The 72,089-nt window shown below is 37.0% G+C and overlaps 1 protein-coding gene and 2 pseudogenes across 1 annotated transcript; all 3 read right to left on the reverse strand.

Moving 5' to 3' along the window:
• Positions 1-14,752: 14,752 nt before the first annotated feature.
• RASSF9 (Ras association domain family member 9) lies at positions 14,753-45,204 on the reverse strand. Its single transcript, XM_036252130.1, has 2 exons — positions 44,980-45,204; positions 14,753-16,157 (listed from the first exon to the last, which is right to left on the reverse strand). The coding sequence occupies exons 1-2, from the start codon at positions 45,024-45,026 to the stop codon at positions 14,897-14,899; spliced, it is 1,308 nt and encodes a 435-aa protein (XP_036108023.1). The 5' UTR covers positions 45,027-45,204; the 3' UTR covers positions 14,753-14,896.
• On the reverse strand, positions 29,841-32,276 carry LOC118623233 (annotated as a pseudogene).
• Positions 45,205-49,894: 4,690 nt separating the features above from the next.
• On the reverse strand, positions 49,895-51,252 carry LOC118623789 (annotated as a pseudogene).
• Positions 51,253-72,089: the final 20,837 nt, after the last annotated feature.

Below are 72,089 nucleotides of genomic sequence, written 5' to 3' on the forward strand. Positions count from 1 at the left end.
TATCATGTTATTGATAATTTATTGACTATTAAAATTCAATACAAGCAAACGCAGCATTTATTTATCACTTTTCTTATCTGTTTCCTTAGCCAGGCTACACTTCTCAGATCTTTTGTTTATTCATTTACCATTTTATTCCTTTGCTTGTGATGGTCTTTTTCTCTCTACTTATAACTTACCAAATCCTTCAGAGTCCAAAATAAGATGTTTGACATCATGCCTTTAGTTTCAAATCTCACTGTATTATCATGGGAAATTTGCTATTCTCTTTTTGTCTCAGTTTTTAGAATATGTTTGGTTGAGATTATAATAGCTCTCAGAATAGAAAATTGAAATAAATGATTTTTTGCAAAGTCCCTAGGTAAATGTAGGTTCTCAAAAATACTAGGTTATTTTCCCAACTAATTTTTCCTTCCATTTAGGACTCCCTTAAATTTCTGTCATGTTATCCTTTATTATAGTCAACCCTCAACCCTTTTATGGCTAATTGTCTTGTTTCCTCAATTAGCCCTTAGAGACTGCATCATTATCCTGAGTCATATTTCTTTTCTGTTCACCACAGTATTTACCATGTATTATATTCATGGTTGGCATCATGACATTTTTGTTGAATGGATTTTGCTAAGTAAATCACAAAATTTTCTAGTTAAGTACAAACCAAAATCTTTCAAGTTTAAATTGGAAAAATTTCACTGGAACTCCTAATATATAGATTTAAAAAGTCATGTACTTTTTGGTATTTACAAAGAAAATGAGAGAGAGAGAGAGAAGGAAGGAAGGAAGGAAGGAAGGAAGGAAGGAAGGAAGGAAGGAAGGAAGGAAGGAAGGAAGGACCCAGCTGATGTGGCTCAGTGGATTGAGCATTGTTTCATGGACTGAGAAGTCCCAGATGGATTCCCAGTCAGGGCACATGCCTGGGTTGTGAGCTCAATCCCCAGTAGGGGGCATGCAGGAGGCAGCCAATTGATGTTTATCTCTCCCATCAATGTTTCTCTCTCTCCCTTCCTATCTAAAAAATCAATTAAAAAATAAAATTTAAAAAAGAAAGAAAAGGGATGAAGAACAATTAAAATCTTATTTTTGAAAATAAAATGTATATACAGTTTAAGATTTGATACTGATATGAGTGAGCCAGAAACCCATTTTTATTCCCTACCTACCATGTTAATCATATGGTAATGCTGGAAGACAACTACTCTGACTACTTTAGTTTCAACATCTCTAAAATATAGGTAAATTCATGTTGAACTCTTGTTCATGTGAGTTGTGATGGTAAGATAATATCATACATGGACATATTTTGAGGTTTTTGCAAAGTTTCAAAGAGTTACATATATCAAGTGAGATCATCATTGCATACACTACAGGTACTGTGTAAGTGTGTTTCTTCACAAATTTAGAAGGTTTTGATTTATTCTTATAGTTTCTTCTTCTTAGTCATGGTTTTGTGTTTGCGTATCATTCACTATACCTATGACCCTGTCTTCCTCCCTCGCCTCTCTTGCTGACTGCGCTGCCTGAAGTTCAGACCTATCCAAATCAGCTTCCTCTCCCATCCCTAGGGTTGTGTACATTAGGTTTCAGTCTAACAGCATGTCTTTAGTGTAATTACATTGTAATAAACTCTTGATTGTCTATGATGATGGATTCCTGGATGATGGAGCATGCATAAACAGATTGGTTTGGAAATTTGTCACCTTGAGTGAACTCTCTCGTGCTGGCCCTGGGGAGTGGCGGAAAGGGTAGGGTGAGAACAGGCGCTGGGACTGAAGCTCCAGCAGGTAACTGCACAGACATTCCTGGGATGTCCCGTGTCATTCCCCTCTCAAGGATGGAAAGACTGACAAAACCGAGGGCCTCTAGCAACAAACATTCGTTGAGCAAATGGGTAGATGAGAGGATTACCTGATGTGTCTTCCCTAGAGAAAAGTTTTCTTCTTTTACTTCCATCATAAGCTTGGAATAATAAATGCATTCGAGGAAGAAAGACTATGATAGTGCAAACTCTTAATTTAGGGGGCTATACATAGATGAGAGGCATATCTGTCAGGTGTTCTGTAAAATCTATTTAAAATATATTGCAATAAAGCAACACTATGAAACGTTTCAAAATCAATGTTAACTATGGAGTAACACTTCCTTAAAGATTGTCAGGTATTTATGACATTCGGAAACAATCTGTCTCCTGTACTTTTGGAAACTGCTGCTGATTTTTCTGAAGCCAATACACAGAAAAATACAAACTGCTTCTTGTGATAGGTGAGGAAGTATATGCCTTATAACTGGAACTGGTTGTCAGATGACTGATGCAATTTGAATTCAACCAATATTTCAACACTCGTTAGTTCTAGGCATTTTTCTAATGTCCATTGGCTGCTTCTGAGGATGCATGGGGCGAGTCACAGAAGGATTCGAAGCTAAGCTCCAGCTCTCCCAGGACTACATGATACTTTTCCATCAGTTCTGTATTTTGTTTTGTTTTTTCCTAAACAGGCAAACCAGACAAAGAAAAGCGACAGCTTAATCAGAATATCAGAATTAGAACAGCAAGTGTTACATAAACACGGAGACTGTGGGGAATCTACTTTTCTATTACAAGTTCAAAGACCTGAATCTCTGTCCTAATTCTTCCATTACTTATCTATAAGACTTCACCTGTGTGGGTATCACTTCACTCTTTTGTCAAATGAGATATTTGGACCACATGAATTCTTAAATTCCTCTCTGATTTCAGCTGCAGTAAGACCATGATAAAAGAAAAATGGGACTTTGAAAAATACATGGATGGCAAAAGTAATGGGACTTGGGGGCACTGAATATGATGATTTGATGTGAGGAATCTAAGGAGATTCTGAGGATTTCAGTACAGTTTTAGAGAAGTTTGTGAGCTGGTACCTCCCTGAAAATGCAGGCAAAATGAGAAAGCAGTAAGCGCTGGGAAATTCACGTATTTGAAAATTGTGCAGGGATTGCCTGGGAAAGCTGTAACCTATTTTTTTTCTCCCTTTCTCTGACTTGTGTGTTCTAGTTTTAACCACCTGGAAAAATACCTCTGGAGTTATGCACAAAAACGCATTACTCACTTAGCATGGTGAAAGCACACACACTTCAAGCTTCATTTCATTTGTATGTACGAGGGATGATGACTACTAAGCATGGGCTCTAATTATGATTTTAAGATAGGAGGGTTAAGCATAAAGTAGTGACCACCCCTGGTCCTAGCTAATGGCGGCCTCACATGCAGTGAGGTGGAGACAGAGACTTACAGAGCCAGTTTCGGTTGCGCGTCCATGGCGACAGGCCTGCACGCAGAAGCAGTCTGCTGGGGATGACACCTCCCAAACGCTTCAGGGCTTCACGCGGTTCATTCAGATCACGGACTCAAACTCTGCTGTACATGGAGAACTGCTCATTTATTGTGTTTGTTTGTTTTTTTTTAAGATAAACAAATACCTGGAAAAAGTTTGAAAATTTTAAGATCACAATAAGCAGATAATTTTATCTTTTTGTAGTAATTTGGGAACTCTTCGTTCTCGATCATTATAACTGCTATTTTGTATGTAATATAATAGCCAAGTAATTTTGTTCCCTCTAGTATTTTTATCATTTGGTTCTCCAACATAGTGATGGCTAAAACAATCTTTTAAAACTTGTAGCATCAGGATAAAGGTCAGATATGACCTCTTCCCAACTGTATCCTAACCATCATGTACTTCCTCACACACAAATTCAGTCACTCATTGTCCCCTCTCTAGCTCAACTAAAGTGAAGGAAAATTAAAGGAACATGGTCAACAATCTCTTACTTTTGGAATTGGGACTTGATTCTGTCATACTTGATATAATCTGCTATAACATGTCTGTTATAAAATAATATATATTATTTGCTCAACAACAGTTTTTGACAAATAAAAGAAACCATGCTCTAGCATCCATTTTTTTAATCCTCACCCAAAGATACTTTTCTATTTATCTTCAGACAGAGTGGGAGGAGAAGAGAGGGAGAGAAAGGGAGAGAGAGAGAAACATTGATGTGAGAGGGACACATCAACTGGTTGCTTCTGGCACAGCCCTGACCAGGGCCGGGGCCTAACTGCAACCGAGGTACATGCCCTTGGCTGGAATCAAACCCACAACTCATTGGTTCACAGGCTGACGCTCTACCACTGAGCCAAACAGACCAGGGCTTGCTCTAGCATCTTCAACCAACAATTATATCACTTTATTTTTCTGTTATAAAATTTAAGTTTAGTCTTCCCATTAAGAATCCCTAAACTTTTCTAAGTCACTTTTGAGCATTGACAATTATAACTAGTCCATATGTTTGTAAATACTGGTTATCAGAATAAATATTTACAAATTTGATCTCTTTATCTTGAGAACAATCATTGAATATAAACAGTCAGCATCTCTCTTCTGCTATAACTTGATTCCTTAACATAATTAAATTAAACATTGCTGGAAATTATTTTTTTTCTATCAGTCAGATGTTTTTGACAAATTGTCATTTGGTGCCTGAGAGGCAGGCTTCATAACGCATAAGTTACTCACCCTAACAACATCTCTTAACTTAGAAAAATCTTTGGTTTGTTCCGAGATGCTTGGCATTCTTACTGCCTTTATATATTTTTAATGTTTTTATTAAATCTATTGAGGTGACATTGGTTAAAAGGATCATGTAAGTTTCAGGTGTGGATTTCTATGTTATAAGATCTGTGTATTGCACTGTGTGCCCACCACCCAAAGTTAAATCATCTTCCATCACCAAATATTAGGCCCCCAACCCACTTCTCTCTGGCAACCACTACACTGCTGTTTGTCCATGAATTTCAGTTTTATAACTCTCCAATGAGTGAAATCGTATGGTTCTTAGCTTTTTCTGCCTATGTTATTTCACTTAGCATAGTATTCTCAAGGTCCATCCACTTTGTTGCAAATAGCAGTATTTCATCTTTTCTTATTGCTGAGTAGTATTCCATTGTATATATGTATCTATGTACCACATCTTCTTTATCCAATCCTCTATCAAAAGACACTTTGGCTGTCTTCATGTCTTGACCACCATGTATAATGCTGCAATGAACATAGAGTTGCATATATCTTTACAAATACATGTTTTCAAGTTTTTCAGGCCAAACAATATTTCCAACAAAGATTTAGTATCCAAAATATATGAAGAACTCATAAAACTCAACTCTAAACAAACAAACACCCAATTAAAAATTGGACAGAGGACTTGAACAGACACCTTTCCCAAGAAGACATACAACCAACAGATATATGAAAAAATATTCAACCTCACTAGCAGTTAGGGAAGTGCAAATTGAAAGACACCACCTTATGTCTGTTAGAATGGCTGTTATCTACTGCCTTTAATAGTATTGTCTGTTCTTTGAATAAGCGATCTTTTCATAATGTTTCAATGACCAAATATAGTGCAACTTTATCTTGACTTACTAGGTTTTGTAAAATTTTTATATTGTTGCCTCAAATTAAAGATAAACATATAGTCAGCCTCCAAGGAAGAATGCAAGCGTTGCTTGTAAAACATATTAAATACCTCATTTCAAAGCTTTGTTTGTGTTCTCTTTTCCCCCATACACACATTTTTCATTTCAATGCTCAATTGTAATAAAATAGATGAATTTTTTTTAAATATGCTTTTATTGATTTTTTTAGAGAAAGAGAAAGGGAAAGAGAGATAGAAACATTGATGTAAGAGAGAAACATAGATTGGCCGCCTTCTGCAAGCTCCCCCCCCACCCCCCCATCGAGCCCACAGCCCCGGGGCATGTGCCCTGACCAAGAATCCAACTGGGACCTCTCAGTCCATGAAAAAATGCTCAATTTGCTGAGCCACACCGGCCAGGCTGTTAAGTGAATTTTTTAAAGATGTAGTGCAGATTGTGTAAATGTCCAGCAGAAATGGCAATGGTATAAATAGACACTCTGCAAATAATCCCACAACACTGACAATAAACACTACAGCATAACTTTCTTTTCAACCTGGTGAACATGTAAATGTTTTAAACATAAACACGATGATCAATGCTTCTTTTGTTATCATTAACATATTAAAAAATAATAAAATCAAGAAAGTATTGTAGTTATAATGGTTGTCATAATAATAAAAGTCTACTCTATGTCAGGTACAATGCTAGGTTATTTTCTATGCTACATCTCGTATCCTTAAAGCATTTCAAAGAGTCAGATATTATTATCTCAATTTTCCAGTTGGAGAAATTCAGGCACAAAATGATTAAATAACTTGACTAAAGTCATAGAGGTAACAAGGGCTGGAATCCAAATTTGAACTAAATCTGTCTGGATTCCTGAATGAGATCTGCCTTAGCTATTTTGTAGAAGGAATCACATTTAATTTGAGCCAAGAAAACACAACACTTTTGGACAGTTTATTATTTTTAATATGTGAGCACATTGATGGCACATTTGAGGAAAATTATATAACGTCAAAAATATCTGCAATATTCATTTGGCCACAGTATTCCCCATAATAGCCTCATTTTGACTATCATTTTTCCCTCAGATTCAGTACTATCTAGAAATTGGACAATAAACTCCTTTCCTTGGGCAGAAGTCTGCAGTCTTTGGAGCTGGTTTTTAATAAGTTTGTTACCAAATTGCCTTTGGCTTTGGGCCCTAGAACTGTTAACATCTTTGCAAAGCCAATGATCTCTCGTGGTCATCTTGAGAAAGCTGGTTGTTCACAGCCTTTCATGTTTGTTTAGTCAAGTCTTCAGTTACTCCCCAGCTCTGCTAGAACTAGCAGACCACACTTGAATGCTATTGCTTTAAAAAACGTTTGGGAAGCTATTTAAAAGCACAAAAGTTGGGGCCACACTCCAGACATCTTCAATCAAATTCTCCAGGGTAAAGTTCAGGAATCTGTATTTTTAACAAGTATTCTTTGTGATTCTGTCATGAAGACCAGTTTGGTAATTACCGCAGACAGGCTCATGGCTCAGGATAGCCTAAAAGTTCAATCTCCAACCCATGGTATCGTCCTCTCTCATCTGTCCTACTATTAAATCACTAGTCCCAGTTAGCATCCTTATTCCCGTCACCAATAAAACTACTGTTTCTCTCAATATTTAACATTTGCGCATTTTATAATCATTTGGAAGATGATCACAGGGATAGGTGTTGTGGGTGGATGCTGAAAAAATGATAGCCCTCCTGTCTCCCTTTGAGCTTTTCTCCCTTCAGGTACTTTGCATTTGGCCAATGATCTCTACTTGAAAAGCAGAGAAAGCACGAACAATCACTGTGTCAAACGCCTGCCCTTACTAGAGAATGACTCATGAAAATCTCACATACCTAACATGCAATGCTAAGAATCATTTCAAAATCTTTGTTTCAGTTCTGAAAAGGTATAACAGTTTCTGTACTCTCTTGTCTGGGTATGACAAATGCTACTTAGCGTGGGGGGGAAACAAACACCAAAAAACACTTTAAAGATCAGATTTGGAATGGAAAAACCTTGTCTGGAATGTGTGTGCGCATGAGTGCCAGCATATACGTGCTGAGTGATAAATGATGGCATATACTTTCCAACACACTTAAATTATAATAATAAAATAGTTAACTCACAGGAAGGGGAAGAGGTAGTGTTTATTTTGAATATAGTACATAAGCATATTTTACTGAGGAACGGAAGCTTCACTTTTCTTTCATTATTTACATTTATAGAACAACTCTTATACTCCGGAAACTGTGCTAGCCTTTTAGTTGGCTAATGTTTTTTTGGCAAATACTAGATGCAAATCTCTGTTAGACATTAGAGATATAAAAATAACAAATACAGGTTACTTTCCTCCCTACCTCTATTTCCAGCATAGTGTTTCTGTTCTGGAAACACAATGGTATTTTTTTTCCTGGCCACATACTGTTTAACTAACATAACCATGACTCATTTTTCTATCAAGGCCCATACTAACCACTCTATAGCCCTGCCCTAACTAATTTGGAAGAAAATCAAAATACAAATGTTGAGAGAGGCAGATCTTTTGAGAGTTTTGGGACTACTTTATTTTAATTTTTTTAAAATGTTTATTCTTACCCGAGAGCAAAACTGGCCAGGGCTCTATTTTAACCTTATGTAGTCTCTACTAGTGATAAAATGAAGAGCCTAGAACCAAGAACAATATATAAATAGCAAATATTTGTTGTGCATGTACCCAACCCATTGAATGCATTATCTTACATAATTTAACGAAGTTGAAAGGACCTTAAAGATTATTTAATATTTTTTAACTTTTTCTTTTAAAAAATTGTTTCATAACTAGAAACCTGGCATCCTTGGATTCAGTGGTTCCCGTACAACACTCAGGCTCAGTTCCCAGGTAGTTGATCATTCTCTAGCTGTTTGATATTCATGAAGTCTCTCAAGAGTCTCAGCAAAGAAATAAGAAAGTCAGAGGGATACCATACACAGGAATATATTTATTTATAGTCTGTATTTTAAAATATATTTGGTGAAAAGAAATACACTGTACCCCCAAATGATCACTTTAATACAAATAAACTCTTAAGAAAATTATGCATTTCCATTTTTATATGTTTTTTCTTTTTTGGCACACCTCAGCTTTCTTAAATCTTAAGCATAGTTGATCTAAATACATTCCTTTCTTTCTTTCTTTTAAACTAGATTTTACTATTGTATAACCTTATAAACATCAGTACTGTATTAATTACAAATTTCTCACACAATACCTCAGAACTTAATACTTCCTCTGTTATTGGACTTTCAATTGGCTATTATACATAAAACTATGATACATTCCTAAATTCTTCTGGGTTTTCACACCAGTCTTAGAATATTTTGTTGCCATTTACTGTCAATAATAGGAATATTGACTGAAAGTTGTGAATAACTGAAGTTGCTGATAAATATCAACACTATTTCCAAATTTCTTTCCAATGTGTTATAAATAAATCTAGGTGACTCTCAGGGAAGTCCATTTCTTTTTTATTTTCAAAATGGGAAGTTCAGTAATCTGAATAGTGGGGCTGGTACATGGTATCAGCACAAATTCTAATAGCATCAAGAAACTGAGAACTAAATGCCTGAACCCGATACGAGATAGAGAGTCATTATGGGCATATTTAGTAACAGTGACAGCTAGTTTTTAAATCTCTCTTGCTCTCTTTTTGCTTTTCTGTCTAGCCAGTGTCTGAAATCTTCACCAATGATTGAATATTAATGGACATTATGTTTTATTTATTTTATGGTCATGGTTATTACAAATATTACCAGTTATACTTCATAAACTATGTCTTACACAAGTGAGTAGAAATGTTATATTTCTTCACATTCAAATTTTCTTTTATCTTAACATTTTTAGTCAGAAAAAGTGTTTTTCATAGGTAAAATACACTGCCATATCAACAAGATGGTTTGGTAAGTCCAGAAATAGATGCCAAATCTATACCAGTGTTTGATTCTCAATAAAAGGTGGCATTTAAAAAAGTGGGCTAAAGTTATTTGAGTACGTGGCGTGGGGTAACTAGTAACTATCAAAAACCAATCGTCTCCTTTTAAACACTGTAACAGAATAAATTGCAGATAGTTCATATGTTTAAAAGTACAACATCAAACAAATGCAGTATAAAGAAGGCAGGAGATAAATTTGTTTTTAAAATTAGTTTTGCAATAGGAAGGTCTCTTTAGGAATGACTAAAAAACAACTCATGAGTTATTAATTAAACAAATCCACAAATTCAAATTTAAAAAATTAAAATAATTTTTGTTGAATTAAAATAAACAAATTAAAAAGAAAAAATATATACAGCATGGGTGCGAGCAGTATTTCTTTTTTAAAAAAAAATTATTTATTCATTAAATTTAGAGTGAGAGAAAGGAAAAGAGAGAGAGAGGTCAATTTATTATTCCACTTATTTATGCATTCATTGGTTGATTCTTGTATGTGCCCTACCTAGGGGATTGAACGTTCAACCTTGGCTTATTAGGAGGATGCTCTAACAAACTGAGCTACCCAGCAGCCACAGCGAGAAAAAAAAAAAAATTGGGAATGGTGGGAGGAAAGAATATATTTCCAACTCAAGTCATAAAGGGTGAATTCCCATAAAGAGTAATTAGCAATGTTAATTAAACTTTAAAAAACATCCATTTGACCCAACATTGCTACATGTAGCAAGCTAGCCTCACAGCAATATGTTGATAGGATAACATTGTTCATATTAGCAAATGACTGAAAAGCACAGAATGCCCATCAGGAGAGGACTAGTGAAATAAATAGATAATTATGCAATAAAATTTCCTGCTGCCATCAAACAGAATGAGGAATTTCTATATTGATAACATAAGAATATATATATATGCCTGATCTATACAGATTATCTCTAAAACAACTCATAAATAATATTAACAATGGATATTTCTGAGTAGGATATCTGGGTAGTTAGGACATGTGGTAGAAGGGAGACTTACTTTTCAGGGTGTACATTGTTTTGAGTAATTTGAATTACTGTAATAATACAAATACTTTTAATATCCTGTGTCTATTTTACTTGAAAATAAATAAACTCAATGTAGGAAAAGACTTAATAGCCTTCTGTAAAAATGAGTCTGAGATTTTCATTTAAGAAAAATATATTTAAATTGCTTTTTAAATATTAAGGTAATTATTTAGGTTTCATTTTCTGATATAAAACTATTAATTATGAAATTTACAAATTATAATTCTCAATTTTAACAGCTGCTGGAAACAAGTTAATTCTAGATTAACAAAATAAACATTGTGGTTTTCTCTCACTATTGAGATACACTGGCTAAGAAAATAGTGTTAACTTATTTCTAAGTATTGTTATTGAACATTATAGACAATCCTTTAATAGATTGTTTCATGGTGATTTATAGAACAAGCAAATAAGTTTTCTTACTTTTAAATAATTTAGTTACTAAAGACAGTTAAAATTGAAAATCTATTTTGAGAAATAAGGTTTGACAAATTGAATAACAGCAGGAAAAATTTACACTTGAATATATTTACATTACAATGGATTTTAATTTAGAAAGCAAGATACCAGGCCATAAAACCAGCCATCCAGTACAGCAGTCCCCTTATCCAGTTTTGCTTTCTGCAGTTTCAGCTACCCATAGTCAACTGTGATCCAAAAATTTTTAATAAAAAATTCCAGAAATAAACATTTTATGATTTTTCAGTTGCACACAGTTCCGAGTGGTGTGATTAAATCTCACCATCCTGCTCCTTCTTACCAGGATGTGAATCATGCCTTTGTCTAGGGTATCCATGCTGCGTACACTACCTACCTGTTAGTCACTTAGTAGCTGTCTGTTACTGATTGTCTTGATATTTCAGGGCTTGTGTACAAGTAACCCTTATTTTACTTAACTGCCCCAAAGCCATTCACATATTTTTTTTTATAGTATATTGTTATATTTTTTCTATTTTTAGTTATGTTTTTAATCTCGTATTATGCCTAATTTATAAATTATATATATATAGCCATTTTAGGCATTCACTTGGAGTCTTGAAACTCCCCCATGGATAAAGGGGAGCTACTGTATAAAAGTGAGGATATTTTTTAATGCTATATTGAAACCTAATAAAAAAGTTTTGTTAGATCATATTTGCTATATATTTATATTGTCAGAAAATAATATCTGATCTTAAATTATGTGTTAGCGGAGCAATAATTCCAACTGATATGAAAATTTATTTCTAATATAGCCAAGTAACACACCCAGAAAGACAAACAATATTACATGAAAAGGTACAACTATTTCTTTTATTATTCTGAATTAGTTACACTTGGAGAAATTATATGTATTTTATATTTGTAATGTCAAGTTTGTTAAACCAATCAGGTAGTATAAAAAGAAATAGCCAAATTAAAAAAAAAAAATCTATTTCTGGATTAGAAGGCATTCCTTTTGTCACTAAAATTAATACATTTTAAATAAACAATAATCCTACTTTGAAGATTATAAAATGCAGCCACAGAAATATATTTTGCCATGTACAGTAGATGTTTAAATAAATATAAAAATAAATTTTAATGAATTAAAATAGCTTCTAAACATTAATGAGGGGGCATATTTTTTATTAGGAGGAGAAAATAGATATTTTATTTAGGATATGTCAAAGTTATTTGTGTGTCTACCATTTAAAATTCAACTCTATAAAATATATTTTTTCTTACATGCATACAGTGCAGAGAAAAATAGCATAATTTAACTACTGAGAGGCTTTTAAAAAGACAATATTTTCATTGCTTTAAACTAGTAACTGCTAATTAAAAATAAAATTAAAATAACTGATACCAAATTAAATTTTTTCATAACATATTTAGTACCTCCCCCAAATAATTTACAAGTAGAATTACTGTTAATGTTTTAAGTCTGCTAAAATGCATATATATATATATTTATACATATGTATAAAATGCACAAGCATCATTTAACATGTATAAAATTTCTTTAAGTTACAATATATCATTTGTAAAATCTTCTAAAATGTATCAATTCAGTTAAAAAATTGAGTAGGGGCAAAGAGGTTGATTGGAGAGTAGGGTTAACAAGATAAAAGACAAAGTAATAGACAATCAAAAATGCACTGGGGGAGGGAAGTTATATATGTACATAAATAAATATTAGCTAAGTCACAATATAAAGGCTCCTCTCTGAATAGTACACCTAAAATATTTGTGCATTCAGAGATTAGATATTTGAACTGGTTGAATGCAACAATAATGTTTCATAGAAGAGATAACACATTACAGACTGAGAAAGAGTAAGATTTCAGTATATGGTAGAAGAAGAGAAGGAGACATTCTAAGTGGAATGATGGATAAGGAAGGCACAGTCGGTGAAAATCTAATTCTTGTTACAGGAAGGAAGACTAGGCAGCTTTGTTTGCTACTTCTAGCTGCATAAAGCAATTGAATAGTTAACCTCTCAGGTTACTCAATAATTTATAAACACTTTATTTTAGACCTTCTATAAAGAATTAAAACATTAAGTTACTATCAAGTTTTATATTCAAATTCTCAGTTAATTTAATAAAGAATAGTTCAGTTTCCAGAGATGAGAGCATTGTATTTTATTATTTTTATTTGCATTAATATACTTCTCAAAACTAGAGACTCATCATATTAACTGGTGACTGAATATTGTAATAAATCAAAAGCAAAAATTTATTTGTATAACTAAAGAACCAGTGGAAATTCTAGAATGAATTTAAAAATCAACTATACTGCATTAGACAAGAGTTTTTAACATTATTTACTATTAAAATTATGGAAGAATTGGTTCTTAGAATGCATCACTGTGCTTAACTGTGTAAAAGCAAAGGTTAATTCAAAGTTTCTAAAATAAAATTGTGTTGTCCTACTTCTATATCAGAACCTCTTTTTAATTCAGAGAATTAAGCAAATTATAAAGCAAATAAGCATTTTTTTTCATTATTTTCTTACCAAAGAGTAATCCAAAGAAATTACTTTCACTTTAGGAAAACAGAATTACAAATGGTTTGTCATCGATGACGATCTACATTTAATCCCCAGAAATAACAATAAATATGTCAATACCTTACCATATTGCTGAATAATTTAATAGAACATTAGGCAGATAAACTGCCCTTTCTCAGATGACTATTCAATCCCTTCTTATTTTTTTAAAAAAACAAACCAATGTTAACATTATTACTTTATCAATGTACTTGTTCTGGAATAAAAATCCCTACTTTTTTTCTTACCAGCCAGCTTCAAATGAAGCATTTAGTAATATATTGGTGAAGGAAATGATAACATAGATGTTTCCCCAAAAGGAAATTCTAAGTATTTTCCCAAGATTCGTGAAAAGTCTGGGGGATGGAACAATGAAAAAAAATAGATTAAGAAACTGAATTAAAACATGCACTGTAGTAAGCATAAAAATAAAAGGGAAGAAATGCGAAATTCTGGGAATCTTAACCTATATTCCTATCTTAATTATTCCTATATAAGTAAAATAGTTCTACTTGCATGTGCATGGGAGAGGAGTCAACTAAAGAAAATATAAACTGTGGCAGTATTCATTTAACAATACAGTACAATTGTTTCAATATGACTTATTGTGTGTTCACTGGACAGAAGCAAGGAAGTGAGAGAAGAAAGCAGACCGTTGGTCTAATCAGAAGAGTGGCATTGCCAGCTGGAGAAAGCACAGATGTGTCTGTTGCTAAGTTCGGGGTTCTCGAGAAAGACAGCAGCTGCGTGCAGCATTTGGCCCTTCCTCACCCACACCCCCATCTGATCACCGCTGCTCTTTGGACAGGTCCCACCAGCAGCCCTTCTCGCCTCCTGCTGTTTAGGTCTAGAAAGGTAGAGGGTTCCACAAGTGACAAAGATAATGTATATTCTAAGTATCAATAAGATGAACCAAGATTTGAATTAATACAGTAACAATAGAGTAGCTGTCACGTACTTGAGAGATGTAAAAATTTCAGTAATACAGCACTGAAAAAATACATGATAGCATTTTACCTCTCCATGTGTATAGCTTGAATATATTGACTGTCTAGTATGAAGAACTAGTTTTAAGTCTGTATAACTCACTTCTCATAGAAGTGATGGGAGAGGATAACTCCCATCCAATTATTTCTCTTCGACAACTGCAAGCTGTTTGTGCGGTAACCCTAATAAACAGCTCCTCATCTGAACTTGCAAAAATCGGGTCACCTTGGATACCGTAAATTAACAACAAACTTACACATTTTTCTAGCTTTTATTAACTACTGAATATTTTACCATGATTTACATTTTCTTCAGAATGTAAAATTTAAAATAAAGTTTCCTATTAAATTAAACAAGCACGAACAACACTAAAGTAGGTCAGAAAGAAGCCATTCAAATCACGTTGACAACAGCACCACGTCCCCTGCAGTTGTTTCTGAGTCCTGACTGTGGTTGGAGCTGATGCCGGTGTCCGAATCTGTGTCATTTGTGTATGTGTTCAATGGCCTTTGAGTAGAGGGAGGAACCTCCCCGCTGCCGTAGGAGACCTCAGCCTCCTTCCCCCTGTTTTCCTTGAGCTGGCATCCATCCTTGTTGCTAATATGAAGGGAACTGAACTCCTTGGCCAGGAGCTCATATTCTTTTGCTTTCATTTGAAGCAATGAGTCACTGTATTTAATCTCTTTCTGGATGCCGCTCAAGTGAGAGTGGATTTTCAAACCAGCTTTCATGCTTTTCTCCAAATCACATTTAACACTTTCTAAATTGAGGCTTTCAAGTTCACTGGCAGCTGCCCCTTCTGCATCTTCATGTATCTCAGTGCAAACACTTCTTACCTCTTTCTCTATTTCGGCCGAGAGCTTATCGATGAGCATCCGGTAATAGAGGAGTCGTTCTTCCAGCTGCTGGACTCCGTCGCTTTTACTCAGGTCCTCCAGAATCTGGCTCTCATCATACTGCAGGTCTAGCTTTTGCTCAGCTTCACTGAAACTGGGCATTAAATACGCATCCTGAACATAATTTTCTCCATCGTTTTCCACCCTGTCAAGGTGGAACTTAGCTTCACACTTTTCAATTTCCAGATCCAGCTCTTTCATTCTCTTGACTTGCTGATGAATAGTGTGGTCCTGGGAAATAATCAGGTGAACTAAGGTCTCCATACTATCTCGATCATGGGAAGCTGTGTCTTGCTTAATTTTAGCCAGTTTCCGGAAGGTTTTTCTGACTATTCTTTTCTGCTTATCTGGTGGTAATGTCTTCATGTAGTTTGCTGGGCTGAGCTCCCACAGTTTTTCTGTGTTTTGGACTAATTTGGCTTCAGCCGTCCGCCACAAGGGAACTGGGAGAAAAGCATCTGCTTTCACCAAAACAAATTGCATATTGGGCTGCTCATCCCCCCAGGCTTTCCAGAGCTTCAGGATCCTGGTTAGCGGAGGGAGAGCCCGTTCTGAGCCTCTCCACTTTTCTATGATGCAGTAATCGCTGGGCTTCCCCAGAAGAAATCGTTTCTCTCCAAAGGTCGTCTCGTGTTCCTCAAGCAAAGCCAGGATGACATCAGCCGAGGTGGTACGTTTAGTTAAACCACAGACGATCTTCTCTTCTTGGCAAACCCAAACCACAATTTCCTTCTCTTCTGAATCCATGTCTTTAGTCGAAGATCTGAAAGAAAAACGAAGCACATTATACTCCTGTCATCACCTGTGTAAACTTAGAAAGATGGTTTAACTTTAATACCCTTAAGAAGAGATGCATTTTGAGGTTGAGGCTACCTATGAATCAGAAGTTTTATTGCAAGAAAACAAAAATCATAAAACCATGGAAAATATCTTAATTTCCTTTTTTCTTATCAGTCTCAGAAAGAGTAAATTCTTATCAAAGACAACGAAGGCTATTTTATTTTGTCGAAGTCAACCACTAAATTAAAACTGCTAGAGTGAAGACAATTATCAAAGCGGAGGTGAATCATAGGAGATAGAATGAGACTAGTTTTTCTGACACCTTAGGACTAGGTTGAAATGGTGAAATGATAGTGGAATCATAGAGTTGGAAATAGTCCATTTTTGAAAATTGTCATTCTTTCATTCAACAGATGTTTACTGTTTGCCAACCATGCACCGGACATGTCTAAAGATGCTAAAGATGCCCTGGCCGGTTTGGCTTAATGGTTTGAGCATCGGCCCGCGGACCAGAGAGGCCTGGGTTCGGTTCCTGCTAGGGGCACATACCTCGTTTGCAGTTTGTCCCCGGCCCCAGTTGGGGTTGTGTGGGTGGCGGCAACCAGTCGACGTGTCTCTCTTACATCGATGTTTCTCTCTCTCTCTCTTTCCCCTCTCTCCCTCCCATACTATATGTCCTCAGGTAAGGATAAAAAAAAAAAAATTAAAGATGCTAAAGATACTGTAATAAACAAAGGAATGAGACTACAGACACACATGTGTAATTACTATTAAATCAGGCAGTAGTAAATGCTAGAAAAACATTAAATGGATAAAGGGACACGGAATGACTTGGAAGAAGAAGTCTATCTTATTCAGAGTGTTTAAGAAAGACTTCTCTAAGAAGGGGACATTCGAATGGGAACATAAGTTATGAGGAGGCAATCAGTGGCCTAAGGAAAGAATCCCCAAAAGAGCGAACAGACGTGCGAAGGTCGTGAAGTATGTTCAAGGGAAGGAAAAAAGGTGAATGTAGATGGAGGCCGAGGACAGTGGAGTTGGGGGTCGTTGCTGGTGGGGAGGGAGGCCAAATGACAGGATGAGTTCTAGCAGAGAGGCATAGCCTCACAGGCCATGATGCAGTACTTGGATTTTGTTTCAGTTGTAGCGAGAAGCCATGGGAAAGTTTTAAGCAGAGGAGGGATATGATCTAATTTATGCTTTAAGCATATCTGGTTTCTGTTTATGGAATGGACTGTAAAAAGGGCAAACCAGTAAAGGCAGGAAAGCTTGGTTGAAAGCCTAGTGGAGAGGTCTAAGGAAGAGATAGGATCGCCTGGACTAAAGCTCTAGCAGTCGAGATATGAGGAAGTGATTCGAGTTGGGACATATGTATCAAGTAAAGACTTGATAGTTATTTCCTTTATGGTCTAGAGGAACACAGGGGTAAAAAAAGACACAGGTAGTGAAAGAAGCAAGAAAGGTGCTTGATTTCTAGGCTATACTTTTCGGAAAATTATAATAATTACATTTCTATCATGACTATAAATAAAATTGACTGTTCCATAATATCTCTTTGCAACAATGTTAAAAAAAAACAAATGATATGAAATGAATTATAATCCATATGGTCTGTGGAGACAAGATTTTTGAGCAGTAATTAGCTTGCTGTGAAAGTTAGCCACACCCCTTTATGTTTGTAGCATGACTCCAGGAAGCTCATACCAAAAAATTTCCCTGGCTTCTAGAATCATTTAACACCTAGAATTTAGTTTATGGTGTTTATGTTTCAGTGGTTGAGCGTCGACCCATGCACCAAGAGGTCGCTGGTTTGATACCCGGTCAGGACACATGCCCAGGGTGTGGGCTGGATCCTCAGTGCGGGGCATGCAGGAGGCAGCCAATCGATGTTCTCTCTCATCAATGTTTTTAATCTCTCTCTCCCTCTCCCTTTCTCTCTCTCTAAAAATAAAAAATAAAAATTAAAGAAATCACTGATTATTATACTTTAATGACTCTCCTGAGACCATAAGGTGCCTACTAAAGAACAAACCAGTGACACCAAATAACATAGATTAGATCTAGTTCTTAACGAGTACCTGATAAAATTGAAATATTCAGCTGTGTTAATAAAATTTTATAAATGATCATTCAAAAAGTCATTCTGAGTTGTGACTGTTCTCTTACAAAATATTTTACATTTAATGACTCACTATTGAATAATGTGATATCTGATATTTATGACACATAATTTAATAATTCTAAGCATCAAAAAGGTAGGTTAGAAATTAAGATAAGGTTATTTTTATATTTCAATTAGTAGAAAAATAATATATAAATACACTTTAAACAAAAACAAATATGTTCTCCAAGTGACTAACACTAACTACTATCTGTCTTAAGGTGATACAGGACAAGTTACCTTTAAATTAATCCTTACCTTGATATGTTTTAATTATGTATGTAAAATTTTCAAATATATCAAACTTTTTTTTTTTTTTTTTATCCTCACCCGAGGACATTCTTCCATTTTTTGTTCAAGTAGAGTGGGAGGGAGAGAGAGGAACAGAGAGAGAGAGAGAAACATCAATGTGAAAGGAACACATCGAGTGGCTGCCACCCGCACAACCGACCAGGGCCGGGGACAAACTGCAACCTAGGTACGCGCCCTTAGCAGGAACCAAACCCGGGTCTCTCAGGACCGCAGGCCGATGCTCTAACCGCTGAACCAAACCGGCCAGGGCTCAAACTTTTTTTTACACTGTGTGGTCAATGCATATACTCTATGTTAAATTACAACTAATTTCCATATGAATTGTTTATAAATAATGGTAAAAATAAAAAAATAGAGTAATTGTCATAATTATTAATCTAATGAGATAATAGCAATAGCTATGATGTTATAACTAAGGACAACTTTATTTTACACTATTTTTTAGTTTTTAGGGTCTAACTCTAAAAGAAAACCTATTAATAAAATCAGCAGCATCCCTGGCCCTGGAGTATCGTCCCCTACACCAAAAGGTGGTGGATTTGATTCTCGGTCAGGGCACATGCCCAGGTTGTGGGTTTGATTCCTGGTCAGGGCACATACAGGAGGTAACCAATCGATGCTTCTCTCATCACATCTCTCTCTCTCTTCTTCTGTCTCTCTCAAAAAAAGCAGCAATAAATATTATAATCAATTATAATATTTAACATATGCCAAGCACTGTTCAAAGGTCTTACATATATTAGTGATTTAATCCTCATGATTCTGTAAGGTAGGTAATAATATTATTTTACAGATAAAGAAACTGACACACAGGAGATTTTAGTGACTGTCCCAAGGTCACACAGTTCGTGGTGCAGTGAGGATTTAAATCTAAGCAAGAACACTGACTCCAGAGTGCAGTTCTAACCATTACACTGTAAGAACAAGTTTATAAGTTTGGTGATTTAGACATGCAGATTAAATTGAAAAAAAAAATCATGAAATAAACTATATGTTTAGGAGAAACTTTGTCATATAAATTAGCCTTTGAATACAATGGAACTGTAGTGCCTCATTGGAGCACTCGACTGGTCAAGGAAGAACATTTCCCAATGGGCAACCTTGGGAAAAAAGTGTGTGAAAAGCTGTTACCTTCTGTGCCTTTTTTCTTATTAATATTAGTCCTACCCTGATGTAGTAAAAGGGACTTCTGACCGGCCTGGGTGCCTCCTGGAGCTGACACACTCTCATATATAAAGGCCATTATTATTGTCTCCTTAGAGTTATTCCTCTGTCCTGTTCCAATTCCTGGCTGGGAAACCTCAGTTCTGGGTCTGTAGCTAAGGATGATACATGACCTATAAACTCTTCAAGCCTACACTGTATCTGCGAAGACTGGGAAGCAGCGATCAAGGGATTGTTTGGAATAGCAGAATAATAAAAAACATTTATAAGACAACTCTCCAACACTTTCATGACCCCTGCTCCAGTGGAAATTCTTCTTGTCTGGAAGGCTCAAGTTCTTTTTTTATGACTTTCCCTAGAGATCTGCTTATTTTCAGCTTATGTGGATAAGGTAACACTAATGTTCATTATTATTCACAATCAAGATATTTTTATTGCCATATAACATGAGAAAGTTAATTCCTTTATTAATAACCTCACAGTCTGGTTCCAAATCTTTTAAGTCTGCCCTAAATCTCCATGTATTTTCTTGGGTCAGTTATTTCTTTATATTTTGTGGAATTTTTACAACCATCTTTCAAATGAGGAAAATTTCAAAAATTCTGCTACTTGACTAAACATATTTGAAAGTCAGGACTGTTCATTACTTGATTTGGGCAATAATCTTTCATACCTAGTATAAGCTTCATCATTTTTAAATTCTGCTTTGTTAACAGGCTTAGGATTTTGAAAACTATATTTATTTTATAGCATGTCTCTGATTGAGTTTCTATTCATTCATTTGACAAATATTTGCTGAGCACTTCCTGTGTGTCTGGCACTGTCACGGAAATGTGTATTGTATGAAGACGTATGATTTATAAACATTGTTCCTGGCCTATTGTGGGAAGGAGTGCTAGAACTGGACAAGGAACACATGAGTGTCGACTCCAGTGCTAAGTTTCTTATTCCATCAATGCTTCCCAGAAGTTAGCCTGATGACTCTCAGCATCATATCATTAAAAGAAAAAGAACATTCAAATAAAAAACTATAGAAAGAGCCCTGCCTGGTTTGGCTCAGCGGTTCAAGCGTCAACTGGCAGACCAATGAGTCATGGGTTCGATTCCAGCCAAAGATATGTACCTCCGTTGTGGTTCATCCCCGGCCCTGGTTGGGTTGGGCCAGAAGCAACCAGTCTATGTGTCCCTTTCACGTCAATGTTTCTCTCTCCCTCCCTCCCACTCTATCTGAAGATAAATAGAAAAATATTCTCCGGTGAGGGTTAAAAAAAATTTAAGAAATACAAATATAGAAACAATGTGGAAAAAGATTCAGCAAAATTAAACCAATTTAGCAATCTAATTAATGTCATTAATTCTTTTCTTTTTCTTTTTAGCGCTTCACACTCTGCCCTTGCTCACTCAATGTTCGTTAATAGTGCAATTAAATTTTCTTCTATACATTGAAAATGTTTGTTAACATTTACTATTTGTAATTCAACAAGGTTACTTTTTATTTTAGGTGTTTCTGGGTTTACAGTATCCTTTGATTGTAAGAACTCATGTATGTGGTAGTTACTAACATCATCTCCACTTTACAGACGAGGGAACTGAGACACAGAAAGGGTAACATGCCTAAAGACACAGAGCTAGAAAACAGAAATATTCCTTCCAAGTAGATGTTAATTAGTTCTATTTTTAGAACTAATTCCTAAAAACAAATTACAACAGCCATTATGACTATCCACTTACAAATAGTTTCCAGTTTATGAACTGCTTTTATTTCAAATGTTATTCTTAAATTAACTGATTGAAACTCAATGCATTTTCCCCATAAAATCAATGTCCCACCTCATTTACTCAATCCAGCTCCTGGTTTGAATGTTTTTAGGGAAAGCATAATTTGCCTTCCTCAACTTTCTTTCTTTTTTTTTTTTTTTTAATTATTTTTTCTTTATTGATTTTAGACAGAAAGGAAGTGAGAGGGATAGATAGCAACATCTATGAGAGAGAAAGAACATCAATCGGCCACGTCCTGCACACCCCCACTGGAGATCAGGCCCACAACCTGGGCATGTGCCCTGACCGGGAATCAAACCGGCAACCTCTTGGTGCATGGGTTGATACTCAAACACTGAGCCACACCAGCCAGGCTGCCTTCCTCAACTTTCATTTAGATATCCAATGTAAAGGCAAGTGTGGAGGGATTCCCATGTATCTGACCGTAACAGGAAGGCAGCAGGGACAAAGAGCGTGGCAGCAGATGGTGAGATTTACGTGGTGGTTGCAGAAGTGGTTCTCTCTACACATGCTGGGAGTGGATAACTAACTGGTGGACTTCCTGATGGGATATAAAAACACCATAGCTGTTTTCAGGTACAGATTAATTATAATTTAACTGGCTATCAAATAAGAATTGCTTAGAATATAGGATTTATAATTTGTTTTACATTATAGAGTAAAAGTACTAAAAATTGTACGTGAATAAGAATAAAGTAAATACCATAACTCACGTTTAAATCACAGCAGTTTAAATTTGGAATCGGGTTAATTTGATAAAACTTCACCCATACAATTTGCAAGTAGAAATGCAGTTTTATAAACCAGAATTTAGCCAGATTATAGCTTCAAAGTATAGTTCTTAGCATTCCTAATATCTTATTATCAACATTTCTTGAATAAATTGTATGTCCAGAAAGATTTAAATTGATTAGCTGCATCACAAACCTATAGTAAGGTCATTTACTTTAAAGTATACACTTTAGGAAGGCAAAACAATGAATAAATGAAAACATTTTTAAATGCCGTACATAAGTTGGGTATCTCAAATTTTGCTTCTGATTAAAACAAAAATCAGTAAAACAAGGAATTTTACAATGGTGTTGAAAAGTTGAGTAAGTTATGAATTATTTTGACTTGAACTAGTTTGTCTATTTCAAGAATGGTTCATAAGAAAAGAAAAAGTGCTCTTAAGCAAAATATGACTTCCATCAATGTTTTACACAATCATCTTTTCCTACATTTGATTCATTAGAAACAGTTTTAATAGTAATTTGAAACATTATTTAACATATTTTACTATACATTCTAAGTATGTATTATACCACATCTATACATCTATAATTATGTAGTATATATTTATGACATTTCTCATGCACATACTTTTTAAAATTATATATGTATTTTTAATACTTTATTAAATTTTATAACATTGAATATATTCTCAGGTTTTCATGAAAATATTATTTGGTTGCTTAGCACACTTCTGTTTATTATTAAAAGTTTATGATCACAATATGTTTGAAAATTATATATAAAGAAAAATTTTTTTAAATATAATGCTATAGTATCTATTTTTATCAAATGCTTTAATTCCTTTTTCCCTTTGAAACACTGATAACATTCCTTTGTGAAGATTTGCAAGAGAACAGTGGGAACAAATGGACTGACATTTTAAATGCATGATATCTTAACTATCACTATTAGTCATTTTGAATTCTGATAAATCATTTCTTTCTAATCCTCTGTACCCTTTACTGTAATACTGTGATGTACATATCTGACTAATGTTTCCCACAAAGTTGTTGCAAATATCAAATAAGAGAAAAGTAAAAGTGCCTTGAAAATGATAAAACACAACCTGGGTAAATACAGGTTATTAACACTAATAATAACATTAATGTTATTATTATTCAATGTAGAGCAGGGTGTAATGTTTTTATCATTGTTATTCAGTAACTTTACTGAACTTTCTACAATAGTTAACAATATTATTTTCCAAATACTTTCCAACCTATCCCACAATATTTTTTCACCTGTTTCAACTCAATATTTTTGCATATACACTTCCATTATAACATAACTGTTGAGCTAATAAGAGACATTTAAAAACATCATTTGGTTCCCAGATGAGCTGAGAATGCTTTTAATCTTAGTTTAATTTGTAACTCTGATCTTGGATAAGATTGTTCTAATAAAGCCTATCATATATATATATATATATATATATATATAATATATATATGATTATTCTTCTATAACTATTTCATTATTTAGTTTTGCCCATTTCTATTATCCTCACCAAAAAATTAAGAATATTTATATGCTAAATAAATCACTTTAATAACATGTGTTACCCTCACTTACAGGTACTTTTCCATATTCACTGAACTAAGTGAAAACTAAATAGGACACTTTTACATTTACTCTGTTGTCAACCAGAACCTTAAAAATATTTCCCCTTTGATCTATAATTTTAATACCTCAAAAACAATTACACAGAATTTGGCCTATAAATACAAATGTAACATTTATAAAAATATTTCTTTAACAATTATTATGTGCAAAGCATTAAAGGATATGTAAGCTATTTAAATCTGTAAGTTTTGAGGTAAAATACTGAATATGATATTTCAATGCCAAATTGAAGATCCCATAAAATGTATATTCACAGGAAAAGGATTGCATGGCAGAGATTGATGGGTAATATTTGGCCATGTTTATTCAGTTGCTGGGAGAAAAAAAGGCATTGAAGTTGAGACACAGGAGATTAAATAAAGAATGGTGTCTTCACATATATATAAAGTAGACATTGAAGTTTAATTGAAACCTGATGTATAAAATTATCAGGACAAATATTTCATACTAATTCTACGTTTAAAACTAGAAGAATCCTTAAAATGATATTGTTAATTAAGAATAATTACATTATAAGAAATGCCAGTATATGAACACCAGAATACAAGCTATAGATAGTTATTTAAAAAAAAATATGGACCTCTGAATGCATTTTTATATTTAGAACTTATGTTAAAATGCAATGTATAGATATTTATAGAAAATGTTTGGATCTTAGAAGCTTTAGTCCTTAGAACCTATGATACAAATATTTCCTAGGTCAGCCCAGAGAGTGTGATGCTGACACAGTCTATGGTCCATGCACAGGAGTGAATTGAAGTAAAATGCGTTTATTGCTTGACTCTCCACCAAACCTCACTCCATGAGAAGTTAGAACCGCACCTGATCAAAATTTAGAACCTTTTCAGTTCCAAGTAATTGGTAGCGCCTGTGCCCAGAGGTTCCATAGAAGGATACATCAGACTGAAGGGTAAAGAACTTGGAATCTTTGCGGGGAATATCCGCGTCCTGACCCGCTGCCCAGAGACTTCGGTCTCCTTTAAATTACCATTTCTTATTCTTTAAACTGAAGATTCTCTTTCTAACCCAGTGATTCTCTACCAGGGATGATTTTGTCCCCCAGGAAACATTTTGAAATGTGTGGAGACAGTTTTGTTTCTCCCATTGAAGTCCGGGGGTGCCACCAGCATCGGTGGGTAGAGGCCGGGAACACGACCATCCTACCGTGCACAGAACAGCATCCTCAGCCCAAAGAGTTATCCAGCCTAGCATGTCAGCTGTCGTGCTGTTGAGCAATCCTGTTCCGGATTTACAACAAAATATGCTTTCACTGCAGCTTCACTTTTACCATTTTCCCCCTTCTATCTTCTGGAGAAGGTGGTAGTAAAATGTATGAAAGCAACATTTACAAGAGAGACACTTCCAGCCTCAAGTGGTCTACGATAAATGATGAAAGCTGGCATTCTGTTTAATAGGATACAAACGGAACTTGTCTCCTCCTTCCGCCCCATAGCCAGTCTTTGTGCTCGTTAACATTAATCCTGCACAGCTATATCTCTCTGTGGATTCCCAAACTGGTCCTAAGGCATTACCGATATTTGCATTTAGATGCTATAGAAACACAAGCCCTATTCAAAATAGGGGTAACTTTAGTTCAGAAAAAAAAAAAAAAAAAAGGAGGTGAATCTCCCTTATTCATTAAGAAATAGTATTTGAACATCTGGCTGCCAAATATGGGGAGTTAACTGTGGGGTAAAAAAAGGTGTAGCTAGAATGTCATGATGGGAATGGTCAAGGAGACCAGGGCAGTGCAGGAGCCTGGTGGGGGGTTGGGAGTCAGTAGAAGTGGTTTTCACTGTATTTCTCCATCACTGCTTCCTTGCAGTCTGTTCTGCCCTGAACAGAAGGGACAAAGACCAGAATTAGGAAAAGGGGTTTCTAAGCACCCAGCAGAAGCCAAGATAATACCTGCAGTCTTTACAGGATGCCAGGGAAGATCCCAGTGACGACTGGGAAATGAGAGGGAAAAAATCACTGCTATCACCTAGTAAAGGTTGGGGGCATTGCAGGCATGTAAGCTATGGCCAGGTAAGTCAGAAGCAGCCTTTAAAAGTAGCTTAGCAATAGGGGCCCAAGGCTTTTGATCAAGGCCTAACAAAAATAATAAAATAAAATAAAATAAAAGTACCTTAGCAATAAAACTACACTGAAGATGACATTATCTTGATTTGGTTGCTCCGAAAATAATTTGCACTGTAATACTGTCCTGGTGTCACTGTTACCAAATGAATTGGCCTGGCAAGTATATTTTTAAAAATCTGGTTATTTTTACTTTCTCACTGCTGAATACAAAGCAATGGCTACTAATATGTAACATTTTTCAGCCTTTGGCCAAGTAAGGATATTGCTATATATTTTTTTTTTTCCATGAAGTTGAAAGTAAATGTTTTCCAGTCAAACTTCTAGGAAAATGAGAATTGTGTCCATAATACATAATTCAATTAATGCTCTTCAAATTTTGATTTCACCTCAAAACACATTTATATTCCTCAAAAGATAGAAGTTTACTTTACCCTAATGTGACTATGCAATCCAAAGAGATAGCAAGGACACAGGCAGAATTAACACAACATATGTCGTTCATGTGGTTTATATTCTAATAAATGTAATACAAAAAAATGGGGTCTTACACAGATATTCTGATCCAGCAGGAAACAGATTTTAATCCCTCATAATGGATAGGTTTTTCATCAAAAAGATGGATGACTGAGAAGTTATGAAAACCTTTCTTGGGCAGTAATTCTCAAAGCATCTTATCCAAATAAGTTATTAAGTCTCACAGGGAATGAGTTTCATTGTATTTAACCCTTCAATGTATAGCTTATTACAGGCAACACATACTAACGATGTGTCAGTGCCCTGGCTGGTGTGGCTCAGTTGGTTGGAGCATTGTCCTGTACACCAGAAGGTGGCGGTTCAATTCCCCGTCAGGGCACATACCCAGGTTCCAGCTTCCATACCGAGTCGGGTCTTGTGCGGGAGGCAACTGATCAATATTTTTTCTCTCTTTCTCTCTCCCTCCCCTCCTCTCTCTGAGATCAATTAAAAAAATCATTCAAGGCTCAAGATTGAGAATAAAGAAATTTGGGAGTATAAAATAAAATTAAAAATTAAAAAACATGTCAGTAAATAACACTTGGAGAGACTAACTCAACATGCAAGGTTCAGAAATGATGATTTGGAATGGGAGCAATAAAAAAGAAGAGTTGTATTTCTGTATATTCATCTCAGGTCCAAATCTGACAATACCTTGTAGAAATTCACAATTGTTTAAAATAAAAGCACATAATTCATTAAAGAATAAAGATGTTGTGAGAATAAAGAGAAAATTTACTAAATTAAGTTTTATGCCAATGGTTATGAATTATTATTTGAATGTACAAACCCACTATACCAATTTTGAAGTTTAAAATGTTGAGGATGCCATAAATAATCAGTTGAATATTAAAGGTTTAAATTACATGTCACAGCTATTTTGAACTAAAAGATCATACTTCCAAATTTAATAGCATCTTTCCCAATAATCAAAATGATCACAGTACAATTATAGTTAATTTAGCTAACAGATTACTTAGCTTCACCATTATTATGTAAGAGAAAATGAATATTTTGTGTAATATGACTGTGTGGCTTTGTAAGGTTTTGTAATAAGAGAAAGTAATGACCCAAACACAAACAGAATTTTAGAGACAAAATTGGTAAGGAGAAAAGCTTAAACATATGATTAAAAACAAAAATATTCTTTGTAAATCAACGGAATCCTTTCTAAGTTATTTATCCTCCAAATAAATTGTCCATTTTGAATTATGGTATATGAATTTTTATAAGTTGCTTTAATATTCTTCAGTGGAACTATAGTTTTAGCAAATGTGAATAAATGCTGAGAAGAAAATGATATGGAAGATAAGATGATCTTTCTGTTCAGGAATTTATCACACAACTAGGAGGGAGAAAAGATATACCTTAGACAGAGATTTTAAAAATTAAAGACAATGTAAAATATTTTTCAAAATCATGAGATACACTCTGTACAAATGTGCAATCAAATTTCAAAATATAGAAATAGGAACAGCAATAATGAAAGTTGAGCAATATTGGCCCTGGCTGGTTTGGCTCGGTGGTTAGAGGGTCGGCCTATGGAGCAAAAGGTCTTGGATTCAATTCCCAGTCAAGAGCATGTACCTAGGTTGCAGGTTTGATTCCTGGCCCTGGTTGGAGTCGTGCGGGAGGCAACCAATTGATGTGTCTCTCTCACATCAATGTTTCTCTCTCTCTCCCTCCCTCCTTTCCACTCTATCAACAACAACAACAAAAAAAGTTAAGTAATATTAAATAAATAATAAAAAGACATAGCCCTGGACAGTTTGGCTCAGCAGTTAGAGCATCAGCCCTCAGATCAACAGGTTGAGGGTTTGATTCCTGGCCAAGGACATACACCTGGATTGCAGGTTCAATCCCTGGGGTTGCGCAACCAACCAATGTCTCTCTCTCACATTGATATTGATGTTTCTCTTTTTCTCCCTCCCTCCTTCCCTTCCATTCTATCTAAAAATCAATAGAAAAATATCAAGTAAGGATCAACAACAAAAAAATACATAGAAGTTGACCTCAATGTCTTCAATTCATTCTCAATTCCCACAACCCTCTGCAGAATGTCAGATTAAGTTAAAGAGCCTCACGAGATTTAATTTGGGGCAGTATGCTGACTTGGATCTTGTCTGTAAGAAGACCCTTTGATATTGTGACTTACCATGATTATGTGTAGGCCTGGTAGTTAAAGAACAGGTACTTAAAAAATAATAAAGTGAGGAGAACAGTGGGGTGTGTGTGAAAGGATACATTGGATAATAAACAAGTACTGAGTGCTTAGTATGTACCAGACATTGATATACATATTAACTCATTTTATTTTTATCACAACCCTATTATATAGGTCCTATTGTCAAATCAATTTTACAGATTAGAAAACTGAAGAACAAGAGATTAAGTACTTGTTCAATACTACCCTCAGCTAATAAGTGAGGGGAAATAAGGATAACAAGGAAATAAAGAAAATAAGGATAATTTGGATAAATAAGAATTGAATCAAACCATTGATGAACTCTCTATCAAGTCTAGTAAAATAATCAACATATTTCATTGTTTTCTCTCTGAAAACGAGACAGCAAATTTGAGTCAGATATATAAACCTAGTAAGAAGACAAGCTTGTATGGTATCATAAGAAAAAATATACTTGATTACACTGTCAATACATACAGGATCATCTATCAATGCAATATTCAACGACTGACTTTCTTGAAAATCTGAAGGCTAGTCATTACACAGACTCCTAATTCTTTTACCTGTTTAAGAAGCAACTATAAAATTAACTTATATTTTCTTAGCAGATGATTGGATTAAATATTGGATTGCCCATTCAACTTATATTTTTAAAAGACTTAAAAAATTAGTTTAGATTCCAGAACGTATTTCTCATATCCAGGCTTGCTGCTTCTTTTTATATGGCCCATGAGCTAAGAATAGTTTTTACTTTTGATGCTTTTATAAAGTCAAAAGAATAATTCTTTTATAAAACATGAAAATGATATGGTTCAAATTTCATTGTCCATAAAGTTTTATTAAAACATGGCCATGCTCATCATTTACATATTTTCTATAACTGTTTTTATGCTGCAAAAACAAAACTTAGTAGTTGACAGATCTTATGGCTCATAAACCCTGAAATATTTGTCTGACCCTTTACAGAAAAAAGTTTGCTGAATCCCGGGTAAGCACAGTGAAAATGGTTGTTGTTCTGTTTTTGTTTTGTTTTTTCCAATGAAGCATTTTATTAGCATGTGTGTATTACATCCCTAGAAAAAGAACCCCAGGATTTTCCCTCCTGTATGTTTCCACCTTGCTTCTTCATGGTGCACGATGCCCGCCCACGTTGTCAGTACAATGAAACCAAACTGACCAATGGAAGCAGGTTGTTGTGTCATGTTTCTGGATCTTTGAGTTGCACATCAAATCTGGGGCTGATTACTCCACACTTGCTCAACCTGCTTGTGAAGTTTACAACAATTTTTCCAGCTTGGTGGTCATTAATAATTTCAAATTCGTCAAAGTAACCATGCTTCATCATCAGTTAGAAACCGGACGATGACTTCGGAACACGGCCTGATGGGAACCTGGCGTTTGCCTTTCTTTTCGGCATTGTAGCTGCTCTTCGGAGCCTCGGCCAGGCTCTTCGTGCGCACCCCTAGGGTGGGTTGGTTTACTCTAGGAATTATCGGAGCATTTGATGTGCTAATGTTACACCATAATATCCCAAGAGAAGGAAAAGAATTCTAGCATATAGCATTTCCTAAGCTTATTGGACCTTGGCATAGCATCTCACAAAATTCATGATTTACAGGAAACCTGTGCAGTGCACAAATTAAATGGTTTTCTTTACTATATGTCATGTTTCTCACAAGCCACCAGTATTAAATAAAAAAATTAAAATATTTGTCTTGTGTAACCAAAACATGATTCTATATAATTCCATAAAAGATGCTCATGGGTTATCGTATATAAAACATCCTAATTTTTGAAAGAATAGATGTTGCATAACAACCTAGGAGAAAGTGCAGGTGTTCTTTATGTTTCAGAGAATTGTTCATCAATGTATATTTTTGTCTAAGGCATGGAAAATAGTCCTATCAACTAGTTTTCACTAAACACAAACCATTAACATTTTATTAAAACGGTTTTCAAGTTGGAGCCTTTCAGAAAATTAAATATTCTATACACAACTGCAACAGTTAAAATTAATTAAAATTACCCTGAAAATTAAATTTTCATATATATGTATATAGACATACATATAGAAAAATTCACTATTATAAGCTCTATTAATGGCAGCTTAATTTTCTAGGAAGTAATAAGATATGCCAGTCACAGAGGACAAGAAAAACCCTAAACATTCCCTAACTGTAGGGTAGCTATAATACATAATTCCCATTAACAAAGAAAAGGGAAGGGAATGTGGAAAGAATGTGTATTGGAGAATACAGAGGGTTAAGCAAACTAAGCTCATAGTTCAAATTCTAGAAATTGACTATAATCAAAATGCAAATATTTAACATGTAGTCTTTGCCAGATGAAATGCTGAGAAAATATCTAATCTCATTGGAAATTTTAGCACTTACTTCCCAGTGTTACCTGTGCCTGGCAAATACCTCAAGTTCCCTTATTGACTTGTACTTTGTAGAGAAATATTTCATAACAACAAAACATAAGTATATTTATTAAAGGAAAGTTACCTAGCCTGAATATTTAGTTTAATGATGGCTGTAATTATGTCAACATTTAGTATTTGTTTTCCTTTTGGCAGCTAAATCCATAATTGATTTTAGTTCTTAGTGAAATATATTTCCTAATGATGGTGATTTTCAGCTTGTATCTGCCTGCGGCCACCTACTCTGCCCCCTCTAAATGCATTGTGAGGTATGCTGGTACATTTGAATGGCACTAGAAATAGGTAAGAATTTCAATTACCCAGTACAATAGCTGAACGCAGCAGATAAGCTTTTTTATTCCTGATTTTCATTTTCTGAACATACTTTGTAATAAACTGTAATAAAATGTGACCTCCAACTGGAAACTTATCCAAAATAACTAGCTCTTCACATTAGTCGTAAATAAATTACCTAAAGGGTAACAGTCAATTAATAACTTGTAGGAACAATAATCTACCAGGGCTTGTCATGTGATTTTGTTAAGGGAAAGGAGATATTTGAAAACATCATTGAGAAGAGAAAAACACCGGTTATCTATATCAAAAGTATCTTATGTTCACTTACCTTCTCAACGTTTTAAACTCTTTAATATGCTCTGAATTTCACTGCCTCTGCCTCCTGAAGGACTTTGCTTTATGATTTATCCCTTCTTAACCTCTTTTTATCTTTGACCTTTTCCTTTGGTCCTTCCTACTGTCCTGTCACATTGTAACAACCAGCATTTGATCACATATTCGGCTCAGTTATCTTTCTTTCACAAACACAAATAGCAACCCACAGTCACTTTCCCTAGTTCATCACTGTGCAGAAACAGCCACCCACCATAATAAAATGACTTCCACCCTCCCCCGCCCCCAACTGACACAATTCTTCTTAGGGTTATCAGCGATCTCTTAACTGCCAAACCCAACTGCCATTCTTGGCACTAATCTGACTTGACTTTTCTGTAACATTACGCATTGTGGCCTTTCTCTCCGATTCTTGCAGCAAACCTTTGCTTGACTTCTTAACTTCATTCTCCGTCATTCTTCCTTTACCTTTCTAGCTTCTCCTTTTCAGTTCTCGCAGGGGTCTTGCTGCCTCTGCACATTCAATAGATGTAGGTGTCATGCAGAAATGGCCACACATTCTTTCCAGCTAAACGGAGGCTGTTGTTTGATGAAAAAGCCTGGGATGTGGAGAGAGACCCAGTCCATGGCTCATGAAAGAAACCAGGTGAAACCAGCAGACAAACCACCCCAGTTTACCCATGAAGTCTTGACAAATAATAATAATTTTTTTTGTTTATCAACTACTGATTATCAGGATGTTTATTATGCAGTAAGTGATAACTGACATAATTGGCATCCTCCGGGTTTCCATGACTCATTTCTTATTTCACTATACATTTTAGGAGTGGCTGTAATATCGCCCACAACTTTGTCAACCAGCTGCATGAGGATAATTCTTAAATCCAATAATTTTGCCCTTGATTTCTAGACTCATATTCCCAACTTCCTTTTTGGCCCGTTTACTTGATAACTATATTTGTATAGCCCAAGGCACTTCAAATTTGACCCATCAAAACTAATTCATTGTCCAGTCCTCTCATATCCCAAACTATGCCATCTCTTGACATCCCATCTTACTGAATGTAAACATCCTGCCGCCCTTCTCTGAAACTTGAAAACTGGGAGTCTTCCTCGATTCTTCTCTCTCTCTCTCATCCCCAGTTCTATTCTTCTTCTTCCAAATATCTCAAATATGTGGCTTTATTTCTGTCACCACTACCACAACTCAGACACCTCTCAGTTCTACAGTAGATTGCTGTTAAGCTATTACACGTTATATTACACACTCTTGCCCACTTCCCATTCGTGTTCCAGAGTATTGCCAGACTTCCCTTTTAAACTGCAATCTAGCTGTGTACCTTCCTTGATTAAAACCTTTAAACAGGTTCCAAGTGCTTTATTTTTTATCTCTTTACCTGTCCCTCTCCATTTCACCCCATCTCCTCCCCTCCACACAGCCTCTCTCTCCTGCCTGCTCCTGGGGTTCCTTGAATGACCTGTTTTCTCCAACTCACAGCCAAGTACTCTGTAATATGCACACTCATCTAGCCATTCCTAGCTTCCTGCTGACATCTGACAGGTCTAACACAAGGGCAACCTGACTGTTAATTATATCACCCTATGGATTGCTAAACTGGATTGTATACAGCACATTTTGGTTTTCACTCTGGGCTTTTTAAAAAATTGACAGAGAGGGAGAGGGAGAGAGAGATACAAACATCAATGAGAGAGAACATTGGCCACCTCCTGCATGCCCCCCACTGGGGATTGGGCCCACAACCTGGGCATGTGTCCTGACCAAGAATCGAATCGGCGACCTCTTGGTGCATGGGTCAACCCTCAACCACTGAGCCACACCAGTTGGGCTTCACTCTGGGTTTTTCTATAACCTGTTTCCTTGGCCTGAAACACCCTTCTTTCTCCTTATCCATTGGACTAACTCTTTCTCTACTTCAAATATTGCTTCCTCTAGAAAAATTTCCTTACCTTCTCTGAATAACCCAACTTCCCCCACCCAAGATGGCAATGGGTTTCCGTTCTTGATGCTTCGACAGAACTCAGTGCCATTCAGTAATGACATATCTACCTTTATTTTCTGATACTTTTTCAGTCAGGTCCTAGACTGAGTCTTTCACTTTTGAAGTCTAGGTGCCTAACACAGAAAATGTTATAAATGTTTGTTTTATTTTTTGGAGTAGGGGTGGGGGGAGGTGGGGTTACAATTGGTGTGGGAGATAAATGAAGAGAATTTCTCAGTCAGTTAGGGCCTGGTAGTTACAGCTGTCTGAATACCTGTTTGTGTAAATACAGTTTTGTTGGAATATAGTCATGCACATTTAATTATGTGTTGTCTACAAGTGTTTTCACATGATGTTGGTAGAGCTGAGTAGTTGAGGAGGTACTATTATGGCTCGAAAAACCTGAAATATTTATTATGTGGCCTTTTACACAAAAAAAGGAGCCAACTCCTGACCTTGATGACTTACCTGAACCCCCCCCCAAAAAAAAATAATAAAAAAAATCTAGATTTGTATTTATTTAAACATTCTTTGAACTCCAGTATCTACACAGTGATTCCGTGTCTGATTCTCCAGGAGATAAAAAGGTAATAATAGCATGGTCCTTCAACAGAAGAAATTTACAAACCCATGGAAGTGATGTCATGTTCAGAAGTAATTTCAACCAAAGCTAACGACTAAAGGATCACTAAAGGGATGGCTGCTAAATGCTTCATGGAAACTGGGTGGGTTAAACACAGAATTCGCCAGCTTGAAGGCCCTGACTGGGAAACCAGTGCATTTTGCCTGTAAGGCCTTGTTCCAGGTGCAGTGTGTTGCACATTAATCTGGCCCATATGGTGTCAGGAGGTATCATAGTAGGTTGGATGAAAGGCTGCTTTCACAGTCCCATCTCAGGTGCAGTGCGTCCAAGCACCAGGTGTTTGGAGGCGGAAGATTTGGAAACATTCAAATAACAACTAGAATTTTTTCACACTTCACCCTGATGTTCTTCCCTCCCCAAATTACCCCTGGCCATTTTTTTTTTTTGTTCTTTACGATGACACACTATTTTCCCGGTTACTCAGACCCAAAATTGTAGTTACCACTGACTTTCTTTCCATCCTGATACTTTCTACCGCCCCGTCATTTTAATTTTGAATTCCTATAAATGCTGTCTCCACAGTAACTCCTAATAGTAACCGCTTTCTAAAATTTCTTGTTTCAACAGTATTTGAAACAACAAATTGTTTGTTTATTGTCTGCCTGTCTACCACTGCACTATTACATTCAATGAGAGGAGAGACCTTGACTGTCTTTCTCATTATTTCATCCTCAGTGCCTAGAAAAATATATGGCACATATTAGGAGGTAAGTAAATGTTTGTTGTCGAATACCTAAATTTTATTATGATACTTTAAAATGTCTGCCTTGCATTTTAATTACTTATGTGTGTCTGTGTGCCCACTAATCAGTCAATTCTTTAAAAGTATGATCCATATATGATTCATTTTTAGTCTCTCATAATGTCTGCCAATACATGGGGTTCATTTAATATTTTTAGAATTTTAAAAAGGATCAAATAACCATCATGTTGTGTTGCAACAAGCCAAATATATACCAGTAGATGCCAAATGCTTTGTTTTCGGGTGCTAAGATAGATAAGAGAGCAATACAGAAGTATGCCCTGACTTCATCGAGTATTACATAACACGAGCTGCCATTTTACTTAGTCCTCTAAACTGGGATTACAGCTAGTTCTCTTAACCAAAAAGGAAAACCAGTGAAAATAATCAACATTTAAAAAAAAAAGTGACTTGTTCCAAGTCTCATGCCTATTATTAATAGGCCTAGGAAGAAGTTCTTTGACTTGCAATATTAGAGCAGACAAGTAGGTAGTCAAGAAACAAAAGTGAATACCTTGTGGCCTCGCTGTAAAGTGCCTAACTGCCTGTACTAGTAAAACGGATGGGATCTCAAAGGCCCACTATAGCTTTATATATGCGTTTTCTAATGGTGTAAAGCCCTTTTCTTCATATGAGGTAATAGTTGTGTCTCTCCGATGGGAACAGCTGCGGTTTTTAATAGCAACTCTCAGAGCTCCCAGGCAAATGTAAAGTCTTATGTGCAGAGCTAAAAATAAGTATCCTCAAACTCTGCTATGAAAGACTGTGATCTCCCCAAAGTAATCCCCTGCTACCTGATTGCAAGTACTCTTCGTTAACCATACTGCAGGGAATTCCAGAAAGACTGAAAAAGGTCAGAGCAAATAAGGGGCATTAGAGTCACTAAAGGTACTTGAGGTTACTATCAATGTCCTACTCACTGGGTGAGAATACAAGCACCCACTGTGCAGTATACCAATAAGCCCCAGACACAAAACTCTTATCATTTGCTGAAGTTAGACTATTATCTTAATTAATGGAATTAAAAAGATCCACAAAATAGTAGAATAACTCAATTCTGTGAACTGATACACTGACCAATTTAATATGATTATTGGAATGAATAACAGGTAACTATAGTTGACTGTAAGTCCAATACTGTTTGTTGTAAACACACCTTTAACATTTTTCTATACACTTCCTCAGTTGTAAATTGTTATTTTCTACCAACCTAACCAAGATTAGGGATCATCACTACACTCACCATATTTCTGCCTGCTTTCCGATTCTTCTCTTTTGATTATCCTATCTGAGTCAGTCTTAGCTTTGTGTGATTCAGCCCCCTCCCACATCATTTTATACATCTTATTGTGTTCTCTTCTCTTGTCCAAGCCTGTCACCTAACTGTGGGAGTTTAATAAATGCTAATTATGATAATGCTTCTTTTATTTTCCTTTACCTCCATTTACTTCTCTCTTCTATACCTCTACTTAGAGTTAATCAAAAACATTTATTGAATACCTACTCTACAGAGAAACAGACTTCTTCAACTCCAAGATATTATGCTCTCATTTTATTAACTGTATGATAAAGCTTGTGCTTTTATCTACCCTGTCAAAGATAGTTTCCCATGAGAAAATGATTTAAAAATAAGTTCATGCATGAGATATTGAACTAAAATGCTGTTTTCTCAATTAGCAATTTAATCCCTTGGGAATGGAGTTGTGTCTTTGCATGTCTGGTACAATACCAAGTCCAGAGTTTACCAGTCCTGAAGAAATAAAATAAAAAGATAACTTCTCATAACATTCATATAGTTGTATTTCTAAACTTAAAATTATTGTTAGCATGTAGTAAACATAATAATTCTTAGATATTATAATTTATAAACTAATCACATCTGATTATAAGTAGAAATAAACACATTTCACTTTTACCATAATGCTACCTTTCATGGTAGAGGTTATGCTGCAATGAATCATGTTTTAGGTGAAATGAAATCACACACACACATTTTTTCTTCCTGTAATTCTGTTTTCTAAAGTTATCCCGAAAAGGTAAACAAGCAAGGCAAGAGAATTAAACTGTAATCTGCAGAGGGTATTTTAGAATTATAGAAGTGTAGACATTAAAAGGACCTTAAATATTTAATCTCTCATTTCATTAAAGGTAAGATTAAAATATTTAAATTATGCATCCCTTCTTTTTATCAAAACTTCACAAAGACACCTAAGGGAATATCCCTTAAACTATGCTGTGCTATGCATTGCAAAGTCATTAACGGTCTCACAATTTGGCTCAAAAAAAGTGAACACTAAACCTAAAAGATGTCAGAATTAATATATTTCATCCAGATTCAAAGATAGTTTTGTATAACATTTATAGATTCATTTATAATTGTATTTACTAATTAATAATATACTTCTTTATTTAAGAGGATCAGAGAGCAATGGTAATACAGAAGTTCTAGTGAGTCAAGGTTGAGATTTTGAAACCCCAAATATCACATCACATATAAGTATTAAGAACTTAGATGTACTTCAGAGTACTTTTAATCCAAAGAGCTGAACAAGGGGTAAATATTTATTGAGATTTTATTACATCCTAGCATTGCATTGACTTTAATATAGAATCAGATTTCTTGACGGTTAAGGATTAAGTCTCCTTTAGAGATGCCAAAATTTAGTCCTAAATAGGCCATACACTGTAATGGTTACAAGCATGGATTTGAATCCTGTCTGCCACTTAACTGTTGCACTCCTCTGTGTCTTAATTGCCTCAAATGTAGAATCAGCAAAAATAATAGTACCTTCTTCACAGCATTCTTTTAAGTATTATGTGAATTACTTAAAGCAGTGCTTGGCACATTGTGTTATCAAAAGTATTAGCAGGGGTGGATTTACCATGAAGTAATGAAACTTGAGCATAAGGGCTGCCTTATTTTCATCTTCCAAGCCCCCAGAATGACCTTAGCAATATTTTTATTCACAACTGTGTATTCTTTTACTTAAAGAGCACCCCCTCTCATGATCAAACTTGGGTTTACCTTTGCATATGGTTGCTGTATTAGGAAGATTCAGTATTTGCCACAGGGCATACAACTAGCAATGACAATCTGAGGTCTGACTTAAGGTCTATGTAAATAAAGAGCTGGAATACTTAACCAAGATATTTTCCTGTCTATTTTTAACATTTCCCCTTTGTTTCATAACTGTAATTATCATATACAAAGAGCACAAATCCTCCTTCCACGTGAGGAAACAAATGTTTCCCCATCATATCCCCTCTTATCTCTACAGGAAGAGAAAAGGCTCACATTCAGCAGTGGGGTGTGTGGTAGCCACCCACCATGTCCGCCAAACCTCACTCATATGCCCTTGACTGTGTTCGAGGAGCATGGACTTAAGTAAGAGCATCCCTGCTGAAGAATGTGTTACCTCTGCCCGTTTTCTACCAAAAGCCCAGCAAAGTATTTTATGGCATTTTTGTCAGATATGGGCCTTCACCATTTGACAGAAAGGAGAAGCTGAGCCTAGAATCAGAGATAAAAAGAGGTCAAACTTGAATTTCAGGATTCTTTTTGTATTTGTTGTTAATCCTCACCCCAGGATATTTTTCCACTGATTTTTAGATAGAGTGGAAGGGAGGGAGAGAGAGAGAACCATGGATCCCAGAGACACATCAATTGGTTTTTTCCCCACAGGACCCCCTTTGGTCTACGGGCCAATGCTCTAACCACTGAGCAAAACTGGCCAGGGCTCAGGATTTATTTTTTAAGTTACCCAAGCATCAAACATACTGATCTGTTACTGTGGTCCAAGTACTGTATAGGGATCAGCTGCATTTGGATAGTGTATTTTGAATCCATTTATTCAGTTAATAAATATTTATTGAGCACCTACTCACTAGTTACCTAGAAAGGAACAAGATAAAGTCTCTGCTCTCACTAAGCCTATAGTCAATGAGAATTTTATAGCTATCTTAAATTATTTAGAAAAAACAGAGGGTTGTATAGACTGCAGATATAAACCTTGCAGGATAATTTTCTTTTGTTTGTTATCATATTTAATTCTCATTGATTATTCTTATCCTTAAAATATCTTGCCAGTGCTAAGCACCTTCCCAAGGCTCTACTCAATTCACATAAAGTAATAACTTTACCCTTGGGTGACCATTCACATTAGTAATTGTTTTACATTATAATCAACAAATAGGCAAAATTCCTCTAGAAAGTGTAGTATTACAACAGCCTCCACTGGAATGGAATCAAAATCTCTTTTAGCTCTGACCAGTGTGGTTCAGTGGTTAGAGCATCGATTGCTGATCAAAAGCATGTACCTAGGTTGCAGGTTCGATTCCTAGCCCTGGTCGGGGCACATGCAGGAGGCAACCAATCGATGTGACTCTCTCACATAGATGTTTGTTTCTCTCCCTCCCTCACTCCCTCCCTTTCACTCTCTTGAAAAAAAAAGTCTATTTCAAATAACTGAATTTAAGAAATCAATGTTATATGTGTTGTGTGTATTTGGCCAAAATGATGGAAGAAGAGGAGGACTTCCATCCTGGTAACAGCTACTCCCTACATTCCATCCAAAAGCCCACCCACAGGCCTGTGGACTGCAGAGTAGTGTCTTAGGTCAAGGACACCAAAGTTCTGAGGCATCAAAGGCAGCAGGAGTGGGGCACCCTGCTTGGGTGGAGGGGGCAGGATGCCAATAAAAGGTTCAGAGATCATTGAAGAAAAAAAGAGGATGCCTTTAAAAGCTCCTAAGGAAATATACATTAAAAAACATTAGAACACAGATGTGCACTGAACTTTCGCCTTTCATGTGTACAGGATGCAGATATGTTGCATCGCTTTAGAAAACTAATATGCTAGAGACAAAGAGATTTCTTTCCAAGAACTGGTATCCACATGCACCTGAAAGAGGTAAACTAATACCCTCACTTCAACTTCCTTCCCCCTTCATAACTAAAATAAAAAGCAAGCCACGTTTTAATGATTTACTTAAAGCTACTATCAAATCTCCTAGAACTGCCTACCAATCCAAACTTTAAATTACATGGTCAAGCTAGTAAAGACATTATGTAAATAAAATTTTTAACCAGCTACAAACTTTTTAAAACTTTTTGTTTCAAAAACATCCATATAAGAACTTTATACCTTATCATTTCAGTAATTAGTAGAGGGCTGAGTAACACATCTTATGTAGTAGATTTGAAGTTGGCTTATATAGTGGTTTGAGTAACAATTCGAGTTTTAACCTAGAGCTCAATTTCACCACTGCTACTGTTCTCAGGAGATTTTTGCCAGGATACAGCATTCCATTCATTGTTCCTCATGGGCTGTTTGCTGCCAACTAGTAACTACTTAAGTTACCAGGTATCCTTAAGGGAAATCTCTTTCAGGAACTCCTGGGAACCAAGAAGATGCTCATACTCAAATGTCTGACATTTCTCAATCCAGTTTTGGGAACGTTTTAAATATTTATTGAAAGTCAGACAAAACATGACATCATAATTTCCCATCCTGCAGAATCCATAAATTGCCATGCTTCTCATTACAAAGGGAAAATATCCACCTTGCCCGCAAAATTTAATTCTCCTAACCACAAAACTTAATTCTTCCTTCTGATGAAGCATTCATGGAATGATATACTCATGGGAGCTATATAAAGCACCTGGTTTTAAAAGCTTGGCCAGATATGCTCTAGTTGATTCAAAAGCAAACGTTAATGCAAATTTTATGTATCAAGTACAAACAATAGAGCTGTAATTTTATTTCTAATATACTTATTACAACTACATTTTTTGGAGACTTTTAATTTCAAGTTGAGATTATGACAATGTTTCTTATCACCTGTGATAGACATACATCCATAGGTATAGGAAAAACTAAAGAAAAGTCAAGAGTGGACTAAATATTACTTAACAATAATTATAAAGGCCATACTAACCAGATTAGATCCTTTCATAATCACTGTTAATTTTCTTTTACAGATCCTCTAAATATTCTATTTTAAATTTCCAACAAATATATGGGATGCTGCTTTACTATGACAAATTTCTGCTTCTAGCAAGGTTTGGTAAAAAGTCCAACCAATTCTCTGACCTCAGATTTTATTAATTAAAACCCCAAGGAGTCATAACTCTCAACCAAGTATCCCTAAAAGCTTGATAGTGATGTTCTATTTCTCTGAACTTTTAAAAAAGTTGCTGGTTGCTATTACTATTAGTTTTTAAAATAGTCACTATCCCGAAAATAGAATTTTATGTAAAGATGATCAGGATCACAAATGGAACCTATGTGAATATCTGAATATGTTAATAAATGAAATCCATTTGAACATCCATATAGATACCAGTGAAGTTAGGTTTCATTATTTACTACTTTGGTTTTTATATGAGAAACAATATCTATCTAGAGACTTTTAGAAAACATTTTGAGAATCTTCATCAGTCTTTAGGATTCAGTCACAGAATATCCTATTCTGGAACCAAAGTTCACAATCCATCTTCTGAGGTTAAAAGCTCTCCTGAAAACTACTCTTCTTATTAAATACTACTATAGTTAGAAAAATGTAAAAGATTAATTCTGATTGTAAACATGAAGAATTTTAGATTGGCTCCATTTCTTTTATTGTATGAACCTTAGAAATGAAAAGCATAAAAAGTTTGCATGCCAAAATATAATCATTTTCATGACCATACATTATTCTCAAAAATCCTGAAGCTTGTGTCCCAAATTTTTGAATTAAATACTTTTTAAAATTTAGAAAACATGATCTGGCAGGGTAGGATTAACTTGGTGTCCAAATCCATATAATTATTTGTCTATCTCCCTGGGATTTTAATGATATCATACACCATCCAATTCCTTATAAAATATTCCCTTTTTTATAAAACCAGCTGCATCAGATGATGAACAGAGAATAAAATAATTAGTATGTTTTAGTTTGAGTACAGATTATAATTTTCGTTTACAGAATTATAGACAACTCTATTACAGGTCTATCACATGGCAGGCACTGCTGTGGTCGTGAGAAGACAATGTTCACTAGACATATACGGCCCTGTCCCTCCAAGATTACAGTTTGTGTCTTTTAAAAGTTTTTATGCCTCATACTTTGAAGTTTCATTTGTGTTCCATTGGTATCTAATACTCTTAACTATTTATGTATTATGAAAATATTTACAGAACTATCTTAGGAAGTTCAATCTTGGATAATTAAATATCACTCTAAGAGTGAACAAAAATGAAAAAAAAAAAACAAAACAGACTAGGTTGCAGAAAGGTTTAATATACAAACTTTCTCAAAATAGTATGATCGCACATTCCCAATATTCCTTCTAGTAATCTGCCCTTTTCCCCTGCCTACAAAGATACAATTATGTTCATGTGGTTCTTTTAGTTGTATAAATTATATATCATGAAGTATATAAATATATGACCCTAATTCTTCCTTTACATTCTACAGGGAATTTTATAGTGTTAAGGAATGAATTTACTGTTATCAGTTGACTGTTTTATCATCAATCACATTTTCTACGAAAGGATAGAAACTTTTCATTTAAGGAAAGATATTTGGTTTCTCTATGTACTATGTACTAGTAGGATTATTTAAATCATTATAGATCCTGGTAAAAGAAATGGATAAACTTAATTAGGTCACTAAGTTTCACATGTGGTTTCACCTTTTAGAAGGTGGAAAAATAAAACAGAAGAAAACCTCTTCAATAGCAATACTAAACACTGAAAAAGTAAATATGCATTAATTCTATTTCAATACACTACATCGCTTATTTACTACTTAGTTTGAAATACCCATACATATTCTTACCTACTCAACTACCACTGTGGCTTAAATGTTTCTTAAGGGTTAGAAAAACACAAATCTGTAAACAGACGCTCTCAATTATAAGAGGAACTTGCGTCCTCACTGTTACCATCTTGGCCAAATCATGTCCATAATAAAGCAATAAAGCATCACCTTTGGGAACACATTTTCTCAGAAAATTGAATGCTATGAAACTTCTCACTTTATATTGTTCTTTCCTTACTGCACATTCTGATACTTTTTCATAGAAAATGTCCTACTAAACAATGTTTCTATACTTACCTCTTTGAACGAAAACTAGTTTTGTGGGCAGAGTAGATGGTGCAGCTGCACATTTGAGGTGATGAACGTGGACATGTACTCCCCCAAGGGGACTCACAGGGGCGCACGCTGAGGCGTACTGCTCTGTTATTTGGCATACCGATGACAGAGTTCTTGAATTTATAATAAAAAAGCAAAAGACAAACACTCGCGCGTTCCCGCAACAATCCTAAACTACCCAGGAAGTATTCAAAAAGATCAGTATGCTGGAAATATAATTTATCTTATAAAACCACGAACACTCCCAAAGAAATTTTTATATATGGTTGACAGCATTTAGAAAAACATACTCATTTAAAAAGTAGTAAAGATTTTCTTTTGAAAAGGGAAGTATTCTGGAATATTTGTAATGTACTAAGATACAAACCTATTTTTGATAACCATCACTAACATATTTTTAATGATACGCAAACACATATCTTTATTTGAACATATATTTTTATCAATTATTAGAAATACCATCTTTGTGGTATATCACGTTAATAGAAGGAAAACTGGTTTAGAAAATTTTATAGTATAAATGATTGCTGTTTTAGTTTCTTAAGCAAACTTAGTAAACTAAATCATGAATACAGTACATTTGGACTGAGTTAAAAACAGAATCTTTCAAGTAGACATTCATGCACAAATTAAACTGTGGCCATTTTCTTCAAAGTTGTATCACTCTATATTGTTATGGAAACACTTTAAAATAATTGTATCATTTCCTACCATCTAATTGAATGCTTTTAAATTTACACTAAATGAATTACAAGTACAAACAGGCATGATTGAGAGAAGAGTTGTGGAAAAGACTTTCTGCCAAAATAAATATATTAAAAAGTAAAGCAGAGGTATAAAATTATCCTCACATTTTTGGCATAGACATGTAATATTAGAAGTGCTAATAAAATATTTAATAGGACTGAAACACACATCATGGCTCAAAATAATATCTATCTGTAAGAGAGAGAAAGAAGAAAAATATATTTATTTATACTATGGGCATTGCAGGCTTGAAAGAGCAAAGGAAATCAAATCAAAGTAAAATATGATAATAAGGATTAAGGAGGACAGCTCTTTGAATCCTCCTTTTGGTGCCTAAAACCACCTTGAGTTCTCAAAGATTTTCGAAAGGATCCTTTCATGAAAAGTTTCTCTACAGAGTATTTTCACTTTAGGAACTTTCCAAGTTTCAAGATTGCTCTACACCAAGGGGAGCCAAAGCATTGTTGCAGGATTGTATCAGCAGCAGTGTTTTTCTTTCTAATTAGTGGGTAATCGATTTTACTTACAGATCTCCACCAACATTTTAACTCTTCCGATAACACACCAAAATTCTGTCTGAAGCACAATGAAACGTGCCAGCCCACGGCTCTCAAACACGTAAGGCAGCACAAAGAGAGATTTGGGTGATGTTAGTTGTGGTACAATGACTGGACTAAGGGGGAAAAATGAGTTAAAATAGTAATTATTTTCAGCGATCCCTGCCCTGGTCACTGCAGCCATTGTTACTAGAACAATATCCTCACCGGTTAAGTATAAAAATACAAGATCTAACTCCCTTTGTCCCCAAAGAACAATTTTCACCAGTATCAAACCGCAGTAAAAGACATACTTTCACACAAACTCCCGAGCACACACGCGCTGGACTTTACCTGTTTTTATGCCGAGTCTTCAGCAAGTTTCTTCCGAAGGGAGCCATGGTCGCCAGGGGCAACTGCACAGCGAGGACCTTATCTCGCAGTTATCTGAGGGCGGGTAGGGGGTGTCTGGATCCCTCCCGGGAGGGGAGGACTGGAAGCTTCCTCCTCACCTCCTCGGAGGTTCCTGGCTTCAGCTCATTAGCAGCAGGCAGAGAGGGTTACTGAAGTTGTGCAACTTGCTGCTTAACTTTGAACTGCGGGGTTGTTGTGGCTGCTGCACCTTTGGAGACCTGCCCAGCTTCAGCCTCGAAGAAAGCATTTGGAAGCAGGAAAAGAAAAAAAAAAAAAGAGAGAGAGGAAGGGAGGGAGACTCTATTGTGTTCTGTACTCACTTGCAGACTTGCTAAACTTTAAGAACTGCCAACCCCACGGGCATGTTAACACCCATGGAATGGGAATTTCACTCGATTTGGAAAACCCCCGACCTTCTTTCCACACCCAACCACACAAGGTGAACTAAACATTCATAAAAGGATTCAAAGGAACCTACCTCCCAGCAGCTCCAGTCTGTGAAAATAATCTGATCGTGGCAAACTGGAGTGAAGGCCCAGAACTTTTTGCTTCCAGATTCCACTCAAAAAGCCCCTGCCCGTGGTGTCAGTGCATAAAATATGCGGAGGGGGAGCGAAGCTGGGGACGGACGACTCCAGGTGGTCAGACTGCCTGGGAAGCTTAGTTCCCGAGTTCAAGGCCCGAAGAGCTTCCCCCAACTCCATTCCTCCACACTCTTCAAATTCATCTTCCAAAAGGTCAAGGACCAAAGGGCTTCTGATCACAACATTGGCCTAGGAACCGATCGGGGTTTGGGGTCCGACTTCTGAGGCATTTACTCCGGCTCCTGCCCGATCTGGGGCATTTACTGGGCCTTTGGGGCGTGGGAGTGTGAAGGAAGAGCCAACTGTATTTGTTCCCGCCCCTCACTCAACTAGTAAAGTGACTGTACGTGCCTGCAGGACTTTACGGAACGCGAGGGGTGCAGTGGAGGTCGAGGGGTGAACAGGACTCACCGGGTCCCACGCGAGCTCGAACCCGCGACCGGGCAGCCGGGGCAGAGCTGGACGAGGGCTTGCGGGTGCGGGCAGCCGGTGCACGCCCACTGAGCTCCCCTGCGCCTCCATGCCATGGGGAAGCGCAGTAAGGGGGCGATGTCCTGCAGAGTTTTCCCAGGACATTTTTTCTAGGATTTCGCCCCCCTAATTCCTCTCCCTCCTGCCCCTCCTTCTCCCTACGCAACGCTTCTAATAGTTGGTTTCCGCTGCCAAGAGAGACAGAGAACAGAAGTAAAAGGACTGGGGGTTCACTCTGAATGACACTTCGGGCTAGTGGGTCTCTGAGAACAGGAATTGGTCAACTTTTCTTTGGGAGCCCTACCTCCACTCCCAACAATATCAAACAACAACGAAAGGTGATCTCAAAAGTTACTATTCTGTTATAGGCACTGATTTATTCAGGGTTCTACAGAGCTAAAAAAAAATAATAATTTTCCAATATCATAATTCTTCTCTAGTCCTCTATATTGTACATTTCTATATCTATGTATACATATATGTAATTTATATATTTAAAATTTGTTATTTATTGTTTATAATTGTACTTATTGTATATAAGCCATATATATACATATATGCTTGTGTGTGTGTGTATATATATGTATACTGTTACAAATTAGAAAACATTACAATAGTCAATGTTTTAATTCAATTACCTTTTTCTAGTCCTGGAAGGTAGGATAATTTAAAACAACTTACCCATGTTTTAAATGATCTATGGTAATAGTACCAAAGAAAACCTTTAAAACACCAAAGGTAGTAATGACATATTTTGTTTTACATGCTTATATTTACACATATATTTGTTGAAGGACCAGAGGGCTTCTTATCACAGCATTGGCATAGGAAACAGAGGGGTTCCTACATCATACACATACACACACACACACACACACATATTACATGTACATATATATGTATGTATATGTATAACATATATAAATATATATAATCACATACACACTTTGCATGTGACATAAATAACATAATCTTGGGTATACATAAGTTTTAGTTCTTAATTTTATTTTGAAATCACATCACAAAAAATGATTTAAACTATTACGAAAGATAACCCAGTTATTCTAAATTGTTCTAAACTTAATCCCCTAAAGCTATACTGTTTAGTTATTAATATAATGTGTGCAATTTTGCAAAGAATTTTGCATTTACAAATATCCTGTTTCCTGTAGTTTCGGTTCTCCACCCTTATTAAGATTATTTGTATATATAGTTTTCATATAAAACATTTTTCAATAAAGGGGTTTTAATGGAACAAAAGGAAACAACATTACATCTTTATTACTATAATCTTACGTTGAGTTTCAGGTTAGCACACATAAGTCTCATTTATGATGTTGTTATTCCTCACATAAAATACTCTATTAATACTGTTCATGACAAGCTCTTTGATATAAAAGAATTGAAGCACAGGGTTAATGTACCTCAGATATTAACAGCTAAAGGATTCACAACAGGGGCACTAATATATAAGTAGAAAAATAACAATTTAAAAATTTTAAAAACATGTTTTTAAAAAATCAACTTTACTAGTAATTAGATATTGTATAGGTAAATTGAAATGAGATTTCATTTTGTATCTATCAAATTGCCTGACTTTTAAAATGATGATGCTCAACTTTGTCAGTATGATGGTCAGAGTACACTACTCTACATGAGTAGTACAGATCGACAAATCCTTAATAGACATGCATTGGCTATGTACATCAATAACCTTCAACATATTTAAACTCCGTATCCAAGTTTATCCTCATAAGACTTTTTTCCAAGGAAATAATCAGAGTTTCATAAAGAGGCTTATGTTTATTAATATTCATTTGGGAACAAAATAAAATATTGCATACAAGGAGTTGACACAAAGTGTTAGACAAAGTACCATTTTTTTAAAGCAGGAAAGATAGGAACAGAGTAGTATAATAAATAATCTCAACTTAAAAATACGGCAAACTAATGACTGCATGTCTTTTCAACGAGATCCTGGAGCATTGTGTGACTAGTTCCTCCCTAATACTCTTCACTTCTCTGAAAGAAGGCTTTTTTTTTATTATTATTATTTTTTAAATTGATTTTTTTAGAGAGATTGGAAGGGAGAGAGAGAGAGGAATACCCATGTGAGAGAGCTACATCACTCTGCTACCTCCTGCACGCTCCCTGCTGGGGACCGAGCTCAAAATTCAGTCTGTGCCCTGCCTGGGAATGAAACCAGGACCTTTCAGTCCATTGGAGGATGCTCAGTCCACTGAGCCACACTGGCCAGGCAAGAAGGCATTTTTTAAAACTTACTTTGTTACTGGTGAGGTCCATACTCTGAAAAATTAGATGTTAAATTGAAAAATAAAAGAGTGAGTTGCCAATTATTTATTTATTTTTTGTGTGTGTGGTATGTGCCCCTAGTGGGAACCGAACCCAGAACTCTCTGGTCCACAGGCCAACACTCAACCGCTGAGCCAAACTGGCCAGGGCGCCAATTATTTTTTGTTGAGGGATGATACAAATGATTTTTGTCTAATAGAAAGATGACTCAAAAGCTTATGGTTTGATTGCCCTATAGGACATCACCATTTTTTTTTTAATCAAACTTAATTTTATTTCAGTATTCTTTTTTAAATTTAGTAATTATAGATGGTAGTGTTTCCTATCCTCTTTTAGACCAGCTGTATATTTCTGCTGGGTCCCTCATTAATAAAGTCAATCTTTGATACTTATCTACTATATATTTGTAGGAGATTTATACATTTCACAGTTTTGAAAATTATACTTTTAAAAACTCAAAATGCATCACTTCCTTTTTGAACCAATAGGAAATCTTTATAGAAGATTCTGTAGTCTTTACCTTTCTTAAAACATAAAATGTGTAAAATAAGTTTTGATGGTTGAACATTGTCAAGTGTCCTTTTGCTCATCTGTGAGTATTAAACTCAACCAAAAGAGATAGAAAAGGTGTATTTCCGTATTTATTTAAATTAACATGAAAAATCAACATGGAAATAGTACTATTACACTTGATAATAAAAAAAAGTGAATGACTATTTTTCTCAGTCAAATTAATATTATTTAATCTGTGCTTGAGTTGATCTCAAAAGCTAAACAGTGTTAAAACATGTATTCTGATAGAAAACCCTGGGTTTTTTTTTGGGGGGGGGGGGGCTCTGCTTTATTTAGAACAACAAAAAGAACATTTTAGAGAATAGGAACCATACATTGCACAACAAAGTAAAGCTGTAAAATCTCAAGGTCAGGAAATGTTTTTATTTAGACCACCAAAAATAAAGCTTTACAGAAAAGAAATTGTAACAAGCAAATGTATTGCTGCAACTTTTCTTTTGGCTTCAATATCAGTTCCCTCTAAAATATTCTGGGACTACTTTGCAGTTTCCAAGGAAAACTAAAATTTGTTAGACAGAGTTGCTCAGCATCATCATAAGAATAAAAACAGTTTGCAAACCAATTTTGCTAGTAGTAACAAGTCACGTAAAAATGTGGTTATTGCTAACAACTTCAACATGTACTGAAACAGCCCAAATTACACACATTTTCAGAAACGCTTCACTAGGAACATAGGTGCTCTTTCCCCCGGTCCCAGATGACTTGCACAGTGGCTAGGGTCAGATGCTGAAGGCTGTTCAGGCACCAAGGAAGTCCTCCTTAATAACTACAGTATGTAACAACTCAATTCACTGGGCCCGCCTCTGCTAGAGACCCCTGGGGAAGACATGGAATCCACCCCCACCCGGTTCTCCACTGGGGTCCTAGAGTGCAAAGCTAGACTGAGAAGCTGTTGTTCCAGAGCTGTCAAAACTTTAATACATCGCCAGGGGGTTCTTGGTGTGCCCCACAGGCAGCGACACAGGTTGACTCTGCGAAGAAGTCGTCGTCGTCATGGTACCCTGAAAGAGATCAAAGGGCTCCCAGAAAGCCTGCACATTCTTCTCAGAAACAGACATCTTTCCAAGGATTTCTGGAAGTTTCACAAACAATGCAGCAAGTGTCGCGCCCCCTAAAGCTAAAAGGGTGGAGGCGACTGGGCACCTGGCGGGTAACGGTCAGGTACAAGTTTCCAGGAGAGGGCCTCATTTACTTCAGCGATCTTCTGCCTTCAAAGCTAGCAAACACTGCTCTCCCTTCCTTGCTGGGGCTCCCGGGAGCAGGTGAGGATGATCTGCTATACGCAGGTGTCTTCTTTTCCGGATGCAGGAACAGCTTGGACGGGCTGGCGAATGAGTCCTGCTGCGGGGCTGGACTGGGGCGAGGCGGCTCTCAGCCAGCCGGTCCCTGTGGGCAGAGTGGCATGTGGACTGCCTCCGAGACCGCCAGGCTTCGGGTTCAGCGTCGCACCTGTTGGGGGTGGCGGGTGCACCTGTGGTGGGCTGACTTTCCCTGGACTACGGGGTAGACAGATCCCACAAAGGTGGGCTTGGAGAGAGCTCCTCCTGGTTCTTCTTCGTGGAACTTCCCTTAATCGGAAGGAAAAACTCGGATGATATCACCTTTTTATACCAAAATTGTTCATATAGATACAGCGAAACCAATGGGAGAGTGTCCTCAAAGGCTATCCTTAACCCATCCACCGACGCCTCACGAAGGTCAGCCTTCTCTCTGCTGGGATGAGAGGCACATTCGTGTTGGCACGTGACATAGCATGATGGTGCCCAGGCCTCTCCTCGGCTGACAAGGCTGCATTGAGAGCAGAACGCTTCGGGAAGGATTCCAAAATAGTTGTGAGGTTCACCTGGCATGAAAGTTTCAGTAACCCTTTCCTCCTGGAGATACAGTAACACTGGTCCTGCGGATTCTTCCTCGGAATTCAGGAAAGTCTGTGGTGATCGTTCTCCGTCTTCCTCTGCGCGCTCAGCCCAATTCTTCCTTCACTTCGTCCTTTTCTTCACCACTGTCATCGGAGCAAGTGCTTACTGAGTTCTCAACATTTTTATCTTTCTCTTCGATGGGGAGGCTTTTTAAGACGATCGACGCAGAGCAACCAACCGGCAGCGCTTAGGTGAGCTACGGCTTTTCGTGCCAATTTACCTTGTAATCTCCGATTTTCATCCGTGTCACCGAGGACATGATCTTCAGCTGAGCGCCTGTCACCCCAGCTTCTGACACAACCATAAAATGAGTCAGATAATCTGCCTTTTATCGTCTTTCGCAACAATACCATCGACAGTCTGGGTGGGCAGGCCAGGGCATGACATGGGGCCGACGCGGCGCTCCACGCAGGGTGAGGAGAGATTTAAGGCACCATCCGGGAGTGGCCTCCTGGACACGTGGACCTGGCGATGGACTTCGAGCCACCCAGTGTACCGGAGGAAGCCGAAAACACTGTTTTTGAAGGAAGTATAAGAAAGAAAATAAATGTATCAATTTTCGACTGGTTCACTTATCAAACCAAATTCTCTTTATATTAGAAAGTCATTTTTCAATTGAACTTTTCCAGTTTTACTGAGATCTAATTGGCATATCTCACTATATAAATTGAAGGTGTACAGCATAATTGTTGGACTTTACCATACATTGTGAAATGATAACTGCAGTAAGTTTAGTAAGCATTCACTATCTCATATAGACTCAATAAAAAGAGAAAGTAAAGAAAAAAGAAATTCCTTATGATGAGAAGTCTTAGAATTTACTATCTTAACAGTATATAAGCAATGTTAACTATAGTCATTATGCAATACATTGCATGCCTAGTACTTATTTATCTTGTAAATGGAAGTGTGTACTTTCAACCGCTTTCTTCAATTCCCCCTCCTCCCACTCCCCACCTCTGGTAACCACATTCAAGGTTTTTTATTATGTGAACTCTTCTGACTTTCAGCTTTAGAACATATGCCTTTACTAAAAGGGTAGCAGATATAGTCCATTTGTTAAAAACATTCGTTTTAAAGCTACGTAGACTGGGATACATGTCATATAACTCTGCCACTTCCTAGTAGAGGTTTGGATAAATTCCTTCACCTGTCTGAGTTTTCTGATCTGCAAAAAAAAAAAAAAAAAAAAAAGGAATAAAAATGCATTCTCATTTTCCATTGCAAGTAAGTTTAAGAGGATTTTTTTCTTTTAAAAAAATATTGTCTTGTACAGATGTGTGGTATTCTTATTACTAGAAATTTACTCTTCACGTTTTAATGATAGAATTGGCTTACTGGTATAATTATCACACAGGTCTGTGCTGGCAAAAGCCGGTTCCCCAGGGCCTGCATGAAAAGAACAGCAGATCTTAAGTTCTAGATCTCTGATTACACAGTTACTTCACTCTGAGCTAATCTGTCACTGCTCATATGGTAATTTGTGAGGGAATAACATACTACACAGCTTGTTATAATAAATCAGTTTACTTGAATTACTCAAAACCCCACACTTCATTAAGAAAAAATAGCAAGATACAGAATCTATTTTGTGTGGACAATGGAGAACTCACAAATCATTAAAACTGGCCAAAAGAACGGGATCAAAATTTAGATGAGAATTTTTGGACAATCACGATATAGCCAAAGGGTACCATGCAGAACAGAACTGTTCGTAGCAGACGGTAGAAAACCTCAAAAGAGTTAGTGGGGTATAAAAAGTTAGATTGGATTCCAAAATTTGCTATTATTATTATTACTCCAATGAGAATCTGTTTTCTGAAGTTTGTTCCTCTCTTAAGTTTGCTCATGGTAAAAGAACTTGTGTCTAAAAATTGGAAAAGATGTGACTTTTCTCACAGGCTCTTTTAAATAACAGATGTAGATGTCATTAGTAGTGAACTAATTTAAGAGGATTGAGCATGGAAGAAAGAACTATCTTGAGTGTTAGGAAAAGCCCAGAAGCAGAGATTTTCTATCAGTTCTAGGAGTCTATGGTGGCAATATTCTTTTGATTTTCCATAAAAGTTCAGAATGGCACTCCTAAGCTTTTGTAGGATTTACATAATTATGTGTCTAATTAGTCATCCAGCTTCAATAGGCTTTTAATTAATTAAACAGTATTTGGATAGCTGACTGGTTGGGTGTTGGCTAGATATCTGTGTCCTAAATAAAAGGCCACATTTCTTCACTTTGTAGCCATGACTTTTATTAACTCTGAAGAGATATAGTGACGGATCCCTGCAAGGGCGGCTACTGCAAATCGCTCAACTTCAAAGAAAGTGTTGTGAAACACAGATACTTTCATAAAATTAAATGTGTGCATATAAATATATAAACCCCCTCAACTAGACACTCACCTACCAAAATAAATAATAGAATTATAATATATTGTTATATCTGATATCTCATTTGATCCAATATGGTCAGCAGAAAATGAAATATTATATCAGCCCTGGCCAGAGTGGCTCAGTTGGTTGAGCCTCATCCCATGCACTGAGAGGCTGCTGGTTCAATCCCCGGTCAGGAGCATGTAGGAGGCAGCTGATTATGTCTCTCTCCCTTCTTCTCTCTCTAAAATCAATAGAAACATTTTTTAAGAGAAAATATTATTTCAATTTTATGAATTAGAAAGTCAAGGTTAAGAGGCATGTGCTGATTTAACTATTACTCAAAACAATGAAGTCAAACTGGAACCAAAGATAATTTTAGAGTAGGTAAAAAAAAAACATAGCTATCCCCTATTTAAAATCTCTCATTGCATAAATATATGATATATATATATATATATATATATATATATATATAGTGTTCAGGACTTGGTTCATACTGGTAATAGGAAACTCAGTCAATATTCCCTTCCCTTAGAAAAAGATCAAATGCTGCCTGACCAGTGTGGCTCAGTGGTTGAGTGTCGACCCATGCCCCAAGAATTCAATTCCGGGTCAGGGTGCATGCCCAGGTTGTGGGCCTGATTCCCAGTGGGAGGCATGCAGGAGATGGCCACTCAATGTTCTCTCCCATGGATATTTCTATCTCTCTCTCCCTCTCCTTTCCTCTCTCCCTAAAAATCAATAAATAAAACAAAAAAAAAGACGAAAGAAAAAGGTCAAATGCTCTAAGGGAGTTAGAAAACTATTGCCATGTAATAATATATTTCTACTGATCTAGACTATGAGTTCTGGAATCTAACATATTTGAATTTGAATTTGGCCTCTGTTATTTACTAGTTGTGTGATATTGAGACACTGAGTTATTTAAACTCTCTGACCCTTAATTTTTACCTAACCTCCAATGGATAGAATGCACACCTAATATGATGGTTTTTGAAAATTACAATAAGTAACATATACAACATTCCAAGTACACAATATATAATCAATAATATAATCAATAATCTTAGTTCCATGTCCCAGCATTTCCTGATATTTGGGGTATGCACCATTTGGGCACAAATAATTTTTCTGGAATACATTGTTTCCTACCTCTTCAACTACTCACACATGAAATTATAAGAATTATTACGAATAAGGAATTATAAGTTGATGGTCAGTCTTTGGGTCTGACTAGGTTATAAACATTATCAGTAAATATTAAAAAGGAGTCAACATCTGTTCAGCAGAAAATAAATAAAATATTCTTTAGTTCAGATCATTTAAAAATGTTAAAAAACAAACATTTATTTGTTTAAGACTCTGCGGTTTGCCTCAAATAGTATTACTACCCCAAATAAAAACCTTAAATCTGTTTGTTTTCTTTTGAAATGCCTTATCTGAGTGATTTAAATTAATTTGTAATAATTTGAAGAGAATGTTATATTTAAATGTTGCTGATTTTTAAAAAAGGTTAAGATAGTTAAATCATTAATGTTAAAAAAGATACAAACATAATCTTAACTAATTTGCTAATCATATTATTTTCCATTTCGTTTGGTTCATGTTTAACAAACACATTGACTTGATGCTAATTAGTTTCTTGATGCAATAAGTGTTTTTTGGAACCCCAGACTATGCAGGCACTGAATTAAAAGCCTACTCATCAAAGATTAAATGACACAGTTCTGGCTTTCAAAGAGCTTGAGTTGAATGGGAAAAACAATTATAAAGTAATAGTTTGTGAATTGAGTTATGCATAAAGTAGAGTTGTGCTATGGGAAAAATCAATTAAATCTAGGAGAGTTGAAGGAAATGGAAATAACTAAGAAGTAGCTATTATTATTGCCATTTTATAGATGTTAACAACAACAGTTTAGAATTATGATGCAGTCATTAACATGGCTTTTAATTGATATTGAATTAAGTAGATTTAAAATTGCTTCCTTTTTTAAACTGATTAAAGATTTAGTAAAGGTAATTTTAGTTCACCACACTACCAGCCATTTTTCCGTATAATACAAAGAGCATATTTACCTCATATGCATCAAAGCACTAATACCAGTTATGAGCTAAACTGTGTCCCTGGCCATTTGGGCTCAGCGGTTGAGCATCGACCTGCAGACCAGAGAGTCCCGAGTTTGGTTCCCATTAGGGGCACATACCACAAAAACAAAAAACAAAAAACAAAACTGTGTCCCACCAGTATTAACATATTGAAGCTCTAACCCCCATTGTTGCTGTATTTGGACAGACTGCATTTAGGGAGTGGTTTAGATGAGGTTAAATGAGGTCACAAGGGCAGGTTCCTGATCCCATAGTGCTGGTACCCTTACAAGAAGAGGAAGAGACATGTATCTCTCCCTCACTGAGGACACACAGAGGAAAGGTTGTGTGGACACGGAGAAGGCAGCGGTTTACAAACCAGAATGAGAGTTCTCACTAGAAACCAAATTTACCAGCATCTTGATGAATAACTTCAAGCCTCAAAAACTTTGAGACAATGAATTTCTGTTGCTTAAGACACCCTGCCTGTGGTTTTGTTTTGTTTTATGATAGCCTGTGCAGACTAACACACCTATGAACTTAGACTAATTTTCCTTGAAGAAGAACATCACAGCACCTTTTGCTCATCAACCTTTTGAAAAAACACTGCCTCCTTTAATGTCTTTGTGTCCTGGGAGAACAGGTGAGAGTTTGCACCTGGATCTGGGAGCCCGTTGGGAAGTTCATGGGTCGCAGTCCACACCTTCCCTTTGAGATTCAGTGTTACTGAATTTCTTAATGATCAAATGTGCCATTCTGTATTGAAAGGACCCCAGGCTTGCCAAGGGTGACGTGAATCCACGTGTAAGGGAGCTCAGAGGTCGCATCCTTCTCACTAGGGTTCCACAGGAAAACCTGTAGCCTTAGGAGGGAGGACTCATTCCCGGAAACTGTCAGGCACAGCCACCATACATTTCCAAATTCTGGTGAAGTTTGTTAGCATCGGTCAGAAAGAAATGCGTGACCCTCAATGTACCCTTTTCTGTGCTTGCAGGGGTCTGAGCTTGTTAACTAAGTGGGCACACAGCTGGTGTGACTCAGTAATTAAACATCAACCTAGCCCTGGCCAGTGTGGCTCAGTGGTTGAGCGTCGGCCTGTGGACCAGAGAGTCCCCGGTCCGGTTCCCACTAGGGGCACATACCACGAAAAACAAAACAAAACAAAAAAAAACAACAACAAAAAAAACTTCAACCCATACACCAGGATGTTGCCAGTTCAATTTCCGGTCAGGACACGTAGCCAGGTTGTGGGCCCCATCCCCAGTGGGGTGCATGCAGGAGGCGGCCATTCTATGTTCTCTTTCATCAGTGTTTCTCTCTCTCTCTCCCTCTCCCTTCCTCTCTCTAAAAATCAATAAAGTAAATATATATATATATATATACAAAGTAAGTGGGCACAGATCTGACTTTGTGGATCCAGTTTTTGAGACTGAAACCTGTGAGAGCACTAGAAACAAGGGCAGCCCCAAAGCTCGAACTGCAGCCCTGGCCAGGGTGACTCAGTTGGTTGGGCTTCGTCCTGTGCACCAGGATGTTGCCGGTTCAATTTCCAGTCAAGGGCACATGCTCTGGTTGTGGGCTCCCCCTCTCCCTTCCTCTCTCTCTAAAATTCAACAAATTTTTCTTTAAAAAAAAAGTAAATAAATAAAAAGCTATAATGCAAATCAGCTGTTCACATTTAAATTTTTTTCTTCCCACATTCTCTGTAAGCAGGACTGATTTGTTTTAAAGATAAGAAGGAGGGACATGAGAGAGGGAGGAGTATTATTAGATTTCCTGATGAATGCAGTACTACCCCCTTATTCACTGTTTTGCTCTCTGAAGTTTCATTTCTATGGTCAAGAATGGTTTGAAAACATTAAATAAACAATTCTAGAAATAAACAGTTTATAAGTTTCAAATTGGCACCTTTCTAAGTAGTGTGATGAGATGTTGTGCCGTTCTGATCCATCCTGCCTGGGGCATGAATCACCCCTTTGTCCAGAGTATCCTCACTGGGTATACTACCGGCCCCTAGTCACTTAGCAGCCGTCTCTGTTATCAGATGGACTGTCATGGATTCACAATGCTTGCGTTCAAATAACCCCCATTTGACTTAATAATGGTCCCAAAGCACAAGAGCAGTGATGCAGATACGTCCAGGAGAAGCAGTGTGTATGTATAGAAAAGCATAGTGTGTATAGAGTTTGGTACTATCCTCATTTCAGTCATCCACTGGGGGATCTAGGCATGTACTCAAGTAATTGATGGCAGAAACATAAATAATGTTACCATATTGTCACCCAATACAGTGGCTTGGATCTTATAGTTTTTCATAGGCAGTGTAGCCCTAAAAATTACAATGTAAAAAATGGTCATGCTTGTGAACAGGCAATCCACAGATGAATTAAAGAAGGTCGGTGCTGAGGTGTTAAAACTGTGTCCACAGATTCTTCGATGCTCCTATGCTCCTCCCATCTGTAGGTGAAGCTTAATTCCCCTCTCCTAGAGTGTAGACGGTCTTAGTGACACATTTCTAATGATAGCAGTAGACAGACTTACTGACTTGTTTATAACGAATAATGGCAGAAGTGATGATATGTCTTTTTAATATTAGATTATAAAAAGACTGTAGTTTCACCCTGGCTGGTGTTGTTCAGTGGTTAGAGTGTCAACCCGAAGGGTCTTGGGTTAGATTCCCAGTCAAGGGCACATGCCAGGGTTGCAGGTGCCCTCCTCAGCCCAGCACATGCAGGAGGCAACCAATTGATATGTCTCTCTCACATCAATGTGTCTCCCTCTCCCTCCCTCCCACTCTGTCTGATGATAAATGGTAAAATATCCTCGGGTGAGGAATAAAAAATAAAAATAAAATGTGAAATCCTGCCATATTAAACACAGAGCAACAATTACATTTTTAAAAATGCTAAAGCCAAATATAATATTTCTGAATGCAGACACTACCTACAGTGCTCCAGGTTGATAGCTCCCTATAAATTTACAATGGTGGATTGAAAAGAGTTATTCAAAACCACCCAACAAACTTCACTAAAATATAATTGGATTTATGATCATGTCTAAAGAAATAATATCTTAATTAAAGGCACATTAGCCAGCCATTGAACCAAAGAAAAATAGAGACAGAAGTGACATGTGGAGGCAATCTCAATACATGTGCTATCATCCTAAGAATCAATGCATCAGATCTTGCTGTCTTGGACTCTGCATAGCCATACTGCTGAGTGGTTGATAACCACTCAGTGGATTCTTTCTTCTTTCTTTCTTTCTTTCTTTCTTTCTTTCTTTCTTTCTTTCTTTCTTTCTTTCTTTCTTTCTTTCTTTCTTTCTTTCTTTCTTGATTTTAAAGAGAGAGGCCGGGAAAGAGAGAGAGGGGTAGAAACATCGATGAAAGAGAACCTTGATTGGCCACCTCCTGCATGGTCCCCCCCCACTGGGAATCGGACCCACAACCTGGGCATGTGCCTGACCAGGAATCAAATCAGCAACCTCTTGGAGCATGGGTGGACACTCAACCACTGAGCCATGCTGGCAAGGCAGAGAATTGAATTCTTGAGCCATACTTCATGTGTTTGAATTCCAGCTCTACACTTACTAGTTACTCAATCTCTCTGTGCATCAATGTTTCTATTTGTGAAATGGGTATCAAAATTGCATGTAACACATTGAAATTCTGTGGGAACGTAATGGTTCAATAAATATTAACTATTACTGCTGTGGAGATGAAGCAAGTCAGACCCTGGTGCCAGAAACCATCCTTATCACATAAGAGAATTTGTGCTGATGTCATCCTTACAGAACAATTCTCCATTGTAATAGACATGTGTACGGTGAAAGAATATCTTGGCCTAAGGGGGTGAGAGCAGGCACCTTGGTAGTTAGAGATCTTAGTATAAATTAAGAAACTGCTGATCTCATTAAAGTACTTGACTCTTGGTGCATTCAGTTATCATGAATTAGTTGCCAAAGATTTCATTATATCTGGAATTAAGAGATGACCCATTTTCCGGATCCTAAACCATGGTGAATTCACCAAGACAAATGCCAATTAAAGAGAAGTCTTGGCATTCAGGCCATTGAAATGTTTGTGTGTTTTTTTTCCACAATGAGATTTTTCTTTCAGACTTTCTCTCTCCAGACCATAATAAAAGAATATGTCTCTCTTATTCATTGTCCAATCCTCCATCTTTAGCTCTGAACTTTCAAAAGAGTAAGTGTTCCATAAATGTAAATAAAATTATTGAATTAAAAATGAGTGATTAGCCCTGGCCGGTTTGGCTCAGCGGTTAGAGCATCCGCCTGCGGTCCGGAGAGACCCGGGTTCGGTTCCCGCTAAGGGCATATACCTCGGTTGGTCGTGCGGGTGGCAGCCACTCGATGTGTCCCTTTCACATCGATGTTTCCCTCTCTCTCTCTTCCTCTCTCTCCCTCCCGCTCTATCTGTACAAAAAATGGAAAAATGTCCTCGCGTGAGGATAAAAAAAAAAAAAAAAAGAGTGATTAATCCAAAGCAAATTCCTTTATATCAAGTTGTCGGTTGTCATTTACCTTGTTTCAATCAATGTGTTACTTTGAGTTATTTCTGGTTCACTGATGGTACCATTTAATTGAATTCAAAATATGAGGTGTTTTGTGTTTCTTTTATAATCAGAACATGAACTGGAGAGTGGGAAATGAGAATTGGAAGAAAGGAAAAACAACTAGCTGTTTGACATAACATCTTTTATTCAGCTAAGGGTAAGGCGTTGCAATAATGATGCATATACAATGCCGGTTCTGGCCACAGCAGAATCATGGCTAGCAGGTTTATCTTCCTGCCATAAAAATCAGCAAAATAGGATAACATCTATGAAAGAACTCTTTTTAGTCTCTGGAGTAAACCCAGCATTTAACTATAATTCCCCCAAGAAGGATAACTTGAGGCTCATATTTACCCTGGTTTTCTGGCTGGGTGCTTCTCAAACTGCAGCTCAAGGACGAAGAGCCCAGACAGAACACGGCAACCTTGCTGGGCAATGAATCAGTGGTTCTGCCTTGGAACCGCCCAGTCTGCTGTATTCCGTGGCACCGGCAGCAGAGATGAGGGAGCCGCACAGAGAAGAGCCTCGGAAATCGGCATAGTTGTTCTCTCAGATATTTGTCTAAATGCGAATCATTGCAGTGCAAGGCTTGACTCTACAGGCCTAGCACCGACAAATTATTGGAAAAATGGAAGCAGAACAGAGGTTCTAGAAATAGCCAGGTGTCAGAAGAAACTGGATTTCCAAACTGCTAGAGTGAGAAAGCTCAGAAAAGCCACACCTTAAAAAGAAGAATCATGCCTGAGAGCAGTGGTCCCTCGGCTATGCCCAAAAACAGCAGGGGCAGCAGCAGGTGTGGACTTGTTGGAAAGGCTGATGTTCTGATCTCAACCTGATCCACTGAATCAGAAACTCTCGGGACCGGATGCAGCACTTTGTGGATCGAATTAAAGTTTACAAGAAAGTTTAAAAATGCATTTTAAATATTTATTCTTCATTGATTTCAGAGAGAGAGGAAGGGAGAAAGAGAGAGAGAGAGACAAACATCAATGAGAGAGAACATCCATCGGCCGCCTCCTGCACAACCTGGGCATGTGCCCTGACCAGGAATCGAACCAGCGACCTCTTGGTGCATGGGTCACCGCTCAACCAGTGAACCACACCAACCGGGTGAAATTTTAAAATATTTTAAATAAATTGTAATGAAAATACAGCTATCAAAATTAGTGGAAAACAGCTAAAACCATGAATTGATGGAAATACATAGATTTAAGTATTTATATTACAAAAGAGAAAACGTTTGAAATCATCATTCTAAGCCTAACCTAAAGAAAATAAAGAGAAAGAATAATTTAAAACAAAAGTAAGTAAAAGGAAGTCACAATAATGATAAGACAAAAAAATCAATAAAATAAAAACAAATGATGGAAAAAAATCAACTAAGTCAAAAGTTGTGTTTTATTTGAAAAGATAAATGCAACTGATAAATCTCTAACAAAATTGATCAAGATAAAAGGAAAACACAGACAACCTTAGCAATGAAAAGAATGTTCTTATAGATCCTCTAAGTAATAAAAATAATAAAGACATATGAGCAAATATATATAAGTGAGTTTAATAACTTGGATATACTAGTCACTGAAACAATGATTTAGCCAGTCGGGATATATGTGGTTAAACATAGTGGGATACCTGCAGAAGCAGCATCTCAGTTGGTATTATGATTATATTGTCAGAATTTATAGACAGCTTTCTAGCATGATCACAGTGAAAGAGGATTATTGGAATGCCCTCACTGTAACATCTACATTAATTTAAATTGTAAATTATCTACGTCTTAAATAACGTGTGGTAATCGCTCAACATCTTATAGATACAAATGCAAAGACTTATAAATGAACACAGATGACTCTGCTGTCATACTTTGTGATTGTTTTTAGAATAAAGCTAGAATAGATCAAAGAAATAGAAAATATGAGCAGGACTAGATTTGTTTTTAAAATGTTCAAGAACTTAAACTTTTCCACTGGGTTGATATATTTTCACTCGTAGATTCTAATCAAAGTTAAAACAATAATACCAATCCTATACAAACTTTTTAGAAGATAAAAGAGGAAATATTACTTTCCAATTTATCATAATAATCCTGAGGTCAGAATAATCCCAATACCAAAATTAGTCAAATGTATTCCAAGAAAATTAGAGACCATTGTCTCCCATGAAAAGACTTGAAAATAATACTTAACAAGGTACAAGCAAAGAGCATAAACCAAAATTTTATAAAAAGGACAACATATAGTAAGATTTAGCTCAGTAACAAAATGTTGATCTATCGTTTTAAAAATCAATGAAAATAATCCAAAGTGTCAATAGAAATAAAACAAAATTCATACAATATTTTAATAAATGTAGAAAAACTATCTGAAAAAAATAAATGCCCATTAAAGATACAAACTCCCAGAAAATGAAGAAAAGAAGGGAAAACTGAGTTAGCATAAAATTTAATTGTGAAATATTGAACTCTTCTCACAAAATCAGCAATAAGATAGCGATTTGTGCTCTCACCGCTTGTATTCAACATTGTGCTGGAGATCTCAGCAAAAATTCCACTAAAAAAATCAACAAGGGCCCTGGCCAGTTTGGCTCAGTGGTTGGAGCGTTGGCCTGTGGTCTACAGAGACCTGGGTTCGGTTCCCACTAAGGGCATGTACCTCGGTTGCAGTTTGTCCCCGGCCCTGGTTGGTCGTGCGGGTGGCAGCCACTCGATGTGTCCCTTCCACATCGATGTCTCTCTCTCTCTCTCTCTCTCTCTCTCTCTCTCTCTCTCTCTCTCTCCCCCCCCCTCCTGCTCTATCTGAACAAAGAATGAAAAAGTGTCCTCAGGTGAGGATAAAAAAAAAAAAAATTTGGAAAAAAAAAAAATCAACAAGGAAACAAATTACTTCGAGTTGAGAAGGACCAGATCAAAGTGTTTTTGTCGGCAGATACTATGATTATTCAGGTAGAATAACCTAAGGAATATACCAAAAGCTAGCGGATCTTATAAGTCAAATTTCAGGATGCAGTGATGATACACGAACATCTCTCTGGTGTCTATATGCTAACGGTAAGCAATTAGAGAATAAAGTTTAATAAGACAGATCCCTAGCTGAAAAGTTTATGCAACATTGGACTTCTTCAATACTGTTGAGAGAAGTTAATTTTTTTTTATCCTCACCCGAGGACATTTTTCCATTTTTTATTCAGATAGAGCAAGAAGAGAGAGAAACATCGATGTGAAAGGGACACATCAAGTGGCCACCACCCACACAACCCAACCAGGACCAGGGACAAACTGCAGCCAAGGTACATGCCCTTAGCCGAAACCGAACCCGGTACTCTGTGGACCGCAGGCTGATGCTCTAACCGCTGTGCCAATCTGGCCAGGGCTGAGAAGTTAATTTTTTAAAGAACTAAATAAGTGGAAGAATATATAACATTGAAGATGCCATATTTTGAAGATGTGAGTTATCTCCAATTTGGTCTCCAGGTTCGAAACAATCTCATACAAATGATACTGGAGCAACTGAATTTTAAAAGACAAATTTGAATCTGGACCTCTAGGGCATTCATAAAAAAAACTTGAAATGTTTTACATATCTAAGTTTAAAAGCTAAAATTATAAAGCTACTAAAAGTAAATGTGAAGGAATATTTTCATGACATTGGAGCAGACAAGGATTTCTTAAGATATTAAGAGGACTACCCTGGCCTGGCTGGTGTGACTCAGTTTGTTGAGCTTTGGTCCCATGTCAGTTGATTCAAGAGGCTGTCAGATGATTCCTGGTCAGGGCACATGCCTGGGTTTGGGCTTAATTCCCAGTGTGTGTGTGTGTGGGGGGGGGGGGGGGGGGGGCGGGGCATGCAGGAGGGAGCTGATAGATGTATTTCTCTCATCATTTTTTTTTTCCTGCTTAAAACATTTTTCTTAAATTTTTTTTTATTGTTGGAAGTAATACAGATGTCCCTATTGACACCCTCCTCCTCCCTTCCATGCCCTCCCCACACACTGTTGTCTGTGTCCGTTTATTATGCGTATATGCATATAAATTCTTTGTTTTATCTCTTCCTGCTCCTCTCCATCCCCTTCAATGTTTTTTTCTCTCTTTCTCTCTAAAAACAAAAACATATATAAAAACAAACAAACAGCCCTGGCCGGTTTGGCTCAGCAGTTAGAGCGTCAGCCTGCAGTACAGAGAGACCTGGGTTCGGTTCCCGCTAAGGGCATGTGCCTCGGTTGCAGTTTGTCCCCGGCCCTGGTTGGTCGTGCGGGTGGCAGCCACTCGATGTGTCCCTTTCACATCGATGTTTCTCTCTCTCTATCTCTTCCTCTCTCTCCCTCCCAATCTATCTGTACAAAAAATGGAAAAATAGCCTCGGGTGAGGATAAAAAAAACAAAAATCAAACAAACAAACAAAAAAGAACACTAACCAGAATGAATAAAGTGGTAAATTAGATTTCATCAAACTTAAAAATGTTTGCTCATTGAAAGACAGTTTTATAAAAATACCCAAGTTGCGAATTCCGGTCAAGACGGCGGCGTAGGTAAACGTGGTATCGCCTCCTCCCACAACCACATCAAAGTTACAACTAAACTACAGAACAACCATCATTCAAAACTGCCTGACATCAAGCTGAATGGAAGTCCTACAACTACGGAATTAAAGCAGCAGCCACATCGAGACTGGTAGGAGGGCGGAGGCACTTGGGCTGGTCCCACACCCACATGTGGCGGATAAAAATCAGGACACCTCGGCTGGGAAGGTCCTTCCTGAGGACTGAGGGGTCCCCGTCCCACACCAGGCACCCCACTCAGGGTTCCAGTGCCAGGAAGAGAAGTCCCCATAACTTCTGGCTGGAAAACCAGCGGGAACTGAGGCTCAGGGAAGCTAACGGGGCTGGAGCCCCAGGTAGCTCCTTAAAGGGCCCACACATGGACTTATCGGACTCTCTCCCTCTAAGCTTGGAGGGGAGGCAGCTCAAGGGGTACCAGAGACATACAGGGAGAAACTGAGCCGTTTGGCACTGGAACGAGGGCTGGAGAGGGGGCTTTCTCCAGGACAAACTTCCTGTCGGAGGCCTTTGTTCCTTTGGTGAGCCCTTCCCTGGGGCGGCAGTCACCATATCTGGGACTCCAGCAACCTGGCTCACACTGGTAGCCCCGCCCTGGTGATTCCCTGAGGCCCCGCCCCACCCAACTTTCAGGCCCACCCAAGCTGTTGCCAGTTGCTTAAGCATAGGATTGGCCTGTCTAGGATCCTGCTTCAGGTTTTCCTAAATTCTTTCAAACAAGCAGCATCTGGTCTCAGCTAGCCACATACCTCTTGTTAAGTAATACACAGAAACAAACACATGGAGGCAGCCAAAATGAGGAGACAAATAAACAGGTCCCAAATGAAAGAACAGAACAAAACCCCAAGAAAAGAACTAAGCAAAATGGAGATAAGCAACCTAACAGATGCTGAGTTCAAAATACTGCTTATAAGGATGCTTAATGAGCTTAGTGAGAACCCCAGTGAACTTAATGAGGGCCTCAAGAGCATAAAAAAGGACCAGTCAGAAATGATGGACGCACAATCAGAAATGAAGGAGGAATTAACTGAAATAAAGAATAATTTACACATATTCAATAGTAAAAGTACGTAAATCCAAGAAGCAAACCATTAATTTGGAATATAAGGAAGCAAAAAATGCCCAATCAGAACAGCAAAAAGGAGAAGAGAGAGAACAAGAAATTAAAAACCTGTTTGAAACAATAATGGCAGAAAACTTCCCTAGCTTGGTGAAGGAAACAGACATACAAGTCCAGGAAGCACAGAGAGTCCCAAACAAGATGAACCCCAAGAGGCCCACACCAAGACACATCATCATCAAAATGCAAAAAGTTCAAGACAAAGAGAGAATCTTAAAAGCAGCAAGAGAAAAGCAGCTAGTTACCTACAAGGGAGTTCCCATTAGGCTGTCAGCTGATTTCTCAAAAGAAACTTTGCAGGCCAGAAGGGAGTGGTAAGAAATATTCAGAGTGATGAAAAGCAAGAACCTACAACCAAGATTACTCTATCCTGCAAAGCTGTCATTTAGAATCCATGGCCATATAAAAACTTTTCCAGACAAGAAAAAGTTAAAGGAGTTCATCACCACCAAACCGTTATTATATGAAAGGATGAAGGGTCTTTTTGAAGAAAAATATAAACTATATGAACAAACAAAATGGCAATGAATACATATCTATCGACAATGGAATCTACAAACAAAATGAACAGGCAGAACAGAAACATTCTCATAGATACAGAGAACATTTTGTTGGTTGCCAGATGGGAGGGGGGTTGGTGGAATGGGTGAAAAAGGTGAAGGGATTAAGAAGTACAAATTTAATGCTAGACTGACAAACCTCAAAGGGAAAGGAGTGTGGAGGTGGGAAGAAATAAACCAAAAAACTTATATGCATAACCAATGGACACAGACAAAATAGTGTGGGAAAAGGTGGGGGGGGGGGCGGGAGTGGGGAGGAGGGGGGCAATGGGGGAAAAATGAGGAACATCTGTAATACATTCAACAATAAAGATCTAAAAAAATAAAAATACACAAGTTGCAAACTGGCAGATAGCATTTTCAAAATATATGTATTTGCCAAAGACACTTCATAATGCAACAAGAAAAATACAAATAATTTAATTAAACAATGAATAAAAACCTGAACAAACACGGTCTTCCCAAAAACATAAGAATGCCCACTATGTGCATAAAAGAATTCAACATCTTTAGTCATCAAGGAGAAGCAAATTAAAATCTTCCCTGGCCGGTTTGGCTCAGTGGTGAGAGTGTCGGCCTGTGGACCAGAGAGATTTAGGTTCAGTTCCTGCTAAGGGCACATACCTCTGTTGCAGTTTGTCCCTGGCCCCTGTTGGGGTCGTGTGGGTGGCAACCAGTCGATGTTTATGTCTCACATCGATGTTTTTCTTTCTCTCTCCCTCCTGCTCTATCTAAAGATGAATGCAAAAATGTCCTCAGGTGAGGAAAAAAAAGGTAGAAAATAATAGGAATAAAATTTAAACCAGGGACCAGCAAAACGGGAAATCTTGTGGGTGAATTCTGTACATAGATATTTGTATTTGTCTGCTGAGTGTTTTTTTATTTAAAAAACTGAAGCAAATATTTGCATCTAAATACTATGACATTTTCATAAAGATCTGAATTTTTGGAAAATGCTTTCCCCTTCTTTTTATTTATTGGGCTAACACTGGTTAACAAAATGATACAAGCTTCAGGTGCACAATTCCACAGCACATTCTCTGTACAATGTATTGTGTATTCACCACCCTAAGGCGAGTCTCTGTTCATCACCATTTATCTCCCCATGTCTTCTTCCACATCCCTCCAACCCACCTGGAACCAACACACTGTTGTTCATGAGTTTTTTCTTCTTTTTTCTTTTTTGTTCAGTGCCTCTACCCACCCTCAGCTGTCAGTCTGCTCTCTGAGTGTCATCATTTTGATTGTTAGTTCATTTTGTTCATTAGATTCCACATATGAGTGAACTGATATGATACTTGGTTTTCTCTGATGGGCTTATTTCACTTAGCATAGTGCTCTCCAGGTCCTTCAACGCTCTCGCAAAGGGTAAGATTTCCTTCTTTTTTAACAGTCACATAGTATTCCATTATGTGAACGTACCACAGCTTTTTTATCTACTGAGGGGCACTTCAGCTGTTTCCAGATCTTGGCTATTGTAAATAATGCTGAAATAAACATATGGAGTGCATATAGTCTTTTGAATTAGCATTTTGGGTTTCTTCAAATAAATTCCCACAAGTGCTGAAAATTGAAATATCTGCCATCTTGAGTCTATGTTTCCACATGGAGAAAAATTATATGAAGTTCATTAGCAAAGCAGATGGCCCCCTTACCTGGACTTAAATAGGATATGTCACCTACCTGGTCCTGCAGGTATTTAAATAATAACCCATGGTTTATGATCATGTCTATCTGACTTCAGGGCCAGGGAAGAAAGGGGGACAGAAAATCATATGAGTAAAGAATCTATGCTTTAGGAGCTTAGAGATTTTGTTTTCTAATTAAAAGACAGCAGCGGAAACGGATCGTGCTAAAAGCAATATATTATATAACAGAAAAAGATAAAAAAGGGAGGTCTGTCCAAAAGGAAAAGTCTATTTTATAGTGACTAATAATCTATGAATGTTTTACAATTTGTGGGGATGCTGTACTAAAAAAATAAAGAAAGAAAAATAAATAGATTTCTCAAAATAGCTTGACTTAGACAATAACCTTTCTCTGGGATAAGTAACAAAGTCATGAGGTTGGACTTGGAGCAGTTAATAAGATCAATGTGATTAAGAATAGAACCTAGAGGAAATTTGTAACCCAGTTAGAGTAACTACATCTGTGTGTCTTTCTCCGTAAAATTAAAGTATAAGACTAGTTGTTCCATACAGCCCTTTTCATCTCCAATATGCTTTGGCTTAATGAATTAGGAGCACATTAAAACAGGGCCTACTACCACACACACACACACACACACACACACACACACACACACACACACACACAAGCACGCACGCTTTTCATTCTATACATTCTAGTGCTTCCACCTAGAGGACAACATGGGAAATGCTCTCCATCCCAGGTCACTCACTGTGACTCCACTTGGGCTGACACCTTCCTTTCTTTCTGATTTTTCTTTCACATTTTTTTTTTCATCTTGGACCCCAGTTAAAACAATTCTTTGCATGCAGAGCCCATTTAAGTACCACATAGTCTTTATAATAAGAAGGAGGTTTCGGAGATAAACAGTTTATTTATTTGTTTAATATGTGTAATACACCCAAGCCTGGAAAGGGAAAAAAAAAAATTAAGTGACGAAATAGAATCAATTTGAAATTAGAATCCAACCTGACTTTCTACTAAGTGAAGTGTACTTTTAGGTTAGAAGTATTTGCCTGATCTTCATTTACCATAATATTTTTCACAACATGTTAATTAATACAAGATTTCCTTGGACTTGTTATTGGATCCGGTATTGATATTACTAAGATTAGCGGTTGCTTTAGAAATGAAAGCATTGTTTAGTGCTATCCAAGCTCTACCTAGTAAGTCTCCTTTCCTTATTTAAACTCTCTACAGCTCTTTATTTTATTTTATTTTTTTATTAATTAATTTTTGTTACAGATGTTTCTCCTTTTTTTCCCCACTTATTCCCCCCTCCCTCTCCCTCCCTGCCCTGTCCTCAGCTTTGTTTTCCATGTCCATTGTTCATGCACACATGCATATAAATTCTGTGGTTTATCTCTCCCCCACCACTCCCTCTTCTCGGGATTGTCAGTCTGTACCCTACTTCCACGTCTCTGGGACTACCCCATTCCTCAGACTGTTATGATCATTATATTCCACAAATAAGTGAGATCATATGATACTTGTCTTTCTCTGTTTGGTTTGTTTCACTTAGGATGATACTTTCTAGGTCCCTTCATGTAGTCTCAAAGGATAAGAGATCTTTCTTTCTTACAGCTGCATAGTATTCCATTGTGTATATGTACCACTGCTTTTTTATCCATTTGTCTACTGATGGACACTTGGACTGTTTCCAGATCTTAGCTATTGTAAATAGTGCTGCTACAAACATGGGGGTACATATATTCTTTCTGATTGGTGTTTCAGGCTTCTTAGGGTATATTCCTAGAAGTGGGATCACTGGGTCAAATGGAAGTTCAATTTTTAATTTTTTGAGGTAACACCATATTGTTTTCCATAGTGGCTGCACCAGTCTGCATTCCCACCAGCAGTGTATTAGAGTCCCCTTTTCTCCACACCCTCGCCAACACTTGTTTGATGACTTGTTGATGGCGGCCATTCTGACAGGTGTGAGGTGATACCTCATTGTTGTTTTAATTTGCATCTCTCTGATGATTAGTGGTGTTGAGCATTTCTCAGCTCTTTATTTTTTAAACCTACACAATGGGAATAGTATCATTTGGTGAGCCCTGCTTCACAGTATGCTATGTTACATGAAATAAAATTAACCTGACACAGTGCCTGCAATAGAGTAGGTTTTCAATAAATGCATTTAAAGTTTAATCTTTAGATTACTTTGAGGCCTGTGGTATGAGTTACAGTGGCTGTTTTCAGCCCCAGAATGCTCTGCTGTTTACTCTAGTCCTCTGCATCTGCCAACTTGCTCCTGCCTAATCCTTCTGCACCGATTGGCTCACCGAATTAGAAACACCAACATGTGCCTTAGGACCATCATACTTCCAGTTTTCCTTCCTGGTAACATAAGATGTCAATTTCAACAATTTCAACTCAAAATTAAGTTCAGTGCTCCCTGGAAGGAAAACAGTGTCTCATCCATCCGGTTAGGAATCTCTCTGAAAGAGATTTGCTTCCTGGGTTTCACTGGTCCAGATTGGAAAGTGGAAATGTTCTTGTGAGAAGTGCGTGAGAGATAGCTAGCTACCCTACAACCATCAGGAAGGGATGCTTGGGATGGCATGAATTCATCCAGTTAACAATATTTACTGAGTGCCCACTACGGAACAGAATTATTTTAAGTTTTTTTTGTTTAGAATAGAAGAAACAAGACGAAAAAGAAAAGAAGAAGAAGAAGAAGAAGAAGAAGAAGAAGAAGAAGAAGAAGAAGAAGAAGAAGAAGAAGAAGAAGAAGAAAAAGATACCTGCTTTTATTTACAAAAGACAAAGCAAAACAAGACAAAACAAGTAAAGACGCCGGAGACTGACTGGGGCAGCAGTGGGCTGGGTTTTCCAGTCACGGTTGTATCGGTGGGCACGCAATGCTCTGCTCCTCTAAAGGTCAGTCACTTAAAACCAATCGTTCAGTCCTCGTCATCTGCCTGGGAGTTAGCCAGGGTGACCGCTGGTTTTGCAAGACAGCTAACTCGACTCTGGTTCATGTTTCCCCCCTTTTGGAGACCATCCAGGAAGCACCTCCTGTTTTCCGTGTGTCCGCTGACATCCCTTTGGCTACAGCAGCCTCAGGACCAAAGTCAGGGTCAGAGAGGGAGGACGTGTATTCCACCCACTCTGGAAGAGGCAGGGAACGGGTATTTGCTGAAAAATCATCGAACTACAGCCTTGATGGAGGATCTCTGAGAAAAAGGGTTGGCATGTATGAGAAAAAGCCTGAAGTCCAGTGTGCTCAAAAATACAGACAGGGAACCTGGTGGGACATGACAGCCGAGAGAGCAGAGACCCACTCGGGGTAATTCAGGCCGGTCAGGAGTTTTCTCTAAGTATAACAGGAAACCTTTAGAGGGTTGTAAGCATAGAGTAACAAGTAAAGGTTGACAATAAAAAACAAAACAAAACTTCTTGCCCAGGCCAGTTTGGTCAGTGGTTAGAGCGTTGGCCCGCGGACCACAGAACCGTGGGTTCGATTCCAGTCAAGGGCATGTACCTCGGATGTGGTTCAGTCCCAGCCCTGGTTGGGTTGTGTGGAGCAACCAGTAGGTGTTTCTCTTTCACATTAATGTTTCTGTCTCCCTCCCTCGCACTCTATCTGAAGATAAATGGAAAAATATCCTCAGGTGAGGATTCAAAACAAACAAGCACAAAATACTTCTTCTAGTGTTCAGTGACTGCGTTAAAATGGATCAAGAATGTGGGTGGGGACACTGTTCACTTGGCTCTGTGTGATGACAATGGGGTAAGAAAAATGCTGAGATTTGGAATGTATTTTAGTGACGGGCCTGTACGCCAGAGCGTTGTTATAGCTTAGAAGTGGTAGGTGAGGAGGAAAGCAATTGTAAATGACTTCTAGTTTTTGGATCCGTGCAACTCAGTAAATGATGGTTTTAATTATGGAAATGGAGAACACTAGATTAGGAGGACATTTTTAGAAAGGTGTTTGGAGGAATCAAATCATTTTAGACAATGAGTTTGCCTAATGATCCTTCAAGTAAAGCTGCTGAGGATGTGCCTGCTTATACTTCGGGTGGTCAAAGGTGCAAATTAGGAGGTAGCCAGGGAATAGATAAAATTCAAAGCCATGGACTTATCAAGATCACTAGGGAAAGTATCTAAATTAAAAAATAGTAATAAGCCCTGGCCAGTTTGGCTCAGCGGTTAGAGTGTCGGCCTGCATTCCAGAGAGACCTGGGTTCCGTTCCTGCTAAGGGCACGTACCTCAGTTGCAGTTTGTCCCTG

Source organism: Molossus molossus, unplaced genomic scaffold, assembly GCF_014108415.1.
Source record: "Molossus molossus isolate mMolMol1 unplaced genomic scaffold, mMolMol1.p scaffold_m16_p_10, whole genome shotgun sequence".
Taxonomy (NCBI): domain Eukaryota; kingdom Metazoa; phylum Chordata; class Mammalia; order Chiroptera; family Molossidae; genus Molossus; species Molossus molossus.

Excerpts from the sequence above, each read along its gene's own strand:
- RASSF9 (XM_036252130.1), bottom strand. The coding sequence starts at position 45,026 with ATGGCTCCCTTCGGAAGAAACTTGCTGAAGACTCGGCATAAAAACAG. Across the intron at positions 16,158-44,979 it reads AAGACTCGGCATAAAAACAG|ATCTTCGACTAAAGACATGG; the intron begins GTAAAGTCCAGC and ends TTTTTCTTTCAG.